This window comes from Musca autumnalis, unplaced genomic scaffold (genome assembly GCF_047663935.1).
Source record: "Musca autumnalis isolate F117 unplaced genomic scaffold, ASM4766393v1 scaffold_3, whole genome shotgun sequence".
Taxonomy (NCBI): Eukaryota; Metazoa; Arthropoda; class Insecta; order Diptera; family Muscidae; genus Musca; species Musca autumnalis.
Genome location: NW_027411866.1, coordinates 202,996,444 through 203,068,532, shown reverse-complemented (window position 1 = coordinate 203,068,532; position 72,089 = coordinate 202,996,444). Strand labels below are relative to the sequence as shown.

At 37.2% G+C, this 72,089-nt stretch overlaps 4 protein-coding genes across 4 annotated transcripts; all 4 read right to left on the bottom strand.

Annotated features, from left to right (window-relative positions):
• Window positions 1-19,004: 19,004 nt before the first annotated feature.
• On the bottom strand, window positions 19,005-26,574 carry LOC141396970 (uncharacterized). Its single transcript, XM_073972718.1, has 4 exons — window positions 26,551-26,574; window positions 26,360-26,478; window positions 20,422-20,597; window positions 19,005-20,355 (listed from the first exon to the last, which is right to left on the bottom strand). The coding sequence occupies exons 2-4, from the start codon at window positions 26,466-26,468 to the stop codon at window positions 19,234-19,236; spliced, it is 1,407 nt and encodes a 468-aa protein (XP_073828819.1). The 5' UTR covers window positions 26,469-26,478; window positions 26,551-26,574; the 3' UTR covers window positions 19,005-19,233.
• A 4,982-nt stretch (window positions 26,575-31,556) lies between these two features.
• LOC141396969 (galactose-proton symporter-like) lies at window positions 31,557-43,855 on the bottom strand. The gene is made up of 3 exons (XM_073972717.1): window positions 43,627-43,855; window positions 32,805-32,968; window positions 31,557-32,740 (listed from the first exon to the last, which is right to left on the bottom strand). The coding sequence occupies exons 1-3, from the start codon at window positions 43,727-43,729 to the stop codon at window positions 31,622-31,624; spliced, it is 1,386 nt and encodes a 461-aa protein (XP_073828818.1). The 5' UTR covers window positions 43,730-43,855; the 3' UTR covers window positions 31,557-31,621.
• Window positions 43,856-48,835: 4,980 nt separating this feature from the next.
• Window positions 48,836-60,096, bottom strand: LOC141398736 (probable metabolite transport protein CsbC). The gene is given in 4 exon segments (XM_073976353.1): window positions 48,836-49,540; window positions 49,543-49,967; window positions 50,024-50,196; window positions 59,896-60,096. Coding segments are annotated over 4 exon segments (1,371 nt in total). The 5' UTR covers window positions 60,014-60,096; the 3' UTR covers window positions 48,836-48,885.
• A 6,320-nt stretch (window positions 60,097-66,416) lies between these two features.
• Window positions 66,417-70,435, bottom strand: LOC141398404 (uncharacterized). Its single transcript, XM_073975689.1, has 3 exons — window positions 70,285-70,435; window positions 69,906-70,084; window positions 66,417-67,538 (listed from the first exon to the last, which is right to left on the bottom strand). The coding sequence occupies exons 1-3, from the start codon at window positions 70,424-70,426 to the stop codon at window positions 66,417-66,419; spliced, it is 1,443 nt and encodes a 480-aa protein (XP_073831790.1). The 5' UTR covers window positions 70,427-70,435.
• Between the last annotated feature and the right edge of the window lie 1,654 nt (window positions 70,436-72,089).

The window sequence follows — 72,089 nt, the reverse complement described above, 5'->3', positions numbered from 1 at the left end:
GGCATGCACAACTTGAACAGCAAATGTCATCATTTAAGATCGACGTCTTGGGTATAAGTGACATGAGATGGAATAAAGGCGATGGACTTCCCACAGAAAACGGCAAATATATAATATAATGGTGGTGAAAGCGGAGTTGGGTTCATGATGTAGAAGAACGTTAAGAAGAAACCAAAATCTGACCGTCTGATAATGGCTCGATTCAAGCACAATGTAAGACAAGTCACCATGTGCTGTGTGCCCAGAGAAGATACTGAAGACCCTGTGAAAGAGTCATTCTACGGACAATTGACATTCACGCTTAGTGAAATTTTGAAAGGAGATATAATACTCATGGGTGACTTTAACGCAAAAATAGGGAGCGTCAACACCAATGCCCGCTCAACAATAGGAAAGCATGGATGTAAAAAAAAAACAATAACGCAGGGCGACTCATAGAACTGTGTCAAACATTCCAGCAAGTAATTGGTGGCTCCATCACCCCGCACAAGAAGATTCATAAATACACATGGCAATACTCGCAACCAGATAGATCATATATGCCTGAGTAGAAAATGGATAAGATCCCTGTCAGACGTCACAAATAAAAGAGGAGTTGACATAGACAGTGACCTTGCACTTATCATAGGCGAGATAAAAGTCAAATTGAAATGTCCAAGAAGAAACACCAGACACATAAGGCGAAAACAATTACGGAAAAACACACCACCAGAAACGCCCGCAACACCAGCCATGGGAATACATCATATCATCAAGTTGCGGAGGAAATGTTGTACGTAGTGACTTAACTTAAGATGCAGTTGAACAACAATATCACAAGAGAGCAGTATCAGCAAGAAAGCTGCAAGAAGAGACAAACGAAAGTTCCTAGAAGATCTGACAAAAAGAGCAGAGGAAGCAGCAAGGCAGAACAAGATGAGAAAGACAATAGATAGACTAACTGTTAGACTCTAACAAATCGAAGGTGTAGCAGGAGCCAAGCAGTACAGGTCGTAATGGTAGACTACTAATGAACAATCATGAACAAATACAAACATGAAGAGAATATTTCGAAGAAATTAGTAATGTCAGAAACACCACTAGAAAACACATTGAATATACCTCCCATCCTGAACGAAATAAAAGATACAATAGATCAACTAAAAAGTAGTATGAACATATGATTTACCGGCTGAAGTTCTACAGGCCGACTCCAGAACCGCAGCAGAGTTAGTTCCACCTCACATCATATCAGCTTAAGAGGAAAAAAGACATGAAAGAAATGCATCGTGTAAAGTAACCCAAAAATGGCGACTTGAAAGATTGTAACAACTGGAGTGGAATAACCCTGCTCAACTCCATATACTAGCAAAAACGAATTCAAATGCAAGTAGAAATAGTACGAGTACTGAGAGATGAAGGAGCTGACTTCAGATCAAATAGAAGCTGTGTAGATCAGCTCAATAATCGATGCGTCATAAAAGATCAATCTATAAAATGGTCACCCACGAATTCAAGAAAACTTACGACACCATCAGACGAACTGTCATATGGGAAGCATTCACCAAAACGGGAGTACCCCAGAAAATAATCCGAGTAATAATAGCGATGATCTGCGAATTTGTACCTGGAATGTTCGCACTCTTTATAGAGAAGGTGTAGTTTACGCACTGGCAGATGTACATGGAAAACACAAGGCCCATATTACTGATCAGGAGCAAACATAGACTCGGGTCACCACGTTGTTGCAGCAAAGGTACGTTCGCGTCTAAACGTAGCAAATAAAGTACAAACAGACAGAAGTTGGACATTCTTAAGCTGCAATCACAACAGATAGCCAACTGCTTAATCAAAGCACTCCTCGCGAAATCCATATTTGGATACCAGAGATCTCCACCAAGGAACACATGGTATGATCTGGAGTGTCGAGCTGTTACTGAATAGAGTGAAATCCGGCATATAGGGCTACTGTACAATTAGTAGCAACACGTAGCGCACAAGAGAAGTATCGTGCGAAAATGAGATTGGAGAAACGTCTTTTTCGCAGGAATAAAAGAGAAATGGTAAAGCGGGAGTGTGAAAAAATCGAAGGAGTCAGAATTAAGTCCGAAAATTCTAGCAAAGAGCGTAACATGAAACTAATGGGTTTTGGTACAGTCACATCCTCCTGTAGACACCAGCATGCTCAGGATATAGAAATAACATTTTTCCAAACTGTTGGTATCCGATAGTAGCGAAGACGGCGATGATACTACAGATCCAATGCAAGAAGATGGTATTGAATATACACAGCCCAGCCGAGATGAGGTAAAGGCAGCAATAAACCTGCTGAAGAATAATAAGGCAGCAGGAGCCGATGGCTTACCAGCCGAGCTGTTCAAACCCGGAGGCGACACGCTGATATATATATATCGATGATTGGATCCTAAGCATCGTGTACCCTGTCCAAAAGAAAGGAGATAAGACTGTATGCTCTAACTATAGGGACATAAGTCTACTCCCGATTGCCTACAAGATCGTGTCAGGGATATTGTGCGAACGACTAAAGCCTATTGGGCTATACCAATGCGGCTTTACACATGGCAAGTACGCCATTGAGTATATATTTACCCTGCTTCAAATCCTGGAGAAGACTTAAGACAGCTGCCTCCATTTTGTCGATTATAAAGCAGCTTTCGACAGTCCTTACGTTCATAGGTATTCCAAGTCATGTCTGAATTCAGTATTACTGCAAAGCTTACTCGGCTTTGTAAAATGACTTTAAAAGATACGATATCCTCAGTTAAAATAGTAAAGAACCTCTGCGAAGAGTTTTGTACCAAAAGAGGTTTCAGGCAAGGAGATAGACTTTCGTGTGATCTCTTCAACATCCTGCTGGAAAAGGTTATACGAGAGGCAAACGTCAAAAGAAGTGGCACAAACACAGCCACATCTCGTCAAACAAAAATAACGCTTCAAAAACACTGATACTACCCGTGCTTATGTATGGTTACGAAACCTGGGTATTTGCTCAAGCAGACAAGGCAGTCCTTGGTGTGTTTGAGAGAAAAATTCTTCGAAAGATCTACGGGCCAATCTGCATTGACGGAGAATATCGGCGTCGTATGAACAGCGAGCTGTATCAACTATACAATGACATCAATATAGTTGAACGAATCGAGATGCAACTATTGCGATGTCTAGGCCATATCATAAGAATGAGTGATGATGAACCCGCTAAAATGGCGAATAAATGCGTGGAGGTTCACGCAGATCTGAATGGTCAAAGCTTCGTTGGAGCGGACAAGTGGATGATGAGCTGAAAGGGCGCGGTATTCCGAAAGCGAAGCAACAAGCAGCGAGAAAACAAACAGAAGATCTTTTTTTAGTTTGGCTTATGGAAAAAATGTTCTGTAATGGGCCAGCTAAGTAAGTTTGGGGTTTGTTGATACAGTGTCAATGTGATGGTGAGACGATGAGACCATTCAAAAGAAAAAGAGAACAAAGTCGGGAGCATTTACTAAACAAGAGAGGAAATGTGACAGCAAATAATGGGAATGTAGGGAAAAATATGAAAGTGATTTTGCATCTCATGAAAATCTTACATGTTTTTGAAAAAAATAGTGACTTTCGGATGGATGTAAGAAACTGCTCATTAGGGATATAACTTTTTGCACTTTTTTGCAAATATCAAAAATACCACCACATAGCCGTGTAGAGCATGAAAAACTATTATGAAAAAAGGTGTAATTTTTTCTCTATCGGGAAAAAAGTTTCCGCACCAAATGCATTGAAGTTCAGTAATGCATTTTTTAATTTTAGCTGTTATGACAACATATTTGCTTTTAATTAAATTTTTTATTTTTTTGTAATCTAATTTAAAATCATTACCAAAGCGTTCTGGACCAATTCGTTCTCAAATCGCGCCATTTCGGAGCATTTTATGAATTTTTGACACTATTGCAATTTTTGTTTTTTCTTTATAAACTCGTCAATTTTATGTTTATATTATTTGTACCTATCGGACAAGAGAATATGGTGTCATTTGCAACAAATTCGCGAAAGTTACAGACAGTTTTTAATGACTTTGCCTGTGGGAATTGTATTTTTTTTCTATGAATATTTATTCAAACAAAGCAAATTTAAAATTATAAGTAGAAAAAATATCAAAAGGGTTTTAGTAATTACAGTCGGCGCGGAAACTTTTTTCACCGAATCGATCTTAGAAACGCGTTTTCATTATTAGGACAAAATTCCCCACGTGGTACTGGTGTTGTATTTTTGTAAAAAACATATACGATTCTCACAGGCAAAGTCAACAAAAACAGCCTGTAACTTTCGCGACTTCGTTGCAAATGACCCCATATTCTTTTGTCCGGTAGATACAAAAAATATAAACATAAAATTCACGAGTTTATAAAGAAAAAGCAAAAACTGCAATAGTGTCAAAAATTCATAAAATGCTCCGAAATGGCGCGATTTGAGAACAAATTGGTCCAGAACGCTTTGATAATGATTTTAAATTAGATTACAAAAAAATAAAAATTTTAATTAAAAGCATATATGTTGTCATAACAGCTAAAATTAAAAAATGCATTACTAAACTTCAATGCATTTGGTGCGGAAACTTTTTTCGCGATAGAGAAAAATTGACGCCGTATTTCATAATAGTTTTCCATGCTCTACACGGCTATGTGGTGGTATTTTTTTGGTTATAGCCCTACTGCTCATGTGTCATATGTGAGGTATCTATCTGTACAGTATGAAAACAATACAACACAAACGAAAATATGTGAAAATTCTTGAAATATTTTTTTCTGTGTATATTTTTGTCTGCAAGTTTATAGGTCCAAAATAATGTAACATAATAATAGTTCCACAAACATCCCATAAGGAACATGGGAGACTTCTCTCATATCAATGAGTGCACCCCGATTCATATTAACTCAATGATATGGGACCTACAGTCCGAGTCCGAACGGCGTGTCTAAGACACCACTTTTGTAGAGAAGTTTTACATGGCTGAAATACAGCGAGAAAACAAACAGAAGATCTTTTTTTAGTTTGGATTATAAAAAAATGTTCTGTAATGGGCCAGCTAAGTAAGTATGTCCTGGGGTTTGTTGATACAGTGTCAATGTGATGGTGAGACGATGAGACCATTCAAAAGAAAAAGAAAAAAAAGTCGGAAGCATTTACTAAACAAGAGAGGAAATGTGACAGCAAATAATGGGAATGTAGGGAAAAATAGGAAAGTTATTTTGCATCTCATGAAAATCTTGCATATTTTTGAAAAAAAATAGTGACTTTCGGATGGATGTAAGAAACTGCTCATGTATCTTATGTGAGGTATCTGTACAGTATGAAAACACTACAACACAAACGAAAATATATAAAAATTCTTGATATATTTTTTTCTGTGTATATTTTTGTCTGCAAGTTTATAGGTCCAAAATAATGTAACATAATAATTGTTCCACAAACATCCCATAAGGGATAAGGGAGACTTCTCTCATATCAATGAGTGCACCCCGATTCATATTAACTCAATGATATGGGACCTACAGCCCGAGTCCGAACGGCGTGTCTAAGACACCACTTTTGTAGAGAAGTTTTACATGGCTGAAATACTCAGGAAATGTCGCCAACATTACTGAGGGGTATTTTGCCACCGTTGAAAAGTGTTTTGATGTTGCCTGGCTGGGGAATCGAACCCACGACCTTATGTGTGCAAGGCAGGTGTGAATACCATTGCACCACGGTGGCACCAAAGTCCGATAAGGGCCATCAAATCAGAAACCCCCCTAAAAATAATTATTGAGGAACAGGATTTGGGTTGTGTAGACGGTATTAATTTATATATTATCAATAGATGAATGTTTTAATTCACACATGCTGAGTGTATATCTCTGTCGGCAAGGTCGACTGATACTTTTTTACATGTTTATACCCTCAGCCTTTAGGCTAAAGAGGGTATTTACACTTTGATACGACCAAACATGTGCCTCATCGAAATAATGGTTTTAGACCCCAAGTATGTTTGTACGATATCCGTTTCAGACAATTTTGAGTAGATCTAGCAATGTCCGTCCGTCTGTCTGTCTGTCTGGCAGGCTGGTGCGCACGATAACTCTCGAACGGATCAATCGATTCGGTTCAAATTTTGGGTATCGAAATATTTTGTCCAGATTCGATTTAAGTTCGAAGATGGGCCATATAGGTCCACTCCTTCAGGTACCTCCCCCACAAATGTTCAAAAATTGTCCCAAAACTTGTGCGCACGATAACTCTTGTATGGAATAACGGATTTGGTCCATACTTTGCACATCGTGTAATTTCTACCAAACTTAGATCAGGTTCCAATATGGACTCAATCGGTCCACTCCTTCGGGTACCTCCCACACAAAATTTCGGAAAAGTTCAGTTTAGGACCTGGTCTCGAATCGATTTGATTTTTGTTTACGCAAGTTGTATTCGCTGTCCTCTATACGACGATGTAAGTTTCATTAGGGGCAAGTCCATACTTCCTGAGAAAATAGCCTGAAAGTTACAAAAAACCCTATGACACCGTGTGTAGTGGTTGGAGCGCAAGATAACTCTCGAACGGATCTGCCGATTCGGCCCAAAATTTGTCTTTCGTAATATTTTGTCCAAACTTAGTTCAAGTTCAAAGATGGATTATATCGGTCCACTCCTTCCGGTACCTCCCCCAGAAAAGTTGAAAAATGTTCGGAAAATTTGTGCGTACGATAACTCTTGAAGGGAGTAACCGATTTGGTCCATTCTTTGCACATTATGAAATTTCTACCAGACTTAGATGAGGTTCCAATATGGACTCAATCAGTAAACTCCTTCGAGTACCTCCCACACAAAATTTCGGAAAAGTTTAGTTTAGGACCTGCTCTCGAATCGCCTTGGTTTTTGTTGAAACATCTTGTATTCACTGTCCCCTGTACGAAGGTTCAAGTTTCCTCAGGGGAAGCCCATACTTCCTGAAAAAATAGCCTGAAAGTTGAAAAACAAACCCTATGATACCATGTTTATGGGTGGAAGCGCAAGATAATTCTCGAACGGAAATGCCGATTCCGGCCAAAATTTGGCCTTCGTAATATTGTTTCCAAACTTAGTTTAAGTTCGTAGACAAGCAGTATCGGTCCACTCCTTCAGGTACCTACCCCACAAAAGTTCAAAAATAATTTCGAAAATATTTTGATGGGAGTGACCGATTTGGTCCATACTTTACACATTCTCATTATATCTACCAGATATAGATCAGGTTCGAATATGGACTATATTTGTCCACTCCATCCCGTACCTCCCACACAAAATTTTGGATAAGTTCACCTGCTATTGAATCTCTTTGATTTTTGTTGAAGCAACTTACATTCGCTGCCTCAATTACGATGGTAAAAGTTGTATCAGGGGCAAGTCCATACTTCTTGAGAAAACAGCCCGAATGGTGTAAAAACCCCCTGGGAACCCCCATGGTCTATGTCGGTCCATTCCTTTAAGTACCTTTTCCGCAAAATTTTTGAACTTCAATCCTAATCAACATTTTTGTCGGTTCATACCACCAAAATTTTGAAACCGCCTAAATACATAAGTTTTTTTGTGAAAAAGTGTTTCAATTTGCACAGGCTGAGGGTATATCTCTGTCGGCAAAGCCGACTGATACTTTTTTACTTGTTTCTTGTACACTTAGATCGGTTGTTAGAATAAATAGTCGTTTTACTCCAGAATACCTTATTTTCCTTGCTAATATTCACTCATTATACATAGGACGCTTACCACTGCACTTTTTTACTCAAACAAAAGGAAATTCCTTAAAATCAAGATAATCCTCGACATAATGGGATATGTTATTATTATGGTTTAATTTTAATTCTGGTTAAATTGCTTGTCTACATCTTCTATATACCCGAAGTTGAAGCTGCAATTTTTAATGTTGGGAAATCATCACAATTCAAATCTATTTTGATTTTCTACATATCATCCACACATGCTGTAGAAAGATTTTTTTATTATTGTCTACTGTGATTTGCCGTGGTTTGCGTAGACAACCGCAAAACTGAAGACTCTAGAACACTATTAGAATCTTCTCTTATATTTTTTATTAATCAAACGAAACATGATTTAATCATTCGTTTTTTAATCCATCTAATTGTATATGATTTGATAAATTTATTACTAGAGATTTGAAACCTTTATGTGGTTTGGCTTTTCCAATCTAATTGCAACACATGTTCCACCGTTTTGTCGCAGATAGTTGTTTAGACTTACCTATAATAAATAAAAACACTAAAACATTTAACAACAAACTAAAAATGACGTCAAAATTAAAATTATGTCTCAAATTAAAAGTCAACCACTGATCACCCATTGAATAAAATCATAAGGTTTGGCCCATCTCTAGGGCATAAACAACATCATTCTATTTCTAGGAAAAAAACTCTCATTATGATGTAAGTACATACATATGTCATAATATTTGTCATTCATCATACGAAGGTAAATATTTTGTCACATCATGTCCGTTAATTACGCACATTTGAATATATTGAATAGGAGCTTCACTCTAAGTTTGTGACCAGTAGCAGCTACACAGCATTGTTTTTTTTTGTTAAGGTTTTCAAAAGCGGATATTATGATGACAATTTATTTTTGTTTTCAACATTTCTTTTTAAATTTTAATAATGCTTACGCATAAGTTATGCCATCTAACAACACACAGGGTATAGTACATAAAGAGGCTGCTGAGTTCATACTTGAAAGATCAATGATCGGTATGTTTTAATACTCTACACTAGGTTTATGTCTTTTTTACAACCTCGTATCCCTGTATCATATTTTGATGAGTTTTTACGTAAGATTATATTAAATCTTAATTATAAGGTGATTCGATAAAAAAAAGTTTATGCACACTGTTATTTGACATTTTTTCTATATGAGCATTTTTGACAAACTTTTGTAGTCACTATAAGCAGATATATACAGTATAGTCTCTATAATCCGGACACTCGTTAATCCGAACAAGCGGTAATCCGGACACTACAATTTTTTACATTGTAGACTCTATAATCCGGACATCTCATATTTTTCGTACCTCGATAATCCGGACATCAGTATTCTTTCCTATCTTGAGCATTATATTCATATTTATTTTATTGACGTTTTCGTTCTTAGTAGTAGCAATTGGTGTACAAATAAGAAAAATTAAGTTTTTCAAAGTTTTCGTTGCACATATCGCCTTTTTGGCGAGCCACTGTTGCATCATTTATACAGTCAATATGGGATTAACTATCTGAATCTGTCGAATGATTTTTCTACTGTTCAACCATTGATGGATGACTATGATAAGCAACAATATTTTAAACCTAGTGTTGGGTAGCCTAGTTCTCTTAAAAATCTATGTTTAATGTGCGTTTCCTCTAAAGGAATTAGTTCATTAGCCTTCTGTTTAGTGAGAAAGTCCCTTGGGAGCATGTAATGTATTCCAAGGATATTTTACCTAGAAATGTTTAAGACATTTAAAGCGTTAGGAATAATACTCGTAGCTTAGTTTTTAGATTTAGATTTTTTAGATTCTCTAATTTTTTGAGTGGTGTGGTGTCCGCATTATCGAGACTATACTGTAACTGAAAATAAGCTTTGGAGCCACACGACATATATAAAATGACATCATTTTGTGTTTATCACTAAATTTATCATCATATCATTACATATATGTATATAATTTATATTATATCTAATTTTTATACCCTCCACCACAGGATGGGGGTATATTAAGTTTGTCATTCCGTTTGTAACTACTCGAAATAATCATTGTAGACCCCACAAACTATATATTCTTTATCAGCGTGAAATTATACATCGATATAGCAATGTCCGTCCGTCTGCCCGTCTGTGGAAATCACTCTAGCGCACGAACGGATTGACTTAGGTGGATGAAATTTTGGGAAAATCTATTATTTGGTATTGAAATCGGGCTATGTAGGTCCACGCTTTCGTGTAGCTCCCATACAAAATGGCAACTCGTCGTTTTAAGGAATTTTTAAGATATTTGTCACATTTTACCACCGAAATGGTTGTAATTTGGTATTTTATGTCTCCAGAGGCCAAAAAACATTCCTACCTATGTTGATTTATATTGGTCCACGTTTTGGTATAGCCCCCATGTAATGCCCCATATATACAGTACGCGTCATTTTAATATATTTCGAATGTATTAGTCCCATTTGACAACAGAATCCGTTGTAACTTTGTATTTTATGTTTCCAGAGGCTAAGAAACATTTCCACCATGAAATGTTTATATAGGTCCACGTTTTGATAGAGCCCCCATAGGACGATATCTCCCGATTTTCGGTATTTTGAAGGTTTTGGCCTTATTATCACACCGAGATGGCTGAAATTTGGTATTTAGTCTTCGTTTGGGGTATAAAACTTTCCCCCAGAAATTCGTAGGTATAGGTCCACGCCATCATATAGCCCCATAGAACAGTACCTTCCGATTTTCGGTATTTTGAAGGTTTTTGGCCTCATTATCGCACCGAGATGGCTGAAATTTGGTATTTAGTCTTCGTTGGGGGGGGTGACGTAGGGGATGGAAGATACCAAGGAACGGTCCTGACCGGTTTTAACATAGCAAAGCCCAGGATTTATCTTGTTCCCTCTTTCATCTCAAGTGGACACTGACCTCCCCGTGGTGTCACCTGGGGAACTGCCTTTAACACCCGTTAAAGATAGTGAGCTAACATGTGCCGCGCGTTCACCCATAAGAACGTTAAGAACTTGGGTTTGGGCGTCGGGTTAGTAATCCTTCCCTAGAAAAAACAGCCTACTATGAAAAAACGAAAGAAAAGAAAAACAAACCCCTCTAAAGTTGACGAACCCCGCAAACGTTTTAAGGACCATGATCTGCGAATCTGCACCTGGAATGTTCGTACTCTTTATAGAGAAGGTGCAGTCTTCGCATTGGCAGACTTACTTGAAAAGTACAAGGCCGATATTACTGCCATACAGGAAATACGATGGATTGGGAAAGGCGTCACAACAACGCCTAAAGGTGACGCAATGTATAATAGCTGCCATGACACAAAGCATGAGTTTGGTTGCGGATTCGTAGTTAGTCGGATGCTAACACATCTGGTATCCAGCTTCACCCCAGTGAATGAAAGACTTGCTGCAATTCGAATAAAAGCTAAATTCTTCAACATCAGCTTTATTTCCGCTCATACTCCCACTGAAGAAAAGGACGAACAGACCAAAGATATATTTTACGAGCGCTTAGAAGAAACATATGACCTACCCATGACATTAAAATCATTCTAGGCGATTTTAATGCCAACATTGGAAAGGAGAATATCTTTGGCCCAACAGTCGGGAAATTCAGCCTCCACAGTGAAACATCTGACAATGGTATGAGGCTGATAGACTTTGCAGCTGCAAAAAACATGGTAGTTAGCAGTACCAGATTTAATCATCTCGATATCCATAAGGGCACCTGGTTGTCTCCAGATCAAAGAACAAGTAATCGAATTGATCATGTTGTGACAGATGGAAGACATTCATCCAGCGTGTTGGATGTACGATCGTTCCGAGGCGCAAACATTGATTCGGACCACTACCTTGTTGCAGCAAAGGTACGTACCCGTCTAAACATTGCAAATAAAGCACGAACAGACACAACGCGGAAGTTGGACATCGATAGGCTACAAACACAACAGATAGCCACAGCATATTCCACTCAAGTAGCCCAATTGCTTAACGCGAGCAGTCCTTGTCCCGATAACATAACAACACAATGGCAAAATATTGCCCACTCCATGCAAACAGCCGCAAAATCAATACTTGGATTCCGGAGACCTCCACAAAGGAATTCATGGTATGACCAGGAGTGTCGTGCTGCTACCGAAGTTAAAAATGCGGCATATAGAGCTACTTTACAATCAGTAGCAACGCGTAGCGCAAGAAAAAGAGAGAAATGGAAAAGCGGGAGTGTGAAAAAATCGAAAAGTACAGGAGCCAGAATGAAGTCCGAAAATTCTACCAAAGAGTGAATCATCAAGCAGATGGCTTTGGTACAGGCACATCCTCCTGTAGAGACCAGCAAGGTAATCTGGTAACAGATACAGATAGCGTGCTCAGGATATGGAAGGAACATTTCTCCAATCTGCTGGTATCCAATAGTAGCGAAGACGATGGTACCACAGATCCAATCCCAGAAGATGGTATAGAATGTATACCACCCGGCCAAGATGAGGTAAAAACAGCAATCAACCTGCTGAAGAATAATAAAGCAGCAGGAGCCGATGGCTTACCAGCCGAGCTGTTTAAAACCGGAGGCGACGCGCTGATAAGGTGTATGCATCAGCTAGTTAGCACCATCTGGCAGGAAGAACGCGTACCCGACGATTGGAACCTGAGCATCCTATGTCCCGTCCACAAGAAAGGAGACAAGACTGTATGCTCCAACTATAGGGGCATAAGTCTTCTCTCTATTGCCTATAAGGTAGTGTCAGGGATACTGTGCGAACGACTTAAGCCAATGATCAACGAACTAATTGGACCATACCAATGTGGCTTTAGACCTGGCAAGTCTACATTGACCAGATATTTACCCTGTGACAAATCCTAGAGAAGACCCAAGAGATGCAGATAGACACATATCACCTTTTTGTCGATTATAAAGCAGCATTCGACAGTCCCCTCCGATCAAAGGTATTCCACGCAATGTCTAAATTTGGTATTCCCGCAAAGCTCATCCGGCTTTGTAAGATGACTCTAACTGATACTAGGTCCTCAGTTAAAATTGGAAAGAACCTCTCCGAAGAATTTTGTACCAAAAGAGGTTTCAGGCAAGGAGACAGCCTTTCGTGTGACCTATTCAACATTTTGCTGGAAAAGGTAATACGAGATGCAAATGTCAAAAGAAATGGCACAATTTACACCAATAGCCACATGTTACTTGCTTATGCTGATGACATAGACATCATGGGACGATCAGTAAAGGAAGTAACTGATACCTTTAGGAAGGTCGAAGCAGAATCTGCGAAAGTGGGTCTGGCGGTAAACGGCGAAAAGACAATATTGATGGTGTCGACGCGCAAAGCGTCCATAGAGCTCGGACCAACTGTGGTAGTTGGTACCTACAATTTTGAGGTAGTTAAAGACTTCGTCTACCTCGGCACTGCCATAAACAAAACAAACAACATCAGTTGTGAAATAAGAAGAAGAATTGTATTGGCCAACAGATGCTACTATGGTCTAAGTAAGCAATTTAAAAACAAAGCCACATCTCGTCAAACAAAAATAACACTATACAAAACGCTGATACTACCCGTGCTAATGTATGGCTCCGAATCATGGGTACTTGCGCACGCAGATAATGCAGTGCTTGGTGTGTTGGAGAGGAAAATTCTTCGAAAGATCTACGGGCCGATTTGCGTTGACGGTGAATATCGAAGTCGTATGAACCACGAGCTATATAAAGACATGAATATAGTTAAACGTATCGAGATGCAACGATTGCGTTGGCTAGGCCATATCATAAGAATGAGCGATGATGAACCCGTAAAAAAGGTCGGGCCGACCGAACTTAAAGCTTTTCCTACTTGATTTTATACCCTCAGCATTTATGCTAACGAGGGTATATGGTAAATTTCAAATTTCTTTTGCAATTCCATTGGAAGAAATGTTAAAAAATTTTTTGCGAGCACATCCGCAATTTTTGGAACATCGATTAAGAAAAAAGTCGTGGTTTCAAATCTGTTCGCGTTCACAAAGTTGGATGCTGCGCTCCAAAGTTATGGGGGGTTTCATTCCCTTATAAAGAACAAATATTTAAAAATTCCATTTTTGCTGTAATAAGAAAATGTATATTAAGCGTTAACAGCATTTAAAATCTATCCGTAGATGCCTAAATATTTACTAAATGTATTTCTATTTTCACGGAAAATCAAGAAATAATGAAAAAAATCTTGGAGTAAATTTAATTTATTCTAATTTAGAGTGCAAATAAATTTCGAAAAAATAAATTAAAAATACGTACAGATTCTAGACAACGCGTAGACAAATATGAGACCAAAATTTTAACGATAGGATTTATAACTGCCATATTACTGCAACAACAAAAGACGAAAACTTATTGTTGGAAATTATTTCAAAAATATATTTTTTTGTTTAATACGAAAAATAGAAAAAACATTTTTGGGAGTTATTCTACTATTTCGCTAAATTTCGAAGCAAGGACTGACGGACTTCGCTGAAACTTCTTCAGGGAAAATGCGATGACAATCCCGAAAGTGTATTTGCTTACTTTGATAAACAAAAGGATTATAAAATAGAAAGTAATATTGAAATAACAACCAAAGAAAAAACATAAAAGTTAAAAAACGTATAATTCGCGAATTCGTTAAAATCAGTTAAGGCGCATGCGCTTTTCAGATACAGCGAGTGCATCTCTATCAATATGTAGCGATTTTTCCACTTTTCATTCAGCGGCCAAAGTGTGCCGTCAGCTGCATCTAACTGTTCAAAAAACCTTTATGTGGGGAAAAATTGCACGATGTACATAAGATTATAAGGCGCATCCGATTTCAGTGACCGCCTATAAAAAATACGTCATTATAACAAATTTTAAACAAATTCGTCAAGAACCGCGGATGTGCTACCAAATTCTATTTTATACAAAATACGAATATTACTCCAGAATCTCGGTAATTTATGCCACACTGTTTTGGAAAAAAATATCATCGCGTATAAAGGATTCCATTTATGTAAAAATAACCAAAGAAAATCGCGGTTAAATGCGCGGAATCATCAAAATATAATTTTGCAGAATTTCCTACTTTCAAGGTATCTATAACCGCCGTTTGAGTGAATGGATTTGAAAGCGGAAGGGTTCATTAGATCCGGCGCGTAAAAAAACTAAAATCACGCGGGGTTCAAGGGTACCTGAGTCACAGTTGTAACTTTTGAAGCCAAAAAATAGGTTTTTAAAGAAAATTTACGCATCAAAATGTCGACTTTGGACTCCTATTCCTAGGGAGCTGTATGAAGCACACTCATGAGATATACATCAAACGACGTGGAATCACGAGTTCTACAATCCAATAAACAGTTTGAGTAATTATCTGGTTGCGCCCTCCAATTATAAGAAAAATTCAAAAAACCCAGATTTCAAAACTTCAAAATGTCAGCATCGATTTTAGGGGGATGCAGTGTATATATCGAAAAGTCATACATTAGAACCATGTTGCCCAAGGGGTATTCTTCAATTCTTTCTTTGAGCTCAGGTCTGAATTTTCCGTGGATTGACCAGAAATCAGGAAAGAACACGAAAAACTTGTAAACTTCAACACATTTTTACCCATTTTTTAATATTACCACCAACACAGCTTCCACACAAATTATTTGTTATGGTTCATTTTATGCGAGCCCGGCTAAATCACTTCAATTAATATAAATATATTCATATTGTATAAAATATATTGACAGTTCGCGACTTATTAAATGGTGAACCTCAACTTCAACGATTGTAAAACATTTTTGAATATTACCATATACACTTTCATACGGGCAAAATGTGCCTCATCGAAATAATGGTTTTAGACCACAAGTATGTTTGAATGAAATGTGTTTCAGACAATTTGGAGTCGAATTAAAAATGTCCATCAGTCTGTCTGTCTGGCTGGCTGGTGCGCACGATAACTTTCGAACGGATGAACCGATTTGGTCCAAAATTTGGCTCTTGCAATATTTTGTCCAAACTTAGTTTAAGTTCGAAGATGGGTTATATCGGTCCACTCCTTCCGGTACCTCCCCCACAAAAGTTCGAAAATGTTCGGAAAATTTGTGCACAGGATAACTCTTGAAGGGAGTAACCGATTTGGTCCATACTTTGCACATTGTGGAATATGTACCAGACTTAGATGAGGTTCCAATATGGACTCAATCGGCCCACTCCTTCCAGTACCTGCCCCACAAAATTTCGGAAAAGTTCAGTTTAGGACCTGCTCTCGAATCGTTTTGGTTTTTGTTGTAGCAACTTGCATTCACTGCCCCCCATATAACGGTATAAGCTTCACCAGGGGCAAGTTCATACTTCCTCAGAAAATAGCCTGAAAGGTAAAAAAACCCTATGACACCGTGTGTAGCGGTTGGAGCGCTAGATAACTCTCGAACGTATCTGCCGATTCGATCCAAAATTTGGCCTTCATAATAATTTGTCCAAACTTAGTTTAAGTTCGAAGATAAGCCATATCGGTTCACTCCTTCAGGTACCTCCCCCACTTAAGTTTAACAATGTTCGGAAAAATTGTGCACACGATAACTCTTGAAGGGAGTGACCGATTTGGTCCATGCTTTACGCATCCTTATTTATCTACCAGATATAGATCAGGTTCGAATATGGACTATATTTGCCCACTCCTTCTGGTGCCTCCCACAAAAAAATTCCTATAAGTTCACTTTAAGACCTGCTCTCGACTAACTTTGATTTCTGTTGAAGCAACTTGCAAACTCTGGCTCAATTACGACGGCAGAAATTTTTCAGTGGCAAGTCCATACTTCTTGGGAAAACAGCCCGAAAGTTGTAAAAACCCCCTATGGCACCATATGTGGTAGCTTGAGAGCACAATAACTCTCGAACTGATCAGCTGATTGGCTCAAAATTTGGCCTTCGTCATATTTTGTCCAAACTTAGTTTCAGTTCGAAGATGGTCAATAACATTCCACAACATCCGGTACTTCCACCGATTTTTAAAAAGGTCACTAAAATGGGCAACCAATTTTGACATTCTTATATTTTGTCCAAATTTAATTTAAATTCTAAAATGGCCCATATCGGCCCTCTCCTTAGGGTACCTCCCCACGAAAGTTCAAGATTTGTGTCTAAGTACAGTTTAGGGTCTGTTCGAAAATCTTTTGGAATTGTATACCGATGCTGTCCATTGTGGTCCTGATTACAGCGATATTATGTTTTCCGTGCAAAATAAGATCCACTTGTAGAAAAGATTCAAATGAAAAATTGAAAAAAGTGGGCGTGGTCAAATTTGCAGAAAAATCTAAGTCGGGTTATGGCGCACATTTTACAGAAAGATTTATCGAAATCGGTCCAGCCGCTCTCAACTGATGTCATTACCAACGAACGACATTTGATTTTTATTTATTTATAGCTTTTTTTTAAAGAAATAGGATATAGAGGAAGTACCCCGCCCCTTCCGAAATTCAACTCAATTTGTAGCCTATTTAAACCGGAGGCCATCCCCGTACATTCCCTGGCAATTTCAGGAAAATCGGTTCAGTAGTTTTTGTAGAAATGATGAAAAATGAAAAATGAAAAAAGTGGGCGTGGTCGAAATTTCTTTGCATAAAACCCCAAGTCGGTTTATCGTGCATAATTTACAGAAAGAATTATCGAAGTCGGTCCAGCCGTTCTCAACTTATGTCATTACCAAGGAACGACATTTGATTTGTATATCCTCAGCCTTTAGGCTAAAGAGGGTATTTACACTTTGATAAGACCAAAAATGTGCCTCATCGAAATAATGGTTTTAGACCCCAAGTATGTTTGTACGATATCCGTTTCAGACAATTTTGAGTCGATCTAGCAATGTCCGTCCATCTGTCTGGCAGGCTGGTGCGCACGATAACTCTCGAACGGATCAATCGATTCGGTTCAAATTTTGGGTATCGAAGTATTTTGTCCAGATTCGATTTAAGTTCGAAGATGGGCCAGATAAGTCCACTCCTTCAGGTACCTTCCCCACAAATGTTCCAAAATTGTCGCAAAACTTGTGCGCACGATAACTCTTGAAGGGAATAACCGATTTGGTCCATACTTTGCACATCGTGTACTTTCTACCAAACTTAGATGAAGTTCCCATATGGACTCAATCGGTTCACTCCTTCGGGTACCTCCCACCCAAAATTTGGGAAAAGTTCAGTTTAGGACCTGGTCTCGAATCGCTTTGTTTTTGTTTACGCAAGTTGTATTTGCTGTCCTCTACAACGCTGTAAGTTTCATTAGGGGCAAGTCCATACTTCCTGAGAAAATAGCCTGAAAGTTACAAAAAACCCATATGGCACCGTGTGTAGTGGTTGGACCGCAAGATAACTCTCGAACGGATCTGCCGATTCGGTCCAAAATTTGGCTTTCGTAATATTTTGTCCACACTTAGTTCAAGTTCAAAGATGGATTATATCGGTTCACTCCTTCCGGTACCTCCCCCACAAAAGTTCGAAAATGTTCGGAAAATTTGTGCGTACGATAACTCTTGAAGGGAGTAACCGATTTGGTCCATACTTTGCACATTATGGAATTTCTACCAGACTTAGATGAGGTTCCAATATGGACTCAATCGGTAAACTCCGTCGAGTACCTCCCACACAAAATTTCGGAAAAGTTCAGTTTAGGACCTGCTCTCGAATCGCCTTGGTTTTTGTTGTAACATCTTGTATTCATTGTCCCCTATACGAAGGTACAAGTTTCCTCATGGGCAAGTCCATACTTCCTGAGAAAATAGCCTGAAAGTTGAAAAACAAACCCTATGACATCATGTTTTTCGGTGGAAGCGCAAGATAATTCTCAAACGGATATGCCGATTCCGGCCAAAATTTGGCCTTCGTAATATTGTTTCCAAACATAGTTTAAGTTCGTAGATAAGCCATATCGGTCCACTCCTGCAGGTACCTACCCCACAAAAGTTCAAAAATATTCGGAAAAATTGTGCGCACGATAACTTTTGATGGGAATGACCGATTTGGTCCATACTTTACACATTCTCATAATATCTACCAGATATAGATCAGGTTCGAATTCATAGACATTCCCGCCATTTTTATTTTAAAATAAATTAAAGATAATATCGATAGCTATCGATTTTTTGAAATGAAATATCGAAAATATCTAATGTTGGGAATATCAGTAGTTTGCCAGCTCTATTATTTTCCGATGTAAACTTTAAAAACGACGACTCATATTTTTAGCTCTACTTTCATAATCTACTCAGTTGTCCTTGTCATTTTTTCGGTTATCGCACAGTGTTATTTAGGGTATCATATGGTCAACATTGCCTACCCATTATATTTCTCTATTTATTGGTTCATTCATTTATGTTTAATTTTTACATTCAAAATCAACAAAGACAAGTATTATGATGTGATGATATGACAAAATGACTTTGTGAATATTTCACGTAAAGGGCCAATAACCTCTGAGTTATTCAATAAAGCACCAAATAGACTGCAAAAGGTTACATTGCAAATTTCTCCTTTAAAACATTTGCAATTGTAATAAATATCTAAAACGCCCCTGGGCCTCTTTGAGTGATGTTTTCCGGGTTTCAGGTATGCTTACTAACAGTATCAGCGCTGACAACACTGTTATAATTCCCGGAGCAATATATGCCGCACCATTCATACTAGAAAATGTACAAATAACAATAATGTGGATTATCTGTTCCACCACAACGCACGCAGCCATAAAATAACCTTTTAACTTCAATGGAAATGCCTCTCCGAGATATACCGAAGTAAAGGGCGAATAGGCTCCGGCAAAAAATTGTACCAGCAAACACAAAGATGTCACAATGGCCATTGGTCGTACAAAATACAAATTTGAATAGTCGCAACAAATTGCACCAATAGCAATCAGTAGACCTCCAATGATCAGCGCACACACCAGTGATGGCAACTTCCTGCCGATACAATCGATTTGTATGTGAGCAAGACCAGCACCAAAAATACGCAAACATGCTGCCAAAATGGCTGGCCATGTAATGTGATTCATTGCAGAACCATACAGCAATGCTTCACTTAGGGGTAGTGAAAAACTAAAAGCCAATATTGCACTGCGAAATAATATCATCTTTGCCAGGGGTAGGGCTCCACGCTTTACATCATCCATTAGATCCAAACTTTCTTCATAGCGTACATATTCCTTAAGCTCCTCGAAACGTTCTTTGGTAGCTGTCGTTACCGGTTTGGGTAATTCTAAATGGGCCAACGCATTCCAAGCCATAGCTTCATCGTTTTTGCGCAAACCCAGAATTGGTGATTCAATGAAACAGAAATGAACTAGCACACCTGCAGCTATAGCAAATATTATATCCAATATTCCATGGAGACGTTGGGCTGGAAAGTTGGCTGTTACACTCCACTGAGAGCCATATATCATTTGTATGGCTATACCAACAGTTATGGAATATTGTTCTATGGCGGAGCAGGAACCACGATTGGCATTTGGTGCGATTTCACTGGCATGCATCAGGAATGTTATGGTGGCCAAACCGATTGCAATGCCGTTGAGATAACGACCAGTCAGCAAGGCATCGAACTCTGTTGGAGCACTGGTAAAGATGATAGCCTCAATTAGGATTAATACTGAAGAGGTAAACTGCAAAATATAATATTTTATCGGTTTAAGTTTTGAAAATAATCTGAAAAGTTTGTAATAGCTTACCATTATACACTTTTTTGGTGCAAACATTTGTAGTGGTACACACAGTACTGCCCCAATTATCACTCCAATAAACCAGGAATATTGAAAATGCTGTACATTGCCATAGATACTATATAATGGTTGGAATCCTAAACCCAATGCCAATTGCATGCCAGCTGATAAAAATATGAAAATAGCTGTAAAAGAGAGAAAGTAAGGGATTAGGTAAAACGAACATTTGTCATTGTCATGGGATTTGAAATAAAAGCTTTTGGATTAAGAACAGCGAAACATTAAGTGGCACATTTTAATAAATTATATTTAATATCATAAACTCCTGACCAAGGAATGGTCTTGACCGGCTTTAACATGGCAAAGTCCAGGATTTATCTTGGGCCCTCTCTCATCTGAAGTGGACACTGACCTCTTCGTGGTGTCACCTGGGGTAGCTGCCTTTAACATCCATTAAAGGTAGTGAGCTAAAATGTGCCGCGCGTTAACCCATAAGAACCTTAAAAACTTGGGTTTGGCCGTCGGGTTAGTAAACCTCCCCTAGAAAAAAGCAGCCTACTATGAAAAAACAAAAGAAAAGAAAATCAAATCCATTTTCGATCATCAAGCTTAACTCTAAGCGAGAAAATTAATAAAAATCATTAAAAATGATCTTCGCCTTTACATGAAAAGTACAAGGCCGACATTACTTCCATACAGGAAATTCGATGGAATGGTCACAACAACACCTAAAGTTGACGCACTGTATTATAGCTGCCATCACATAAAGCATGAGTTTGGTTGCGGATTTGTAGTTGGTCGTAGGTTAAAACACCTGGTCTCCATCTTCACAGCAGTGATTGAAAGGCTTGCTACAATTCGAATAAAAGCTAAATTCTTAAGCATCAGCTTTATTCGCGCTCATATTCCCACTGAAGACAAGGACGAACAGAGCAGATATATTTTATGAGCGCTTAGAAGAAACACATGACCGTTGTCCTACCCATGACATTAAAATAATTCTAGGTGATTTTAATGCCAAAATTGGAAAGGAAAATATCTTTGGCCCAACAGTCGGAAAATTCAGTCTCCACAATGAAACATCTGACAATGGTATGAGGCTGATAGACTTCGCAGCGCCAAAAAACATGGTAGTTAGCAGCACCAGATTTAAACATCTCGACATCCATAAGGGCAACTGGCTGTCTCCCGATAAGAAAACAAGAAATCAAATTGATCACGGTGTGATAGATGGAAGACATGCATCGAGCGTGTTGGATGTACGTTCGTTCCGAGGGCAAACATAGACTCGGAGCACTACCTTGTTGCCGCAAAGGTACGCACCCGCATAACCGTAGCAAACACAGTACGAACAGACTCAACACGAAAGTTAGCTGTTAGCTGGAATCACAACGGATAGCCACAGCATATTCCACTCAACTTGCCCAATTGCTTAATCAAAACACTCCTTATCCCGATAACATATCAGCGCAATGGTGAAGCATTGCCCACTCCATGCATACACCCGCAAAATCCATATTTGGATACCAGAGCACACGATACGTCTTTTCCCCAGGAACAAGAGAGAAATGGAAAGGCGGGAGTGTGAAAAAATCGAGATGTACAGGAGTCAGAATAAAGTCCAAAAATTCTACCAAAGAGTAAAACATTAAACTGACGGCTTGCCTGTACCAAGGTAATTTGGTAACTGACACAGATAGTGTGCTCAGGATATGGAAAAAAACATTTTTCCCAACTGTTGGTATCCGATAGTAGCAAAGACTGCGAAGATAGCACAGATGCAATCTCAGAAGATGGTATTGAATGTATACCGCCCCGCCAAGATGAGGTAAAGACAGCAATAAACCGGCTGAAGAATAATGAGGCAGCAGGAGCCGATGGCGTACCAGCCCAGCTTTTCAAAACCGGTGGCGACACGCTGGTATATGCATTAGCTAGTCATCACCATCTGGCAGGAAGAACCCGTACCTGACGATTGGAACCTGAGCATTCTGTGTCCCGTCCATAAGAAAGGAGATAAGACTTTATGTTCCAACTATAGAGGCATAAGTCTTCTCCCTAACGCCTACAAGATAGTGTCAGGGATATTGTGCGAACGACTAAAGCCCATGATAAACGAAATTATTGGACCATACCAATGCGACTTTAGACCTGGCAAGTCCACCATTGACCAGATATTTACCTTGCGGCAAATCCTGGAGAAGACCCAAGCCCGTGGTCAACGAAATAATTGGACCATACCAATGCGACTATAGACCTGGCAAGTCCACCATTGACCAGATATTTGCCCTGCGACAAATCCTGGAGAAGACCCATGAGATGCAGACACCGACACCTACCACCTTTGTGTGGATTATAAAGCAACCTTCGACAGGCCGCTACGTTCAAAGGTATTCCAAGCCATGTCTGAATTTTGTATCCCTGCAAAGCTTATTCCGGTATTGTAGAATGACAGTAACTGATACTCGGTCTTCAGTTAAGATAGGAAATAACCTCTCCGAAGAGTTTAGTACCAAAAGAGCTTTTAGACTAGGTGACGGCCTCTCGTGTGACCTTATCAACATTCTGTTAGAAAATGTTGCACCAAATGCGAAGGTTAAAAGAAGTGGCACAATATATACAAACAGCCATATGTTACTTGCTTATGCCGTTGACATTGGCATCATGGGTCGATCGGTAAAGGAAGTAACTGATACCTTTGCAAAAGTCGAAAGAGAATCTGCTAAAGTGGGTCTGGCGATAAACGGCGAGAAGACCAAGTTGATGGTGTCGACGCGCAATGTGTCCACAGAGATCGGGCCAACTGTTGAGGTTGGTTCCTAGAATTTTGAGGTAGTAAAGGACTTCGTCTACCTCGGCACCACCGTAAACACAACCAACAACATCAGTTGTGAAATACGAAGAAGAATAGTGTTGGCCAACAGATCATACTTCGTACTGAGTAAGCAGTTTAGGAATAAAGCCACATCTCGTCAAACAAAAACAAGGCTTTACAAAACACTGATACTACAAGTGCTGATGTATGGTTCCAAAGCCTGGGTACTTGCGCAAGGAGACAAGGCAGTGCTTGGCGTATTTGAAAGAAAAGTCTTCGAAAGATCTATAGACCAATTTGCGTTGACGATGAATATCGACGCCGCATGAACCACGAGCTGTATCTGCTATAAAACGAACGATATCAGTATAGTTAAACGTATCGAGATGCAACGATTGCTTTGACCAGGCCATATCATAAGAATAAGCGATGATGAACCCTCTAAAAAGGCGTATATATACGAGCCACATGGCGGTGCACTCAGAATTGGCAGGCCTAAGCTTAGATGTAGCAAAAAAGTGGATGAAGAGATGAAAAGGCGCGGTATTCCAGAAAGCGAAGCAGTAATCTGAGAGAGTTGGACATAGTTTCTTAGTTCGGCTTTTGGAACAAATGTTCTGTAATGGGCCAGCTAAGTAAGTAAGTAAAGTCGTGACCGGAAAATTGCACTGAATACCAACAATGCAAATAAAAAGGAGGACAAATCAGAGAAATTAGGGGAAGTCTTATTGATTTTTCCGACTGGACGAGTCATTTGCGCCTCTAAAATATACAGTATCATCTTCATCCAAAAGTGAGCTTAACTCATGAATATACAAACAAGTAAAAAAGTATCAGTCGGCTTTGTCAACAGAGATATACCCTCAGCCTGTGTGAAGGTACCCTAAAGAGAAGACCGATATGGTCCATTTTCGAAGACAAACTACATTTGGATAAAATATTAGGAAATTGGACCAAATCGGCATGCCCGTTTTGGAGATATAGTGCGTACCATTTTAGTGACATTTTTTAAACTTTTGTGGGGGAGGTACCCGAAGGAGTGAACCGATATGGCTCACCTTCGAACTTAAACCAAGTTTGGACAAAATATTACGGAGGCCAAACTTTGGACCCAATCGGCAGATCCGTTCGAGAATTATCTTCCGAGAATTATCTACCACCTCACACGGTGTCATAGGGGTTTTTTTTTTGCAATTTTCAGGCTATTTTCTCAGGAAGTATGGACTTGCCCCTGATGAAACTTGTACCGTCGTATAAGAATGAGTGAATACAAGTTGCTCAAACAAAAATCAAAGCGATTCGACAGATGGCCCTAAACTGAACTTTTCCGAAATTTTGTGTGGGAGGTACCCGAAGGAGTGGACCGATTAAGTCCATATTGAAACCTTATCTATGTCTGGTACACATTTCACGATGGCCAAACTATGAACCAAATCGGTTACCCCCTTCAAGAGTTATCGTGCGCACAAATTTTCCGAACATTTTCGAACTTTTGTGGGGGAGGTACCGGAAGGAGAGCACCGATATAGCCCATCTATGAACTTAAACTAAGTTTGGGCGAAATATTACGAAAGCCAAAATTTGAATTGAATCGGTTCATCCGTTCGAGAGTTATCGTGCGCTCCAGCCAGACAGACAGACGGACGGACATATATATAAAATTACAAAGAACCATAAGTTTCATGTTGGGTTTGCAGCCGCTGGCCTAAACGCTATGATTTCGCATCAATCCGGTACGAAAGCTCTGACATTGCGATGGTTAGAATGTTTTGCAAAAAAGATCGTAGACGAGGTGGGATTTGTATTCCTTATACACCAAAATATATACCTTGAGTCTAGTGACCCATACATGGAATATATGGAGGTAGTAGTAAAGTGTGGGACTGCCGAGGTAAAGTTGCGCAATGTGTATATATCACCCGGCAAGATGCAATGCCTTATAAACCCGACATTAGTTCTCTATTGAAGGGAAATAGCAAACGGTGGTCTTGAAACAACTTTAAATGGACAGTGCTTACACCTGGGAAGTTTTTGCCGATTCTGAAACTACAATGTTCAAACCGCAGTCAAAGTTCAAATTTTTAGAGTTTTTTAGGTTTTCACGATTTTGCTTGGAAACGGCAAGTCCTATGGAAATGGAGCTAAAGAAAATGTTGTAGCAGTAAAAATTCTCTACAAGATTGACTTTTATAATATTTTCGTAGGTTTTAAAATTTTTGAGATATAGAAGTTCAAATTGTTTTATAAGGAGACGATACAGTCAGTTATCGTCTCCTTATAAAACAATGTCATGACTACAATTTCCCAACTTAAACCAATATATCTCAAAAATGATACAACATAGGAATATTTTACGAAAGCCAATCTTGTGGAGAATTTTAACAGCTATAAGATTTTCTCTAGTCCCATTTCGATAAGACTAACCGTTTTCCAGCAATTCGTGAAAACCTAACAAAAGAAACATAAAAATGTGAACCGAACTTCTATATCTCAAAAATGGTAATCAATGGCAATCAATCAATCCTCTAGAGAATTTTCACAGCTAAAACATTTTCTTTAGCCCCATTTCGATAGGACGTGCGGTTTCCAAGCAAAATTGCGAAAACCTGAAATAAACCTAAAAATGTGAATTTTGACCGCGATTTATTTAAAAATTCCTCCAGCGATTTTTTCTTGTTTTTAGATTTTTCTCACCTATGAACATTGCTGTTTCAGAATCCGCAAAAAATTCTCAGGTGTAAGCGGTTTTCATTTAAAGTTAGTTAAGGCGCATGACATTGATTTATAAGAAGCCGATACAGTTAGTGCATTGTCCCAATTTGAACTTCTATATCTCAAAAATGGTGAAACCTACGAAAATATCATAAAGGCCAATCTTGTGGAGAATTTTCTCTACTACAACATTTTCTTTAGACCCATTTACATAGAACTCGCGGTTTCCAAGCAAAATTGTAAAAACCGCTAAAAATGTCAACTTGAATCGCGATTCATTTAAACAGCGCTCCGTCGATTTTTTTGTTTTTTGATTTTTCTCATCTATAAACATTGTAGTTTCAGAATCCACTTCCCAGGTGTAAGTACCTTCCATTTAAAGTTGCTTCAAGAGCACCGTATTGTTTGATCAAAACTTACCTGGCAATGTTGTTATTGGCACTACCGAATTGCAACACCAGTATCCATATTTGCTGTATTGTGATTTTTTCGTGTCATCGGTTACAACAACGGGAATTGCGGGATTCATCGACGGTCACCTAATTTCGAATGTGCGTTATTTGTTTTAATGGGTTGTTTTTGTTTTTTTTTTTGCTTGTCGTACTACCCACCAATTACATTCGCAGTTTTCATTAGACTGAAAATGTATCAAAAATATTTGTTTTGATTTTTTTTGTGTTTACTCCTCGGTAATAATTCATGCTGTCGCGGACGATTATCGCAACGATTGATAACATATTTTTGAGAATACCATCTTGCATTCAGCAATGCTTATCGACAACACTTATACCCTATGTGTTATCTAAAGAACAGACACATAGAAGTTCATTAAATATCGATTGAAGAATGGTGACAAGATAAAGCAAGGTAGAACGATGAAGGAGGTTTACTAAAAAAAAATGGGGGAGGTTAGTAATTCTGGTTTAGGACTCTATTTTTTGATTTGATCTGATCATGTATATTCTCGACCTGTATCTCCTTCTTCTTATTACTACGCGGTGTATGTATATGTTATTTCGGATGCCTGGTTTTTATTCCGACAGTTTGTTGTGAGCTTTATACAACTGAATTGTGCTAAATTGGCGTCTTTTATTTAATTCAATAATTAAGTTTAATATTTATACTTTTTGCTTTTTTAACATTGACCCACTGTACGATGTATTGCTTTTTATATCTATTTATGATATTGAAAGTTCTCTGATAACACTGTGTGGTTACATTTCTTATCATTTTTCTTTTCGAAAATGACGCATCATTTTGATATGGCAAAAACAAAAAGTCACATTTTTCTCTTGCCTAAATATACCCGTCGCTTGGTAAACGTATTTTTTTTTTTGGTTTGTTGATAACAATGTACCACAACGGTGGAAGTTCATCCATGCAATTATATGAATGAATCATGGGAGCTCCAGAAAATCGAACATCATTATGACGTGTGCTATAAAGCGATGCTTTTCTAAGCAATACGCAGAGATCGGCGAACTACAATGTTGGTGGTGGGGAGATATCATAGCAAGTAAAACCCAATCAACCACCTACCAACTTAAGTTTATTGATGTCTTTGAATGCCCCTAAATATCTTTAATAAATCCACATTTATTGTGGACTTTAATTGCTCCTAAAATCTACATTTATTGTGGACTTTGGTTGCTGCTAAAACTCTTTAAAAAATCCAGGTTTGTTGTGGATTTTGGTCGCTTCTAAACTTTTTTAAAAATCCACGTGGATTAAAAAATCCACTTTTATTGTGGACTTTGGTTGCTGCTAAAATTCTTTAAAAATCCACGTGGATTAAAAAATCCACGTTTATTAGGGACTTTGGTTGCTGCTAAAAATCTTTAAAAAATCCACGATTATTTTGGACTTTGGTTGCTGCTAAAAATCTTTAAAAATTCCACGTTTATTGTGGACTTTGGTTGCTACTAAAAATCTTTAAAAAATCCACGTTTATTGTGGACTTTCGTTGCTGCTAAAAATCTTTAAAAAATCCATGTTTATTGTGGACTTTGGTTGGTGCTAAAAATCTTTAAGAAATCCACGTTTATTGTGGACTTTGGTTGCTCTTTAAAAAATCCATGTTTATTGTGGACTTTGGTTGGTGCTAAAAATCTTTAAAAAATCCCCGTTTATTGTGGACTTTGGTTGCTGCTAAAAATCTTTAAAAAATCCACGTTTATTGTGGACTTTGGTTGCTGCTAAAAATCTTTAAAAAATCCCAGTTTATTGTGGACTTTGTTTGCTGCTAAAAATCTTTAAAAAATACACGTTTATTGTGGACTTTGGTTGCTGCTAAAAATCTTTAAAAAATCCACGTTTATTGCGGACTTTGGTTGCTGCTAAAAATCTTTAAAAAATCCACGTTTATTGTGGACTTTGGTTGCTGCTAAAAATCTTTAAAAAATCCACGTTTATTGTGGACTTTGGTTGCTGCTAAAAATCTTTAAAAAATCCACGTTTATTGTGGACTTTGGTTGCTGCTAAAAATCTTTAAAAAATCCACGTTTATTGTGGACTTTGGTTGCTGCTAAAAATCTTTAAAAAATCCACGTTTATTGCGGACTTTGGTTGCTGCTAAAAATCTTTAAAAAATCCACGTTTATTGTGGACTTTGGTTGCTGCTAAAAATCTTTAAAAAATCCACGTTTATTGTGGACTTTGGTTGCTGCTAAAAATCTTTAAAAAATCCACGTTTATTGTGGACTTTGGTTGCTGCTAAAAATCTTTAAAAAATCCACGTTTATTGTGGACTTTGGTTGCTGCTAAAAATCTTTAAAAAATCCACGTTTATTGTGGACTTTGGTTGCTGCTAAAAATCTTTAAAAAATCCACGTTTATTGTGGACTTTGGTTGCTGCTAAAAATCTTTAAAAAATCCACGTTTATTGTGGACTTTGGTTGCTGCTAAAAATCTTTAAAAAATCCACGTTTATTGTGGACTTTGGTTGTCCTTAACAATCTTTAAAAAATCTAAGTTTATTGTGGTCTTTGGTTTCTCCTAAAAATCTTTAAAAAATCCACGTTTATTGTGGACTTTGGTTGCTGCTAAAAATCTTTAAAAAATCCACGCTTATTGTGGTCACTGGTTGCTCCTAAAAATCTTAAAAAATCCACGTTAATTGTGGTATTTGGTTGCTCCTAAAAATCTTAAAAAATCTACGTTTATTGTGGTCTTTGGTTGCTCCTAAAAATCTTTAAAAATCCACGTTTATTGTGGACTTTATTTGCTCCTACAAATCTTTAAAAAAAACCACGGTTATTGTGGCTTTTAGTTGCTCCTAACAATCTTTAAAAAAAATCCACTTTTATTGTGGAGTTTGGTTAGTCCCACAAATCTTTTAAAAAATCCAAGTTTTTTGTGGTCTTTGGTTGCTCCTTAAAATCTTTAAAAAATGTAAGTTTATTGCGGACTTTGGTTGCTCCTAAATATCTTTAAAAATCCACGTTTATTGTGGACTTTGGTTGTTGCTAAAAATCTATAAAAAATCCACGTTTATTGTGAACTTTGGTTGCTGCTAAAAATCTTTAAAAATCCACGTTTATTGTGGACTTTGGTTGCTGCTAAAAATCTTTAAAAAATCCACGTTTATTGTGGACTTTGGTTGCTGTTAAAAATCTTTAAATAATCCTAAAAACCTTTAAAAAATCCACATTTATTGTGGGATTTGGTTGCTCCTACAAATCTTTAAAATATCCATGTTTATTGTGGTCTTTGGTTGCTCCTGAAAATCTTCAAAAAAATCCACGTTTATTGTGGACTTTGGTTGCTCCTAAAAATCATTAAAAAATCCACGTTTATTGTGGACTTTGGTTGTTCCTACAAATCTTTAAAAAATCCAAGTTTGGTTGCTCCTTAAAATCTTAAAAAATATAAGTTTATTGTGGACTTTGGTTGCTCCTAAAAGTCTTTAAAAAATCCACGTTTATTGTGGACTTTGGTTGCTCCTAAAAGTCTTTAAAAAATCCACGTTTATTGTGGACTTTGGTTGCTCCTAAAAGTCTTTAAAAAATCCACGTTTATTGTGGACTTTGGTTACTCCTAAAAATCTTTAAAAAATCCCCGTTTATTGTGGTCTTTGGTTGCTTCTAAAGACCTTCAAAAAATCCACTTATTTTGTGGACTTTGGTGGCTCCTAAAAATCTTTAACAAAACCACGTTTATTTTGGTCTTTGGTTGCTCCTAAAATCTTTATTGTGGACTTTGGCTGTTCCTAAAAATCATTAAAAAATCCACATTTATTAATGACTTGGCCTGCTTCCTCCCAATAATCTACAAAAAGGTGTGTTTCTTGGTGTTTTCTTTATTGACCTCCTTGTGTCCTTTGTCGTGTTTATTTGAGTTCAAATGAAATAGTATATAGTATATGGGGATTTCTGAGTGAAATCGGACATTTTTTCAAGATGAGGTTTTTGATTTCCTTTATTTTTTGCTGTGGCGATGCTGCTGATTAACAAAACATTTTAGTATATTTTCAAATTTTTTTGACTAACGGTTCCAGAGATATCGCGCCTTGAAAAAGTCAAATTCTGTAAAAACTACATGCAAAGAAATACTCATAACTTCTTTAATATTGGTCCAAATGGGACCATCTTTTTTGATTTGTTTGTTTTTTTATCAGCTATCGAAGGAAATATTTAAAAGAAAAATGCACAGTGGGCTTCAATGCAATTTTCGGGATTTAATATTTAAAATCAATTTTTAAACATGATTGCACCCTTCGATTTTTTCAAAAAAATTTTATGTTAAACCGCGTTCAATTACAAAAATTTTAAGTCCTATGTGGTAATGGGATTCGGACGATTACTATTTTTTCTGAATTTTTTAAAATTTGTCAATACAATTTTTCCTTTATACCTTTGTCCAAAATTTATTATTTTATTAAAAAAATTTAAAGTTTCATTTATAAATATTTGTTTTGATTTTATATTTATGAATTTATCTCAAACATCTTAAAAACTGCGTCATTTTTCGATTTTGAAAATGCATCAGCGAAAATTCGATTAAAGTCCACTGTGGATTTTTTTTCTATTTTTTATGATAAATATATAATATATAATGATAAATATGCACTCTTAGCTTCAAAAATACAGGAAATACAAATTTTGGACAAAGGTATAAAGGAAAATTGTATTGACAAATTTTAAAAAATTCAGAAAAAAATAGTAATCGTCCGAATCCCGTTACCACATAGGGCTTAAAATTTTTGTAATTGAACGCAGTTTAACATAAAATTTTTTTGAAAAAATCGAAGGGTGCAATCATATTTAAAAATTGATTTTAAATATTAAATCCCAAAAATTGCATTGAAGACCACTGTGCATTTTTCTTTTAAATATTTCCTTCGATAGCTGATAAAAAAACAAACAAATCAAAAAAAAGATGGTCCCATTTGGACCAATATTAAAGAAGTTATGAGTATTTCTTTGCATGTAGTTTTTACAGAATTTGACTTTTTCAAGGCGCGATATCTCTGGAACCGTTAGTCAAAAAAAATTTGAAAATATACTAAAATGTTCTGTTGGCTAGGATCATAAATTGAACCAAAAACAATTGAAATCAAAAATTACTTTTCTCCGAACTGTCCGATTTCACTTGGAATTCCCCATATATATATAGTTCGTTAGTAAATATCATAATTTATTGTACAATTAAATAAATACCTTATAAATAAATAAATTCAGCGTCTTAAAACATTTTAAAATTGAATAAATTCGTAAAACGTTGTTGAGCTTCTCTCAACGAAGTCTTCTTTGTTTCGGGTATTGTTATTACACATAGCGCAGCTGCCACCACAATCATTACACCCATGACCATTAGACTACCATCACTGCCAATTGAGACCTGGCTAATGATAATAATTTGTACGATTTGTTCGAGAATAACACAGAAAGCTATACAAAAAGATTTCGTTCGCAAGGGGAAAGCTTCGCCCATAAAGGTGGACCCAATCGGTGAATAAAGTCCAGCAAAGAATTGGATACAAATCCATATAGAGACAACAGTTGACATTTTATGAGTATTCAATAAATTCATACTATTATTTATAATGCCAGCCATGGGAATCATAAGACCACCCATGATAAGCAACCAAACGACTGCTGGAATTTTGCGAGCCAAGTTATCAACAACAATTAATGTGATGGCACTGCCAAACATTCTTAGACATCCAGCTAAGATGGGGGTCCATGAGATACCAACAACCACACTGGTAAATAACAGAAGACTCGTTAGGATTGCCGAATATGTGAAAGACAATAGCATACTGCGTAAGAATATCATTTTAATCAGAGGCACGACACTATGCTGCAGCAATTCCTGTGGTGACATGTTTTCCTGTTCTTGGACATATTCCTTAAGTTCATCTAAACGACGATTGGTATCCATGTTAATACTTGGCACCGGTTGCAATTGGCTTAAGCATTCTAAGGCGGCCGTATCGTTACTCCAACGTATGTAATCCACGGGGGATTCTATGAAATACACCAAAGAACCTGCCGCCAGTATGGCCAGAATAATATCCAATATGCCATGTAAACAATTTGCTGAAAAGTTCGATGTTGCACTCCACTGTGATGAGGTAATCATTTGTATGGCTATGCCAAGACTTAGGGAGAATTGTTCCAGACCCAAACATACACCACGTATACGATTGCGTGGCAATTCACTGGCATATATTAGATATGTTACTGTTGCCAAACCCACTGCCAAGCCGTTGAGATAACGTGCCGCCACTAAGGCATCCATATTGCGTGGAGCACTAGTAAAAATAATACCACCAGCCAGTGTTAGGACCGATGCTGCAGCCTGCAATGCAGAGTGAAAAAAGTTTTATGATTTGAAGAGATGTCTCCTCTATTCAAATACCAACCATAATAAATTTCTTGGGTAAGACATATGCAAGTAAAATGGACACTAGGGCTCCAATAGCCACGGCAATAAACCAGCTATAGAAGAAATGACGATCCGATATCGTATTTGACCAGCCAACACTTTGAGCCAGGCTCATGCCACCCGATATGAAGATGAAAACAGCTGAAAGAAATAAACAGAAAAAACAGTTACTCCTAAAAATCTTTAAAAATACACTTTTATTTTAGATTTTGGTGGCTTCTAAAAATCTTTAAAAAATCCAAGTTTGTTTTAGATTTTGGTGGCTCCTAAAAATCTTTAAAAAGTCCACGTTTGTTTCAGATTTTTGTGGCTCCTAAAAATCTTTAAAATATCTACGTTTGTTTCAGATTTTGGTGGCTCCTAAAAATCTTTAAAAAATCTACGTTTATTGGTGGCTGCTAAAAATCTTTAAAAAATCCACGTTTATTGGTGGCTGCTAAAAATCTTTAAAAAATCCACGTTTATTGGTGGCTGCTAAAAATCTTTAAAAAATCCACGTTTATTGGTGGCTGCTAAAAATCTTTAAAAAAATCCACGTTTATTGGTGTCTTTGGTGGCTGCTAAAAATCTTTAAAAAAATCCACGTTTATTGGTGTCTTTGGTGGCTGCTAAAAATCTTTAAAAAAATCCACGTTTATTGGTGTCTTTGGTGGCTGCTAAAAATCTTTAAAAAATCCACGTTTATTGGTGGCTGCTAAAAATCTTTAAAAAATCCACGTTTATTGGTGTCTTTGGTGGCTGCTAAAAATCTTTAAAAAATCCACGTTTATTGGTGTCTTTGGTGGCTGCTAAAAATCTTTAAAAAATCCACGTTTATTGGTGTCTTTGGTGGCTGCTAAAAATCTTTAAAAAATCCACGTTTATTGGTGTCTTTGGTGGCTGCTAAAAATCTTTAAAAAATCCACGTTTATTGGTGTCTTTGGTGGCTGCTAAAAATCTTTAAAAAATCCACGTTTATTGGTGCCTTTGGTGGCTGCTAAAAATCTTTAAAAAATCCACGTTTATTGGTGTCTTTGGTGGCTGCTAAAAATCTTTAAAAAATCCACGTTTAATGGTGTCTTTGGTGGTTGCTAAAAATCTTTAAAAAATCCACGTTTATTGGTGTCTTTGGTGGCTGCTAAAAATCTTTAAAAAATCCACTTTTATTGGTGTCATTGGTGGCTGCTAAAAATCTTTAAAAAATCCACGTTTATTGGTGTCATTGGTGGCGGCTAAAAATCTTAAAAAAATCCACGTTTATTGGTGCCATTGGTGGCGGCTAAAAATCTTAAAAAAATCCACTTTTATTGGTGTCATTGGTGGCTGCTAAAAATCTTTAAAAAATCCACGTTTATTGGTGTCTTTGGTTGTTGCCAAAAATCTTTAAAAATCCACGTTTATTGGTGTCATTGGTGGCTGTTAAAAATCTTTAAAAAAATCCACATTATAGGTGTCATTGGTGGCTGCTAAAAATCGTTAAAAAATCCACGTTTATTGGTGTCTTTGGTGGCTGCTAAAAATCTTTAAAAAATCCACGTTTATTGGTGTCTTTGGTGGCTGCTAAAAATCTTTAAAAAATCCACGTTTATTAGTGTCTTTGGTGGCTGCTAAAAATCTTTAAAAAATCCACGTTTATTGGTGTCTTTGGTGGCTGCTAAAAATCTTTAAAAAATCCACGTTTATTGGTGTCTTTGGTGGCTGCTAAAAATCTTTAAAAAAATCCACGTTTATTGGTGTCTTTGGTGGCTGCTAAAAATCTTTAAAAAATCCACGTTTATTGGTGTCTTTGGTGGCTGCTAAAAATCTTTAAAAAATCCACGTTTATTGGTGTCTTTGGTGGCTGCTAAAAATCTTTAAAAAAATCCACGTTTATTGGTGTCTTTGGTGGCTGCTAAAAATCTTTAAAAAATCCACGTTTATTGGTGTCTTTGGTGGCTGCTAAAAATCTTTAAAAAATCCACGTTTATTGGTGTCTTTGGTGGCTGCTAAAAATCTTTAAAAAAATCCACGTTTATTGGTGTCTTTGGTGGCTTTAAAAATCCACGTTTATTGGTGTCTTTGGTGGCTGCTAAAAATCTTTAAAAAATCCACGTTTATTGGTGTCTTTGGTGGCTGCTAAAAATCTTTAAAAAATCCACGTTTATTGGTGTCTTTGGTGGCTGCTAAAAATCTTTAAAAAATCCACGTTTATTGGTGTCTTTGGTGGCTGCTAAAAATCTTTAAAAAATCCACGTTTATTGGTGTCTTTGGTGGCTGCTAAAAATCTTTAAAAAATCCACGTTTATTGGTGTCTTTGGTGGCTGCTAAAAATCTTTAAAAAATCCACGTTTATTGGTGTCTTTGGTGGCTGCTAAAAATCTTTAAAAAATCCACGTTTATTGGTGTCTTTGGTGGCTGCTAAAAATCTTTAAAAAATCCACGTTTATTGGTGTCTTTGGTGGCTGCTAAAAATCTTTAAAAAATCCACGTTTATTGGTGTCTTTGGTGGCTGCTAAAAATCTTTAAAAAATCCACGTTTATTGGTGTCTTTGGTGGTTGCTAAAAATCTTTAAAAAATCCACGTTTATTGGTGTCTTTGGTGGCTGCTAAAAATCTTTAAAAAATCCACGTTTATTGGTGTCTTTGGTGGCTGCTAAAAATCTTTAAAAAATCCACGTTTATTGGTGTCTTTGGTGGCTGCTAAAAATCTTCAAAAAATCCACGTTTATTGGTGTCTTTGGTGGCTGCTAAAAATCTTTAAAAAATCCACGTTTATTGGTGTCTTTGGTGGCTGCTAAAAATCTTTAAAAAATCCACGTTTATTGGTGTCTTTGGTGGCTGCTAAAAATCTTTAAAAAATCCACGTTTATTGGTGTCTTTGGTGGCTGCTAAAAATCTTTAAAAAATCCACGTTTATTGGTGTCTTTGGTGGCTGCTAAAAATCTTTAAAAAATCCACGTTTATTGGTGTCTTTGGTGGCTGCTAAAAATCTTTAAAAAATCCGCGTTTATTGGTGTCTTTGGTGGCTGCTAAAAATCTTTAAAAAATCCACGTTTATTGGTGTCTTTGGTGGCTGCTAAAAATCTTTAAAAAATCCACGTTTATTGGTGTCTTTGGTGGCTGCTAAAAATCTTTAAAAAATCCACGTTTATTGGTGTCTTTGGTGGCTGCTAAAAATCTTTAAAAAATCCACGTTTATTGGTGTCTTTGGTGGCTGCTAAAAATCTTTAAAAAATCCACGTTTATTGGTGTCTTTGGTGGCTGCTAAAAATCTTCAAAAAATCCACGTTTATTGGTGTCTTTGGTGGCTGCTAAAAATCTTTAAAAAAATCCACGTTTATTGGTGTCTTTGGTGGCTGCTAAAAATCTTTAAAAAATCCACGTTTATTGGTGTCTTTGGTGGCTGCTAAAAATCTTTAAAAAATCCACGTTTATTGGTGTCTTTGGTGGCTGCTAAAAATCTTTAAAAAATCCACGTTTATTGGTGTCTTTGGTGGCTGCTAAAAATCTTTAAAAAATCCACGTTTATTGGTGTCTTTGGTGGCTGCTAAAAATCTTCAAAAAATCCACGTTTATTGGTGTCTTTGGTGGCTGCTAAAAATCTTTAAAAAAATCCACGTTTATTGGTGTCTTTGGTGGCTGCTAAAAATCTTTAAAAAATCCACGTTTATTGGTGTCTTTGGTGGCTGCTAAAAATCTTTAAAAAATCCACGTTTATTGGTGTCTTTGGTGGCTGCTAAAAATCTTTAAAAAATCCACGTTTATTGGTGTCTTTGGTGGCTGCTAAAAATCTTTAAAAAATCCACGTTTATTGGTGCCTTTGGTGGCTGCTAAAAATCTTTAAAAAATCCAAGTTTATTGGTGTCTTTGGTGGCTGCTAAAAATCTTTAAAAAATCCACGTTTATTGGTGTCTTTGGTGGTTGCTAAAAATCTTTAAAAAATCCACGTTTATTGGTGTCTTTGGTGGCTGCTAAAAATCTTTAAAAAATCCACGTTTATTGGTGTTATTGGTGGCTGCTAAAAATCGTTAAAAAATCCACGTTTATTGGTGTCATTGGTGGCGGCTAAAAATCTTAAAAAAATCCACTTTTATTGGTGTCATTGGTGGCTGCTAAAAATCTTTAAAAAATCCACGTTTATTGGTGTCTTTGGTTGTTGCCAAAAATCTTTAAAAATCCACGTTTATTGGTGTCATTGGTGGCTGTTAAAAATCTTTAAAAAAATCCACGTTTATAGGTGTCATTGGTGGCTGCTAAAAATCGTTAAAAAATCCAAGTTTATTGGTGTCTTTGGTGGCTGCTAAAAATCTTTAAAAAATCCACGTTTATTAGTGTCTTTGGTGGCTGCTAAAAATCTTTAAAAAATCCACGTTTATTAGTGTCTTTGGTGGCTGCTAAAAATCTTTAAAAAATCCACGTTTATTGGTGTCTTTGGTGGCTGCTAAAAATCTTTAAAAAAATCCACGTTTATTGGTGTCTTTGGTGGCTGCTAAAAATCTTTAAAAAATCCACGTTTATTGGTGTCTTTGGTGGCTGCTAAAAATCTTTAAAAAATCCACGTTTATTGGTGTCTTTGGTGGCTGCTAAAAATCTTTAAAAAAATCCACGTTTATTGGTGTCTTTGGTGGCTGCTAAAAATCTTTAAAAAAATCCACGTTTATTGGTGTCTTTGGTGGCTGCTAAAAATCTTTAAAAAATCCACGTTTATTGGTGTCTTTGGTGGCTGCTAAAAATCTTTAAAAAAATCCACGTTTATTGGTGTCTTTGGTGGCTGCTAAAAATCTTTAAAAAATCCACGTTTATTGGTGTCTTTGGTGGCTGCTAAAAATCTTTAAAAAATCCACGTTTATTGGTGTCTTTGGTGGCTGCTAAAAATCTTTAAAAAATCCACGTTTATTGGTGTCTTTGGTGGCCGCTAAAAATCTCTAAAAAATCCACGTTTATTGGTGTCTTTGGTGGCTGCTAAAAATCTTTAAAAAATCCACGTTTATTGGTGTCTTTGGTGGCTGCTAAAAATCTTTAAAAAATCCACGTTTATTGGTGTCTTTGGTGGCTGCTAAAAATCTTTAAAAAATCCACGTTTATTGGTGTCTTTGGTGGCTGCTAAAAATCTTTAAAAAATCCACGTTTATTGGTGTCTTTGGTGGCTGCTAAAAATCTTTAAAAAATCCACGTTTATTGGTGTCTTTGGTGGCTGCTAAAAATCTTTAAAAAATCCACGTTTATTGGTGTCTTTGGTGGCTGCTAAAAATCTTTAAAAAATCCACGTTTATTGGTGTCTTTGGTGGTTGCTAAAAATCTTTAAAAAATCCACGTTTATTGGTGTCTTTGGTGGCTGCTAAAAATCTTTAAAAAATCCACGTTTATTGGTGTCTTTGGTGGCTGCTAAAAATCTTTAAAAAATCCACGTTTATTGGTGTCTTTGGTGGCTGCTAAAAATCTTCAAAAAATCCACGTTTATTGGTGTCTTTGGTGGCTGCTAAAAATCTTTAAAAAATCCACGTTTATTGGTGTCTTTGGTGGCTGCTAAAAATCTTTAAAAAATCCACGTTTATTGGTGTCTTTGGTGGCTGCTAAAAATCTTTAAAAAATCCACGTTTATTGGTGTCTTTGGTGGCTGCTAAAAATCTTTAAAAAATCCACGTTTATTGGTGTCTTTGGTGGCTGCTAAAAATCTTTAAAAAATCCACGTTTATTGGTGTCTTTGGTGGCTGCTAAAAATCTTTAAAAAATCCACGTTTATTGGTGTCTTTGGTGGCAGCTAAAAATCTTCAAAAAATCCACGTTTATTGGTGTCTTTGGTGGCTGCTAAAAATCTTCAAAAAATCCACGTTTATTGGTGTCTTTGGTGGCTGCTAAAAATCTTTAAAAAATCCACGTTTATTGGTGTCTTTGGTGGCTGCTAAAAATCTTTAAAAAATCCACGTTTATTGGTGTCTTTGGTGGCTGCTAAAAATCTTTAAAAAATCCACGTTTATTGGTGTCTTTGGTGGCTGCTAAAAATCTTTAAAAAATCCACGTTTATTGGTGTCTTTGGTGGCTGCTAAAAATCTTTAAAAAATCCACGTTTATTGGTGTCTTTCTTCTTCTTCTTTATTTACTCATCCGTTATCCGGATATAAGTGATCGTACAATTCATTTTGTTTTTTAATATTTATCGCATTATATTTATGTTATAGTATAGTGGTTGTCAGCTCTCTGTGTCTTGCAGCATTCAGCAGATCAGTTTCGTCGGTATAACCTGTCCAGTCCATGATATTTTTGAGCCAAGATGTTTCTTTTCTTCCTCTAGCACGCCTTCCATCAATTTTTCCTTTTAAAATTGCTTGTAAAATGTTGTATTTGTTGTTCCTTAATACGTGTCCAAGATATGCTATTTTGCGACTTTTTATTGTTGTTATTAACTGCCGGCTTACATTCATCCTTCTTAGTACTTCTTCTTTGGTGTCTTTGGTGGCTGCTAAAAATCTTTAAAAAAATCCACGTTTATTGGTGTCTTTGGTGGCTGCTAAAAATCTTTAAAAAATCCACGTTTATTGGTGTCTTTGGTGGCTGCTAAAAATCTTTAAAAAATCCACGTTTATTGGTGTCTTTGGTGGCTGCTAAAAATCTTTAAAAAATCCACGTTTATTGGTGTCTTTGGTGGCTGCTAAAAATCTTTAAAAAATCCACGTTTATTGGTGTCTTTGGTGGCTGCTAAAAATCTTTAAAAAATCCACGTTTATTGGTGTCTTTGGTGGCTGCTAAAAATCTTTAAAAAATCCACGTTTATTGGTGTCTTTGGTTGCTGCTAAAAATCTTTAAAAAATCCACGTTTATTGGTGTCTTTGGTGGCTGCTAAAAATCTTTAAAAAATCCACGTTTATTGGTGTCTTTGGTGGCTGCTAAAAATCTTTAAAAAATCCACGTTTATTGGTGTCTTTGGTGGCTGCTAAAAATCTTCAAAAAATCCACGTTTATTGGTGTCTTTGGTGGCTGCTAAAAATCTTTAAAAAATCCACGTTTATTGGTGTCTTTTGTGGCTGCTAAAAATCTTTAAAAAATCCACGTTTATTGGTGTCTTTGGTGGCTGCTAAAAATCTTTAAAAAATCCACGTTTATTGGTGTCTTTGGTGGCTGCTAAAAATCTTTAAAAAATCCACGTTTATTGGTGTCTTTGGTGGCTGCTAAAAATCTTTAAAAAATCCACGTTTATTGGTGTCTTTGGTGGCTGCTAAAAATCTTTAAAAAATCCACGTTTATTGGTGTCTTTGGTGGCTGCTAAAAATCTTTAAAAAATCCACGTTTATTGGTGTCTTTGGTGGCTGCTAAAAATCTTTAAAAAATCCACGTTTATTGGTGTCTTTGGTGGCTGCTAAAAATCTTTAAAAAATCCACGTTTATTGGTGTCTTTGGTGGCTGCTAAAAATCTTTAAAAAATCCACGTTTATTGGTGTCTTTGGTGGCTGCTAAAAATCTTTAAAAAATCCACGTTTATTGGTGTCTTTGGTGGCTGCTAAAAATCTTTAAAAAATCCACGTTTATTGGTGTCTTTGGTGGCTGCTAAAAATCTTTAAAAAATCCACGTTTATTGGTGTCTTTGGTGGCTGCTAAAAATCTTTAAAAAATCCACGTTTATTGGTGTCTTTGGTGGCTGCTAAAAATCTTTAAAAAATCCACGTTTATTGGTGTCTTTGGTGGCTGCTAAAAATCTTTGAAAAATCCACGTTTATTGGTGTCTTTGGTGGCTGCTAAAAATCTTTAAAAAATCCACGTTTATTGGTGTCTTTGGTGGCTGCTAAAAATCTTTAAAAAATCCACGTTTATTGGTGTCTTTGGTGGTTGCTAAAAATCATTAAAAAATCCACGTTTATTGGTGTCTTTGGTGGCTGCTAAAAATCTTTAAAAAATCTACGTTTATTGGTGTCTTTGGTGGCTGCTAAAAATCTTTAAAAAATCCACGTTTATTGGTGTCTTTGGTGGCTGCTAAAAATCTTTTAAAAATTCACGTTTATTGGTGTCTTTGGTGGCCGCTAAAAATCTTTAAAAAATCCACGTTTATTGGTGTCTTTGGTGGCTGCTAAAAATCTTTAAAAAATCCACGTTTATTGGTGTCTTTGGTGGCTGCTAAAAATCTTTAAAAAATCCACGTTTATTGGTGTCTTTGGTGGCTGCTAAAAATCTTCAAAAAATCCACGTTTATTGGTGTCTTTGGTGGCTGCTAAAAATCTTTAAAAAATCCACGTTTATTGGTATCTTTGGTGGCTCCTAAAAATCTTTAAAAAATCCACGTTTATTGGTATCTTTGGTGGCTGCTAAAAATCTTTAAAAAGTCCACCTTTATTGGTGTCTTTGGTGGCTGCTAAAAATCTTTAAAAAACCCACGTTTATTGGTGTCTTTGGTGGCTGCTAAAGATCTTTAAAAAATCCACATTTATTGGTGTCTTTGGTGGCTGCTAAAGATCTTTAAAAAATCCACGTTTATTAGCGTCATTGGTGGCTACCAAAAATCTTTCAAAAATCCACGTTTATTGGTATCTTTGGTGGCTGCTAAAAAGCTTTAAAAAATCCATGTTTATTGGAATCTTTGGTGGCTGCTAAAAATCTTTAAAAAAATCCACGTTTATTGGTGTCTTTGGTGGCTGCTAAAAATCTTTAAAAGAATCCACGTTTCTTGATGTCTTTGGTGGCTGCTAAAAATCTTTAAAAAAATCCACGTTTATTGGTGTCTTTGGTGGCTGCTAAAAATCTTTAAAAGAATCCACGTTTCTTGATGTCTTTGGTGGATGCTAAAAATCTTTAAAAAATCCACGTTTATTGGTGTCTTTGGTGGCTGCTAAAAATCTTTAAAAAATCCACGTTTATTGGAATCTTTGGTGGCTGCTAAAAATCTTTAAAAAATCCACGCTTATTGGTATCTTTGGTGGCTGCTAAAGATCTTTAAAAAATCCACGTTTATTGGAATCTTTGGTGGCTGCTAAAAGTCTTTAAAAAATCCACGTTTATTGGTATCTTTGGTGGCTGCTAAAAGTCTTTAAAAAATCCACGTTTATTGGTATCTTTGGTGGTTGCTAAAAATCTTTAAAAGATCCACGTTTATTGGTATCTTTGGTGGCTGCTAAAAATCTTTCAAAAATCCACGTTTATTGGTATCTTTGGTGGCTGCTAAAAGTCTTTAAAAAATCCACGTTTATTGGTATCTTTGGTGGCTGCTAAAAGTCTTTAAAAAATCCACGTTTATTGGTATCTTTGGTGGCTGCTAAAAATCTTTCAAAAATCCACGTTTATTGGTATCTTTGGTGGCTGCTAAAAGTCTTTCAAAAATCTACGTTTATTGGTGTCTTTGGTGGCTGCTAAAAATCTTTAAAAAATCCACGTTTATTGGTGTCTTTGGTGGCTGCTAAAAATCTTTAAAAAATCCACGTTTATTGGTGTCTTTGGTGGCTGCTAAAAATCTTTAAAAAATCCACGTTTATTGGTGTCTTTGGTGGCTGCTAAAAATCTTCAAAAAATCCACGTTTATTGGTGTCTTTGGTGGCTGCTAAAAATCTTCAAAAAATCCACGTTTATTGGTGTCTTTGGTGGCTGCTAAAAATCTTTAAAAAATCCACGTTTATTGGTGTCTTTGGTGGCTGCTAAAAATCTTCAAAAAATCCACGTTTATTGGTGTCTTTGGTGGCTGCTAAAAATCTTCAAAAAATCCACGTTTATTGGTGTCTTTGGTGGCTGCTAAAAGTCTTTCAAAAATCCACCTTTATTGGTGTCTTTGGTGGCTGCTAAAAATCTTTAAAAAATCCACGTTTATTGGTATCTTTGGTGGCTGCTAAAAATCTTTAAAAAATCCACGTTTATTGGTGTCTTTGGTGGCTGCTAAAAATCTTTAAAAAATCCACGTTTATTGGTGTCTTTGGTGGCTGCTAAAAATCTTTAAAAAATCCACGTTTATTGGAATCTTTGGTGGCTGCTAAAAATCTTTAAAAAAATCCACGTTTATTGGTGTCTTTGGTGGCTGCTAAAAATCTTTAAAAAATCCACGTTTATTGGTGTCTTTGGTGGCTGCTAAAAATCTTTAAAAAGTCCACCTTTATTGGTGTCTTTGGTGGCTGCTAAAAATCTTTAAAAAACCCACGTTTATTGGTGTCTTTGGTGGCTGCTAAAGATCTTTAAAAAATCCACATTTATTGGTGTCTTTGGTGGCTGCTAAAGATCTTTAAAAAATCCACGTTTATTAGCGTCATTGGTGGCTACCAAAAATCTTTAAAAAATCCACGTTTATTGGTATCTTTGGTGGCTGCTAAAAATCTTTAAAAAATCCACGTTTTTGGTGTCTTTGGTGGCTGCCAAAAATCTTTAAAAAATCCACGTTTATTGGTATCTTTGGTGGCTGCTAAAAATCTTTAAAAAATCCACGTTTATTGGTGTCTTTGGTGGCTGCTAAAAATCTTTAAAAAATCCACATTTATTTGTATCTTTGGTGGCTGCTAAAAATCTTTAAAAAATCCACGTTTATTGGTATCTTTGGTGGCTGCTAAAAATCTTTAAAAAATCCACGTTTATTGGTATCTTTGGTGGCTGCTAAAAATCTTTAAAAAATCCACGTTTATTGGTATCTTTGGTGGCTGCTAAAATCTTTAAAAAATCCACGTTTATTGGCATCTTTGGTGGCTGCTAAAAATCTTTAAAAAAATCCACGTTTACTGGTGTCGGTGGTGACTGCTAAAAAGCTTTAAAATCCCGCTTATTGTCATTGGTGGCTGCTAAACATCTTAAAAAAAATCTTGGTTGCTTAAAGCAATCTTTAAAAAAATCAAATTTTATCGAAGTCCTGAAAATCTTTAAAAATCAATTGTTATTTTATGTACCTGTTGTCAAAGATCTCAACTGCTTGGGGTTAAATTGTACCCTTACAGGAAGTGGTGGTCGAGTTACACCAGTGGGGTGTATTGTATTTGGCAGTTCCTGCATTTTAATGATGTTCGCGACGGTATTGAAGTGCCATATAAAGTTTTATATTATTTTATAGAATTTGTTTACGTGCTTTTTGCTAGACCAACTAACTCTCTATGGGGGTTTACTCTACACTGATGCAATCTGCTGCGGTGCGATTTCACTATTGCTAAAACTGATAAGATTGTGGTTGCTGGCATTTCACAGTGGTGACTGTTGGTACGGTCTTGGCCATAAAAGAACCTAATGATAAAAATTAAAAATAAACAAATTTGTTATTCTATTATATTATAATGTAATATATTAACAATTTTTTGTTCACTTAGTGAAGATATGTAGTTATACAGTCAAACTCCTCTAACTAATACGTTTTGGACCTTCGGGAAAGAAATATGTCCATAAAACACTTTAGAATCCATAGGAAACCAATTTCAGTCATGAATACCTGTTGAAGGCTGCCTTATAATCGATCTGTGTATCTTGGGTATTTACCAGGGTTTGTTTTCCGGGGAAACCAACTTCAGTCATGAATACCTGTTGAAGGCTGCCTTATAATCGATCTGTGTATCTTGGGTATTTACCAGGGTTTGTTTCCAAACATATTTCTAAAATAAAGTTCGTCAATGTATGTCAGGACAGATTAGCGTTCCTAATTGACCGCAATGTCAACTATCGGCTAGCTCACCTTCCGTCCCAACCGCACGACTAGTTCCGGGAGTTCAAACAGGAGGGAATGAAAACCGTCAATATTTATATGCCGCCCGTAAACAGCATTGGACTTATATATCAACCATCTATTAAATACCTGCTCGAAGGGTACTAGAGGATTATTACTGCCGATTTCAATTGATTGCGAAAATCATTGCAGAGAAGATCGACGATTCGGAATTCACTGTGATTAAGGGGAACTTATCCACTAGGACAACTACTTAACCTCGCCAGAAACCAACATCGTCAGCTTGTCGCGAATAGCCACAACATATTGGAAAATATTGCGATCGGCCAGCATTGAATGTTCGACCGTGTCGAACGCATTGGACAAGTCAAGAGCTGTCACAATGTGTTCGACACGGCGAACATTCAATGCTGGTTTCCATCATGTATCACGCATTCCGCCCTTCCAAACGATTTAACGCGTTGACTTATCAATTACTTTAACGGTAGGCAAGTCTTCGTCGAGTTCCGAGGCCAAGAGTCAAAATATCGCAAGATCAAAACGGGAGTATTACAAGTCGTGGTCCTTTCACCCATTTTCTGCAACTTTATCTTGCGAAAATCCCCAATCGACCAGCAAATGTATCGATGATTGGTCCATTTTTGCAACATGCGTTAATATTCACGACGTAATACCTAACCGCCGTCGATAATTTCTTTCCTGAGCCAAATCTTGTTTTATCCTCTACAAAGTCATCCGTAACACACTTCACTTTCTGGACGGGAGAAGTAAACCTAGATTTGATATATTTATCGGAGATAGGCGTATACCCTAGGTCAATAATCCAAAAATACTGAGATAGTCTTCAATGATCTCCTGCACTTCTCGGCACACGCCACTTATACAAATCAGAAAGTGGAAGCCAATAATGAAGTCCTCAAAGCACTAGCTGGCATCTCCTACGGCTGTGATAAGGAGACAGTGATAGCGACGTACAAAGGCATTGACCATTCTGTCCGTAATTATGCATATCCAGTGCTATAGTGAGACGTCAATTCTGCCCGCACTTTATCTCTCATCTCATCCAGCAGATCCGGGCCATTTGAACAATCGTCCAGAAATTTCGAAAACTCCAACGCGAGCCAAATCCACGCTACTTCACAGTGCGTGCTGAATTCGAAGGAATCATTACCAAGGCAAAGATATCAAAAGTTCGTGATCCCTATGAAATCTCCGCCATGGTCATGGCATCTTGGCCCAATAGCCCTATGATTCCTCACGCAACTTCTCACCCCCCATAAATAAACAATTTGTGATTCCCGAGGTCTGGAAAGTTGCATGAGTCATCCCGCTTTCTAAGCCACAAAAATCAGCTAAAGCAGTAGAATCTTGTTGCTCCATTTCCTTATTGTCACCCATATCTAAGGTTTTGGAAGCGCAATTGTTGCCCAATCTCATGGGTTTAGAAAACCCTTAGAAAAACAACACCTTTAAATGTCATTGTTACACTTGATTCTGCTAGGTGAAATATTCCACAGAGCCTCCAAGTCTTTCCCACAGGTATCAGTTCTAAGATCCACAATTATGGGCTTCACATCCCTCTTGGTGGGGGGGTTGAGGATTGACTACTTTACATCTCAGATGCTCTATGGGTCACAGCAACCAGTTGAGAATACAAGACCACACCGATCCGATGCTCTATCCGAGATTTGACAACAAACTGCAACCACTGCCTCTCCATAGTCAGGCTAGATCAATAGCCTCAGTCTCGCTGTTTCAGAGAGTCTTCGGTAAGACTTCATAAACAACAAAAAACACCAGCTTTCGTTTTTCAGTTTTGGGAGCAGCATATCCCGGAATTCCTGCTCCGTATTCTTTTGGTCCTTGCCGGGACGCAGGAAAGTCCAGTCCAACTGATGGTGGGAGTAGCTGCATCTAAGGAGTTGTTCAGGACTTGTCCATGCGAGGGACACAGACTCACAGCAGCCTCACACGCAGCATTTAACGCTAGTCGTTGTAGTAAGATTGAGTAATGGTGGACTTCATGAGTTGGAAGAATATTATGGTCGGGGCGATCCACGAAACCAAGCTCAACAAAAACTGTAGCTTACAGCGCTGTGATTGTTACAACGCACAAAGGAGGGATCGCACCAGAAGGGGAGGTGGGGGATTAGCTTTCCAATTGCACCAGTCTATTTAATACATACCTATCTCGCTTGGGTGGCACCGTTGTGCAATGGTATGCACGCCCACCTTGCACGCTGAAGGTCGTTGGTTCGATTCCCCGGCCAGGCAACATCAAACATTTTTCAGCTGTGGCAAAATACCCCTCAGTAATGTTGGCGACATTTCCTGAGTATTTCAGCCATGTAAAACTTCTCTACAAAGTGGTGTCTTAAGACGCGCCGTTCGGACTCGGCGATAAGAGAAGTCTCCCTTGTTCCTTCAGGGATGTTTATGGAACAATTGTATATCTCGCTTGAGCCTGACTTTATTGACCCGTACATGGAATATGTGAGGTGGAACTGCCGAGGTTAAGTTGCTGAACGTATACCGTCTGGTCTTGAGGGACATTAATGCTCATCATTAGTTGTGGCATTCGGATAGTGCCACAGTTCGCCAGACATAACCATCATGTTACCTTGTCTGACAAATGACGTCACCTGGCAACCCGTCGTTTCTCTTTCCGACCATTTCCCCATAATTGTCGACATTAGCAGACCGCCCGATTTCATCACCTCTGAACGCCGAACTTTCGTCAATCATGGAAAAGCTAAGTGGCCGAGTTTCAGAGAGTTCACAAATCAGCCCTTCAGAGATTTACCTAATCGAAAGAAGACATCATCACTGCTGCAGTCGCTCGCTATATACCTGTTTGTCGAATACCTGAAGTGAGACCAAACTGCCCAGCAGAGGCGACGGGACTAGCAAATGAGCGTGATGAGCTTCGTCGTGCCAACCCCATTAACCCCAGAGTCAATGAGTTGACAGTGGAAGTTAAATGGGTGGTCGATGAGCATAAACGGAACAAGTGATTAAATCATTTGAGGAGTTGCACCATTGGAGCCGGAATAAGTGAATTGTGAGCAACGGTTAAATCACTCTCGAACCCTGGAAAGAAGGAAAATAGGGCCTCTGTAACGATGCGCGAAAGTTTGTCTAGCACCCCTGGAGTGACAAGGCGAAGAGTAGTCCGTAGCATTAGATCTCTTAAAGCACAATTTACAATGGATGATGTTGCTGTGAATGTCATCAGGAATGCCAAATCATCCAAAGCATTGGGCCCTGATGGAATCACCATGATAATGCAGAAACAGCTGGATGTACCGGGAGTTAATATCTCACTAAAGTCCTCAACCTGTCACTAACCACCCACTTCGTTCCCGAAATCTTGAAAATGGTCAGGGTGGTGAATCAAAGGTGCATCGTACAGACTGATTTAATTTTTGTCGAGCATAGCAAAGCCCCTTGAGGCTTTAGTCCTCCACCAGCGCCAGAAATAGCTATCCAGTTGCCGATCATCAACATGGTTGGCACACAACGACGCTGCACGCCATCTCCACACTCATTAGTCGAGGCCTCAATCAGAGCAAGCTGTGTGATAGGACAGTGATGATGTCACTCAAAAGCCGTTAATACTGTCAAGCACTCCACGCTGTTTGATGACATTGAGCAGACAAGTTTTAAATGTTGGATAGTCAAATAAGTGTGTGACACCAGTCGTACGTAAACTCCAGGAACAAAAAGTCCGAACTTAGTTGAATGAAAATTAGAATTACCCCAAGGTGGGGTGATATCTCACTGATCTTACCAACTTTTTCACAGGAGGAAATACTAAAACAGTTGGATGTGCCAATTGTAGATTATCTACTAAAGTTCACAACCTGATTCTATCCACCCGAAGTCTGGAAAATGAACAGGGTGGTCCCGCTACTGAAACCAGAAAGGATGCGTGCAAAGGTGAGTTGTACAGACCGATTTCGCTTTTGTCGCTCGTAGCAAAGACCCTTGAGGCTTTAGTCCTCCACAGCTTCACAAATATCTATGCAATTGCCGATCATCAGCATAGATTCCTTAAGCAGCACAGCATGACAACGACGCTGCACTCCATCTCCACACATATTAGTCGAACAGTGATTGTGGCGCTAGACTTATCAAAATCCTACGATACTGTCAGGCACTGCACACAGTTTGAGGACAGGCAACCCTCCGGCCAAGTTTGAAAAGTTAGTAACCTGAATGTTACCCGCCCATTCTCGAAAGCGTCTAGCAGCGTATTGCGATCCAAGACACCCAAACTGTCCAATCAGTGGTCACAATGGGTAAGTCTCTCTTGGCTAAAAATGGAACGATTGTACGTACAAATTCTCGAGAGAAGGAAGACCCAACAACTTCCTCTAAAGATTACGACTTAAATTTCCTCCTCCTTCCTTCTACTTTGCAAAAAAAAACAGTAAATAGGGGTTTCAGTCATAATTTTATTGTTTTTATTTAATTTATATTTAATTACACAATATCTTTAAACAAATTTCCAATTGAAGAAATATCTAAACATTTTCTGAGCTTCTCTCGGCGTTTTGTGGCTAGTTTCAGGCATTGTTATGCAAAAGAAGACAAATGCTACCAATATCATTACACTTTCCACCAACAATAATACCTTAATACCGAAGCCAATATTCGCAAGAATAACAGCAATTTGTATTGCCTGTTCCAGGATAACACAAACTCCCAGACAGTATGTTTTTGCCTTAATGGGAAATGCCTCGCCCATATAAGCCGAAGTAATGGGAGCAAATAAACCAGCGCAAAATTGTATGGCCATACATAAAACGCTAAGGTAAGATTTAATGTTAGAATTATTTAATCCTCCATGTTTGAGGCATAAAATTGATATGGCCAGCATTAGGGCACCCACTGTGCCAGCCGTAAGTATTGAAGGGAATTTTCTACCGATTTTATCGACCACAATCAGCGAAAGGAAACTGCCGACCAAACGTAAACCAGCCGCTGTTATAATGGGCCATACTACAACATTTGCAGCTGAACTGCCGTTCAAAACTTCAGACAATGGCATAGAGAATGTCAAGGCCAACATCATGCTGCGAAATACCAACATTTTTGCCAAAGGTCCCAGCCAACTTGTGGCACTCAAATTTTCTTGTTCACTCAAATGGTTGTCTTATTTACCCTAGGTGGACGTTGTAGGCGGGCCAAACTTGACAATGCCGAAGCCTCATCACCCATACGTAAATAATCCAAAGGGGATTCCACAAAGTAACACAGGGAAATTGCAGCCAGTATAGCCAATATTACGTCCAATATGCCATGTAAACGATTTGCTGCAAAATGTGATTTCTCCTCCCATTGTTTGGAGATAATCATTTGTAATGCCACTCCCAATGTCACTGAGAATTGTTCTAGACCCAAACAGGCACCACGCTGATTTACACGTGATATATCCGCAATATGGCTAAGAAACTGTGGTGTTAGTAGACCCACAGCAATGCCATTGAGATAACGTCCTGCCACCAGAGAATCCATTGTATTGTGATCGGCAATAAATATTGTACCACCCGCTAGTATCAGCAATGAGGAAATTCCCTGAAAAGGAAGAATTTAAAATTTGACATAAATCTTTTCGCAATGCCATGACATACCGCTATAAATTTCTTGGGCATATATTTTCCAAGTTGCACCGATATCATGGTTCCAATAATCACTGCTACAAACCAAGAGCAATGAAAATGTTGGTTAAATCCTGTAACACGAAATTGGGTCCAACCCAAACCATGGGCCATTGCCATACCACCAGAAGTAAACATTACGGCGCCTGAAAAGGAAAAAGTTTTTTAATAAGCCTGGATAAAGTCCTTAAAACGATCGACAACACAGTAGATGTTCTTAATTGAAACTCATAAATAGCGTTGTAAATTCTAGTTCATTTGAAAGATAGCTCAATATACATATTTCAGCTCTCTTGACTGAACTAGTTCAGTAATCTACTTCATAGTTCACAATCTATTTCTACTAGCAAGAGAAATGAGTAAATAAAATACTCTCAAACAAAAAAGTATAACATATGGATATTTTCACTTAATTCATAGTGACAAATAAATTAGTGTTGGGAATTCTCGGATCGATCTTTTTCATTCAGTTCACCAAGAAGATCCAGGTTGTTCATTTGGTTCATTGGCTCATTTTCGTTCAATATTACATTTGAGTTTCTCTTTTCCTTCTTCGCATCATCAATGGTCGTCAATAGTCGTTTTACCAGTCTTAATAATAAAAGTATCAGGGTATATCTCAGTCTGTGTGAATTAAAGGGATGGACCAACATACATAGCCAATTTTTGAAGTGGGAGTCATTTCTCTCGATAGATATCTCGCCAACCTATCATTTCAGTTTGTCAATATATCAGGAGCAATATATCAGGAAACATATACTTGCCTTCGAAAAACATATTATCGCTGTACACACCCAGCAAAATGTTCGATGCCAAAGATGCTATTCAAGAATGGGTGCAAGTAAAATGGAATGTAATTTTTTTTAGCATCTTCACTCATTCTTTTTACAAGAGCGTGAACCCCAAAAGATGCAATTCATTTTCAGATCCTAAGCATGTCATCTTCACTAACTCGGTGGAATGGCATCTTCAACATTTCTTTGGCATGTCATCTTAACTAATTCCCTAGAATAGCATTTTCGCTAATCTTTGGCATGTCATTTTCACCAACCCTTTGGCATGAATTTTTCACGTCTTGTTCGGAAAATGCTGTATTGAAATATGATTTTCATGGCTTTTTTATTTATTCAAAGCAATTTATGAAATAACTATAATTTAATTATCATCAAAATTATAATTGCAGTTTGTTGTTGTAACATTAGTTTATATGGCCCGGCCCCCCCCCCCCCCCCCCGAAATGATTTTCGTTTCCATAGGATATTAGCTTATGTTACACATTTTTATTTTTAATTTTGAGTAAAATGTTAAACTGTTTTAAATTTTTCAAGAAATATGTAAAGTATTTGGAGGAAGTATTACAAAGAAATATTTAACTACATTGGTATACATTATTGTCCAACATATTGGAAAGTATAAAAATAAGGAACAAGTTAGGCTATTTGAGCAATTTTCTGCATAGTTGTTGTTTAGTTTTAAGGTGTTATTTAAGCGTTTAATCGTAATTTTAGGCTGACTGTAAGTGCTATTGAGTTCAGAACAAGACGTTTATTTGTATTTATTGAACGTTTGCAGCATATTACGTCCAATACTTTGGCTTAAAAAACAACATCTGGAAAAAAAATCTTCCGATCTTTTGCTTTTGAAATGTTTGAAACGAGCAATAAAAGATAAAATCGTTGCTTAAACTTTGTGGTTTTAAATTTTTGTATAGAGTCTCTAACACGCTTTTGTAATGAACTATTTTGAACATCATATCAATTACAAATTCTTTATTATGTTTGAAATTTGCAAAAAAACAATATCAACCATTTTTTATGATATAATTTCTGTTCCAACGCAGTGTCGTCCGTTGAGATTATTTGATACTGGTCTCTTGCTACACATTAGTAAATGTCTATTGTATAAAGAATGATTTTTCTGTCGTATTTTTATGTTTTGTTCATGGCAGAACTACCAGGTAGTGGTATCACACCAGCTGATCGAATATGAAAAGTCAAATCCTTTTACAAAAAAATTATTTTTGTTGTAATTTCCCCAACAACATAAAGAAAGTTTTGACATAACATATTCAAAATTTTACGATGCCACTACCTGGGTAATTGTGCCATGGTTTTGTTCGACCTTTCGAATGTTAATAAATTCAAGGTTATTGAGATTGAGGCCAATGTTTATATTTTATTTATTGCATATCATTTCCAATATTTCGAAATTGAATTTCATCTTCAGGGATTTTTCTGTCGGTTACTCTATGAAATGTATTTTGGGAAGTACTTTCAATAGATGCACATTTGTAGAAATGTTAATTCTTCGGCAAAGGACTTTGTGACGACAAACGAAATAAAAAAACTAATCGGAAACAGATTATTCTTCGTCAAAATCTCAACAAGTATCAGTCGACTTTGCGGACAGGAATATACCCTGTGCCTGTGTGAACTGAAACTTTCATCTATGGACAGATCGAAAAGCGGCTACACAACCAAAATCCTTTAACACAAAGCTATGTATTAGGCGATTTTCAGAATTGTGTACAAATTTTTGGACGTATGAACTTGCCAACAAAATATGGATTTTATCATTGATGACAAGTATTGCGGAGGAGGTACCTGTAGAAATGGACCGGACCGACAAGTTAATTTTGGAAGTAGATCTCCCACCAGTCTTTTTAGTTCGTCACAGTACAATTGTTAGCTTTTTTTAGGAAATATGGACTTGCCCACGGAAAACATAATGCCGCTCTAAACACAAGGAATACCTTCAGTAAAAATTTCTAAGGATCTTCGAACAGACGTTAAACTGCATTAAACAACTATTTTGAAGGTTTGTGAGGGATGTACGCAGTATGGTCCAATTTCGAGCTAAATCTATGTCTGGACAAAATATTACTAAATCCAAAGTTTGGACCAAATCTGTTGCTCCGTTCAAGAAAAATCGCACATACCACTTTCAATAAAATTCTTGAAATTTGAGGTAAAATGACCATCTTCGAACTTTATATAAGGCTCGCAGAAATATTGTGATAAACAAAGTTTGGACCAACGCAGTATCCGGTTCGAACGTTGTCGTGCGCACCAGCCACTACACATGATGGCCGTAGGTTTTCTTTACAGCTTTCGGGACATTTTCTCTGGAAGTATGGACTTGCCCCTGAAAAAACTATAGTACTATAGTAATAAGGGGTCCCGAGAACACTTGTCGCAAAAAAAGCAAAGCCTTTCCAGAGAGGTATTTTTATTTATTCATTTATTTATTTCATATTTCTACTTATAACTAAATTATAAGCATAAAGGAAGTGACGCTATGACTACTGAGGTCTTAAGATTACACAGATATATTTACTAATTATTCAGAGAGGTCTTAACCTGCACTTCTCTGAAAATTTTTGAAATACTCTGTGGAAGGTTACCGAAAGAGTGCATCGATAGTCGATCGAAATTGATCAACATTTTGACAAAATATCACGAAGGCCAAATTTTGGACCGAATCGGTTGATCTGTTCGAGAATTACGTGTTCTCCAGGCAGCCACTCAGACGGACGAACATATCTAAGTCGACTCCAAGTTTTCTGAAATAGATTTCTTCCAAAAACACTTTGGCCCTAAAACCATTAATTCAGATGAGAACTAAAGGTTGAGAGTATAAAAAATGTAGATTGGGAAAATTGGGTTTGAGGATTTTTGCTAAAAGAATGTATACATGTATAGAACTTGGAGTGGGCGCCAGAATTTCATTTTAAAAGAATTCAAGACTGGTTGTCAGAGTTTTCCTAGTTCCTGATCAATATATGAGAAGATCCACGATAGGAAACCGGAATTTCTATAAGAGAAGTTCGACGATTGGACGCCGAAATTAGTCTATTGAAAGATGCACGATTGGGCGACAGAATTTGTCATTTACATACTCGCGATTGGGTGCTAGAATTTCATCATGGATAGACTCACTATTGCTCAGCATTATTTCTCTATCAAGAAAACCACTATCGGCCTTCTTTGTGATAAGATCTACGATTGGACACCAAAATATCTTTAGGGAAATAACTACAATTTCTTTATGACAATAACAACGATTGGACAGCTGACACCAATTGAAAAATTGAGCATATTCTGGCACCGCAGCGTGATAAGGGACCAAAAAAGAAGACACGCGCCTCGTCGTTTTTTCCTTCTAAATTGTACCTGTAAATATGAAAAATACTAGTGGATAACGCCATGATATCCAACGTTCCCTCTGCGTAAATCAATTCTCTACTAATCCCATTTTCCTTTCATAAATTACTCAATGAAATTGGAGTGGAAAATTGAAGCCGTAATTTTGAACTTTTGTGAAGTAGGAATCAAAGGAAATGTCCTCAACATTCCATGTTTTCTGATAATATATTCTTTCTTCACTGAATTACATAACATTCACTGTAGTTGTGAGTTATTTGGTAAATGATACACCCAAAAATGTATGCGATTATTAATATATCCATAGTTTTGAACATATTACTATATTGTCAAAAATATTCTGAAAACAAGGGTAAATTGGTCAAGAAGTCTTACGTCATTTTAATTAAAAAATAGCAACGCAAATTTTTTCATCGGTAATATATGTCTAAAAAAAGGTTTACATCATTGCTAAATAAGAAATTTTCGCTAACATGAACTTTCAAAATTTTTGTCATGTGGCATTCAACTCTATTGTTCTCAACTCTGCCGCCCAAGTGGTGAACAAAGTGGCCGTAGATTTATTGGCTGATATTTGTATATTCCTCGCGTGGAAAAGGGTGGTAAGAGTTCAGGGTGGTAATGAGTTCAGCCATTCACAAATATCATCAGGGAAGGCACCTGACACCAAGATCGTACAATCATCCGCATACGTTATAGGTTATACAGTTCCTGCAATATCACCTCGGACAACTCCAAGTTTCACTCTACGGGTCTCGGACAACTTTCGATACTAAATTCTACGCACGACAGGCGTCCAACCATATAATTTATTATCCAACGTTTCGAACTTGGCCGGAGCGTAATCTGCTCGATAAACTCAAACAGCGTGGAGTGCTTGACAGTCTCAAAGGGTTACTATCACTGTTCTATCGCACGGCTTACTTTGATTGAGTCCTCGACTAATATGTGTGGAGATGGCGTGCAGCGCAGTTGTTGTGCTGCTTGCGGATCCCATGTTATTGATCGGCAACTAGACAGTTTTTTCTGATGCTGGGGACGACTAAAGCCTCAAGGGCCTTTGCTACGGGCGGCAAAAGCGAAATTGGTCTGCACGATTCACCTTTGCTGGCATCCTTGCTAGGCTTCAGTAGCTGTATATTTTCCAGACTTCGGGAACGATGTGTGTGGCTAGCGACAGGTTGAGAACTTTATTGATATACTTGACATTCGGTCGTCCAGCTGTTGCAGTTTAAGCACCGCTGCTACTCGCAACATAGTTTAATTCCTCCGCAACTGATTGATTGATTCATCTTACAAAAGGTTTGTCAGTTCCCATCACCAGTACAGATTTCGACATGGCTCTAACTGCAAATTACTATATCGTGAATTTTATTTTACGAACATTTTGGAAATGTACACTGTTTTGTTTTGTATGAATCTACAAATTGACTTGTAGAGCAGGGCTCTCTAGAGCAGGCAAGGAAACTTTTATAATACCAAAGATTGCAGTCCGACTCTATTTTTTTCTCAATGATTAGGACTTCCTAGCGTAATAAATCTTACATAGCTTTAATAAATCTTAGATTAGTAAAAGAAAAAGAATGTGTATAAATAAATACACAAAATTCATATCTATTGGATCGATGGAATGGGTTCAAATGCTGATGAAAAAATCGGATCTATCACGACTTCCTTTGAATTGGTTTAAATGCAGATAAAAAGATCGGATCTTTCACGACTTCCTTTGAATGGGTTCAAATGCTGATGAAAAAATCGGATCTATCACGACTTCATTTGAACCAATGTAAAAGATCCAGTGAAATCATGGCATCTCATGGAACCACTTCCATAAAATTTTGCTGGGCAGGGCCACTAGGAGTACCTTTGGACAATTTTTGATAACACTGTGCAACAAAATGGATGTTAAAGTCTGGGGCACGGAAAATTCCTCTTGGGAAAGAAAGGCCTTGGTAAGTATATTAAGAACCCTGAAGGACAGTTCCGCCGTGAGTCGAACTTCCGCGTTATTGCGTGATGAAATTTTTGCTAGAGACCCTGTAAGCCATCAGGAATTTGCGTTATATCTTTGTTCTCTGTTGCTTTAGCTCATTTTTGAGATGACATGTCTTCAGTCAAATCGAATAAGGATTATTTTCGTAGAGCACTCCAACCTTCTAACTCGCTTCCTTCAATGTCCTTTTCGTCCTTTATTTTCAGAGCCGCTATAAAAGTACCACAAGATGACGTTTTTCAGCTTCAAAATGTTCTGCAAAAATGTCGCTCAGAAAATTTTAGGTGCGGCTCTCATTGACAACTAATCGACTTTGTCGCGTTTTCGTGGTCGTTTTTGACATTTACCCTGTTTTTGTTCAGAAAAAGACTATATTTTGTTTTTTTGTATATTCGTTACAGAACATATAAAAACACAAAACACACCACTATTAAACATAAACTAAGTTTGGACAAAATATTTCGAGATCTAAAGTTTAGACCAGTTGTTCCGTTTATACATCGGTTGCTCCGTTTATGAGATATCGCGCGTACGATTTTAGCCAATATCACTGTACAATAAAATTTAAATTTTTTCAAAATGATGGGAAAAATTGTTTAGATTATGAAAGTAGAGCTAAAAATATGAGACACGTGTATCGGCGTTTTTAACGTTTACATCGTAAAGTAACCAAAGTAGACTGGGCAAGTTCCGCCCATTTCTAGTTTTTTTCGAAATATTCAAGTTAAGATATCTTGGAATCCTTGCATTATAGGTATATAGTGTCTTTGGCAACTTTACAGAGGAGGATGTGGGGAATAGTTTTGTTAAAAATTTTAACCCTCATATGGTTCATCAAAGGGGTCTTTTTGGTCCTTTTTTCGAACATCTTTCAAAGACTCCTTTAAAATGTGATCATGTCATACCAAATCTGTTAATTTTACCTAATCGCCAGGAATCTCCAAAAATGAAAAAAAAAGTTTTAGGGTTAAAGTCGGACTTCATCTCAGTTTATTCAAAATTGTCCCACAAAACATAATTTTAGAGAGATGACGTCAAAGAGAAAATTATTCTTCGTCAAATTTCACTAGGGGTCACGAAAGAAACAAAATGTCTATTTACATTATATATCATGAAAATATCAGTATCAATTTTGCTGAAAAACATGAAAATATTTTCCAATTTTTTTATGAATTTTTTTCCTTCTTTTTTCGAGTTGATACATAAAAGTAATATGAAACCTGTCTCTAGGTGAAAAGTGTCAAAAGAAGAAAAATTCAACACAAAATTTCACTATAAGTTTCAGAATAATGCATATATCTAGGTATACTATTTTCTTAAGAAAATTAGATAACAAATTTATATATTTTAGAATGAAATTATTTGTTTTAATTTTGGACTGTTAATTTTACACAATTCCATATTGGATCAAAATCTAATAAAATCCTTCACTTTTTGGGGATATGGTAAAAAGAAGAAATTTTCCAAATCTAATTTCACTATGAGTCTCTGAATAAAATAAATCTGTAACCATAACATATAACATTCTTAGCAGCCCTTTTTTTTGATATAGGGTTTAGGGCCATATTTTACAAATTTTATCCAGATTGTCGTTGTATTTGGACATTATAAATATCTTATTGATGGTTTTTCGTTATGAATTCATGCGAAAGGTGTTGAGCGTGTCATTTAAACAGCCTTTGAAATATTTGTGGTGAATATATATTTGAAAAATATCGAAAACCCAGATCGGATATTGTAAAAATGCATATTTTTAGTACTTTTAACATAAATTACGTAGTTAGGATAAGCCATTGGTAGCTTATATTGTATGTAAAAATACATGGGAGGTCTACGGCTATGGTCCAGTGAAAATGTAGGTGTCATATGGGCTCTCACATACACGATTTGGCATGGTCAAAAATAATACAATGATGGGAGTAACTCCTGCTTTGGTGACATTTACGGAATTAACCCTAGGATATTGCCATTTATGTAAATTTCTCTTGTTAATTCCCTAAATGTCACCAAAACAGGAGTTAATTCCATTATTGTATTATTTTAGACCGCGACAAATCGTCCATGTGAGAGCCCTTATGACACCTATATTTTCACTGGACCATAGCCGTAAATCTCTCACGTATTTTCTCATAAATTTAAACTGTTGTGTAGAATTTTTCTCCTTTTGACACTTTTCACCTAAAACCAAGTTTTATATTACTTTCATGTATCAACTCGAAAAAAGAAGGAAGAAATTTTCATCAAAATAATTGGAAATGTTTTCATGGTTTTTTTCAGCAAAATTGATACTGCTATTTTTATGATATATAATGTAAATAGACATTTTATTTCTTTGGTGACCCATAGTGAAATTTGACGTAGAATATTTTTGTCTTTGACATCATCTCTCTAAAATTATGTTTTGTGGGACAATTTTGAATAAACTCAGATGAAGTCCGACGTTAACCCTAAAACGTGTTTTTCATTTTCGCAGATTTCTGGCGATTAGATAAGATCTACAGATTTAGTGTATTCTGAGGCCTATAGTAAAATTTTATGACGAACAATTTTGTAGAATATTTGGATTTGATATGATCACATTTTAAAGGAGTTTTTGAAAGATTTTCGAAAAGAGGACCAAAAAGACCCCTTTGATGAACCGTATGAGGGTTAAAATTTTTAACAAAAATATTGCCCACATCCTCCTCTGTAAAATTGCCAAAGACACTATATACCTAGTATGCAAGGATACCATAATATCTTAACTCGTATATTTCGAAAAAAACTAGATATGGGCGGAACTTGCCCCTCCTACTTTGGCTACTTTACGATGTACACTTTAAAACGCCGATACACGTGTCTCATATTTTTAGCTCTTCTGTCATCATCTACTCAGTTTTCCTTGTCATTTTTTGGTTGTCGCACAGTGTAATTGTTTATAAAGGTGGTATGGTCCTATGCGGAGTCGATTGAGCAATATCCGTCCGTCTATCTGTCTGGCTGGATCGCACGATAACTCTAGAACGGATAAACCGATTCGGTTAAAATTGTGGCTTTCGTAGTATTTTGTCCAAACATAGTTTAAGTTCGAAGATAAGCCATATCGGTCCTCTCCTTCAGGTGCCTCCCCCACAAAAGTTCAAAAACGTTCGCCTCCCCCACAAAAGTTCAAAAACGTTCGTAAAAATTTTTCGTGCGGTAACTCTTGAAGGAATTGGCCGAATTGGTCCATACTTTACACATCCTAATATATCTACCGGATATAGATCAGGTTCAAGTATGGACTATATTTGTCGGATAAGTTCACTTTAAGACCTGATATCGAATCACTTTCATTTTTGCTGAAGCAACTTGCATTCAGTGCCTCAATTACGATGGTAAAAGTTTTTTTCAGGGGCAAGATCATACTTCTTGAGCAAACAGCCCGAAGGGTGTAAAAACCCCATATGCACCATATGTAGTGGCTGGAGATCCACTTCCATAATGGTCAATGTCGATCCATTCCTTTTAGTATCTCCTCCGCAAAATTTTTGATCTTTAATCATAATCAACATTTTTCAAACGCCCAAAATTTTTAAAACCACCGAAATACATACGTTTTTTGGGAAAAAATTGTTTCAATATACACAGGCTGAGGGTATACTCCGGCGGCGAAGCCGACTGATACTTTTTTACTTGTTTGTTGTTTTATTTCCTGCTTAATACATTACCTCCAGCCATTGAGGCCAAATGATGACGGCTATACCAAGTTGGCATTGGTGATGGGGATGGTTTGGTGGATGCTCCTATTTCACACACAATCGTTGTTGTTGTTGCAGATTGGGCCATTTCTTGTTTTGTTTTACACCAAAAATTAACAAAAAAACAATATTTTACAAAAAGTTTTCAATTATTTTATGTACTATCACTTGTTGCACCAGATACGAACTGTAAGACTAAATCTACATTTAAAATTCCATGGTCTTATTATGATGGCAGATTATAATTTCGATATATAAATAAACCCATGACACAGTTCAAACCACAACATTGTTTCTCTTTCTCTTTCACTTTCTCTCAATCGTCTTAATATTTTATTAAATAAAAACTCAGCTCCATATATAGATCATTGTTGTTCAACAAGGTCAGTACCAACAAGAATAGGAAATAACAAAAACAAAAAAATGGTTTTGTGGTTTTTACAAAAAAATAAAAATAATTTTTATTAGAATTATGATTTAAGTTTAATTGTGACTTCAATAGAAACAAAAAAAAAAAAAACATTGTGCCACAACATCCCATACGGGACAAGGGAGACTTCTCTCAGGTGCCACCGTGGTGCAATGGTATGCACGCCCGCCTTGCACGCAGGAGGTCGGTGGTTCGATTTCCCGGCCACGCAACACCAAACATTTTTCAACGGTGGCAAAATACCCCTCAGTAATGTTGGCGACATTTCCTGAGTATTTCAGCCTTGAAAAAACGTCTCTACAAGTGGTGTCTTAGGACACGACGTTCGGACTCAGCGATAAACTGTAGGTCCCATATCATTGAGCTAAATATGAATCGGGGTGCACTCATTGGTATGAGAGAAGTCTCCCTTGTCCCTTGACTTCAATAAAACTTAAAAAAAAAGGAAAAAATCTATATAAATAAAAATCAAATGTCTTTCATTGGTAATGGCATCAGCTGAGAACGGCTGAACCGATTTCGATAATTCTTTCTGTTAAATGTGTGCCATAACCCGACTTGTTATTTTTTTCAGATTTTGTCATATTTTCAGATTTTGTCATTTCTACAATAACTACTGAACCGATTTTTCTGAAATTTCTTATTTCGTACTTGGGGTTCGATTTTTCGAACAGTAAAATCACTTTTTTTCAAAAAAAAATATTTATGGATGAAAAAGGTTAAATTTTAAACAAGTTTTGGTATATGTATAAAGTCTAATCTGCCATCAAATAAAAAAAAAGTTGTTCCCTTGAAAACCCCTTCTCCCCCTCGACATTAAATGTAGATTTTTGAAACCTATATTTTTTGAAATTAAATTAATTTTAAAAATTATAAAAAATAAATTAAAAAAGTAATAATGGGGAATTATTGAAAATATATGTAGCCGTTTCACAAAATATAGAGAACATGATTTACATGCGCAAGCGCGACTTTTCAAATGTGCAAAGTTGACTGTTCGAAATTTCGAACGCTGGTACTTAACCTACATATCGATGGATATATCACAACGTAGAAATTTACTGACAAATTGGGGGGAAAAGTTATTATAGCACCATATAAGACTAAATACTAAATTTTCAGCCATTTCTAAAGGATAGTCCAGCTAAAATCCTGAAATACCCTTAAATCGTTAGGTACCATTTAACTGAGGCTATATAAAACATGGACCTATGCTGACACATTTCTGGAGGAAAGTTAAGTAGCCTCAAAATAGTCTAAATATGTATAAATTTACATCCATTTCTGTAGGATAATGCAGCTTAATCCTTTAAATCTCCCGAAAATCGCTCGGTACCGTTCTATGTGATGCAATCCAAAACGTGGACAAGTGCTGACACATTTGGGGGAAAAGTTTTGTAGGCCCAAAGAAGTCTCAGAACCAATCTTCAGCCATTTTTTCGTACAAAAATGTTGAAATAAATCAATAAAACGACAAATAAATCAATTTTATTTTACTTCTATACATATAGCTTAAGCGCCAGTGTTCGAAATTTCGAACACCACTTTCCGGGAAAACGAAAAATTGTAAAAATTTTTAAGTTGATTTCTGATATCAGTGGGTCCTAATTACCCTAAAAAAGTGGCTTGTTTTTAAAAAATAAATAAAGGTTTTGTCTCGGTACGATATGGGTAAAAATAGGCTACAAATTTTGTTGAATTTTAGAAGGGGCGGGGTATTTCCCCTATACCCTATGTCTTTAAAAATGGTATCTAATATATAAAAGTCAATGTATATGTATGTTCCGTATAGACTCAAAAACGGCTGAACCGATTTTCTTGAAAATTTCAGGGAATGTACATGAAACACCCGTGGTGAAAATAGGCTATATATATATATATATTTTTTTTTTTTTAATTTCGGAGAGGGCGGGGTACCCCCCCCCCACCATGTCCTATTTTTATAAAAACCCTATTTTATCATGCCCACTTTTTAAATACGTTACATACCCAAAACTACTGAACATATTTTCCGGAAAATGTCAGAGAATGTACAGGGAGGTCCCGTGGTTAAAATAGGCTATACATTGTATTGAATTTCGGAGGGGTTTGGTACCTCCACTATGTCTGATTTAATAAAACCGCTATTTTAGCAAAAATGAAACGAGTGATTGAATTAATTCTTCCGATCAACCACCCTCTGAACCACTCCGTTCCGAACCACCCTGCTGCGGATTTGCACTCTCCGAACCACCCCGCTCCGAACTTCCACCCTCCGAACCACCACGTCCCGAACTTCCACCTTCCGATCCATCCTGCTTCGACCTTCCACCCTCCGATTCACCATGTTCCGAACTTCCACCCTTCGAACCAACCCGCACTGAACTTCCACCCTAATCCACCCCGCTCAGAATTTCCACCCTCCGAACCACACCCTCCCATCCACCCCGCTCCGAACTTCTACATATCGAACCACTCTGCAACGAATCACCCTGCTTCGAACTTCCACCCTTCGATTCTCCGACCCTAGGCACTCATTTTTGGACCTTCAGCCCCGACCACGCCCAAGTTCTAACTCTAAATCTTCTGAGCCGATTTGCCTAGAAATTTCAGGGAATGTACCGGGATAATCCTGGTGAAATTGGCAGCAGATATGTTTCCTGGTTCTGGGTGAAAATAAACTATATAGTTTGTGGAATTTCGGCGGAGCGTGGTTTGAAAATTATTTCGATAGATAATGGGTGGTTGTGTATCCGACCTGAGGGACTTATTTGTGGCTTTAAGACCCGGTCACGCCCACTTTTTTAAATGTGTGATATCTTCAAAACTTCTAAACCGATTTCCATGTAATTTTCAGATGATGTACAGGGATGGTCCTTGGTGGAAAAATGCTATAAATTTTGTTAAATTTGGGAGGTGCGCGTTATACCCTGCGTCCTATTTTTTAAATGCGCTATATATGTATGTTAAATTTAAAAACCATAAGACCTGACCACTCATACTTTCTTAAATATGTTACAAATCAAATGAAATACCAGATGTTATGCATAGCGAAGCTTTGGTCTTATTGGAAAGCAAGTATTTACATTAGAAGGCAACATATCGATAGCTATACCTTTATTAGGTATATAAGATGTACATTATAAGAAGGTGGAAGGACGACACAGTTGGCCCTTAAGCCACTGAACATTCATGTGAATGAAGGGCACATATGCAATATTAAATTTAAGTTATCGCCTGGAACGAATTTACAATGGCACATAATAATTTAAGAAGCAATTCACCTTTAGATTTCAGACAAACACTTCCAGTTATACTATTCCAGAAGATGAAATAAATTCATGCCACAAGTTATCAGCTTTTTGACGGTATGCTAAAATTGCATCACTTGCGGGTCCCGACTAATTAGCGATGCAATAAAAATACTGGTGCAGGGGCCAGCAACGCGGACCGGGTCGGCTAGTTTAATAATAAATTTAAAATAATCTTAATTTTTTTTTACCAATTTCGAATATGATCTTCCAAACATATCATGTACGTTTCAAGGTAAAATCTTCTAAAACTATCATGGCCAGAGGCGTGGATTTTTAGCCTAAACAACATGAAATAATTATTTTAGAGTTTCAGAATGTTCTGAAGAATTGCTGAGCACATTGTTTGGAAAATTTTCCCAAAGGTTATTTGGTTCAAATCCTAATAGTTTATCTGCTTCTGACCATAATTCACTTATATTATCGATTTTGATGAGCTAGATGCAGTTTCTCCTAGTTCTTCTGTTTCACACTTAAGTTCTAATACTTTAGGACTGAAAACCGCAAAGTCAAATTCTTAATAGTTTCTTAGATAAAGCCCCAGTGGAAAAAGGGTCGTTTTAGCCCGGTTTATAAGAGTCTATAAAATACAAGCCCGATCTAACAACACTAAACCCAATTAATGTTTCTCTAGTCTCTTATGTACTTTTAGAAAATGCCCATTAGACGTTGTTTGCATTTTCAGTGTTGCACAGTGTAATTTGTCTAATTTTTGGGTTTTCCCGAATATGCATGTAACACCACAAAATATTCGTCGTAGACTCCCATGTGGGATACCAAAATTCATATCTCGACGACGTAAAGCAATTTTGAGATGTGCGTCCGTCCGTCCATTAATAATTTTAATCAAACTCCAGGCCGCAATTTTGGACAAATCGTAACGAACTTTTTTATGGAGGTCGCAATATAGAGACAATTAGGTTTTGGTGGCGATTGTGAAATATGTAGGGTGTGAAATGGACCAGAAAAAATTGTAACCGATTTTGCAGCGGCTCTGTAGGTCACAATGATGGTGTGATCGACGGGAACTTTTAAGTAAGGTTTGAGTTGACGACTATGGAGAAGCTTGCAATTAAAAAGATAATATTTAACGTGTGAAATGAGCAATACTTTTGTGTGAACAAGTAAGAAAGTATCAGTCAGCTGTGCTAACGGAGATATACCCTCAGCCACTAAAACAAGTAAAAAAGTAGTCGGCTTTGCCGACAGAGATATACCCTCAGCATGTGTGGATAGAAATACTTTTTTTTTCCAAAAAAAAACTTATGTATTTAGGGGGGTTTTAAAATTACATTACATTATGTTTTTCGCAGGCGAGTGTGATTAAAAAGCCCTATCTATCGATATCCCCGCAAATTTTTGAGCTTTAATCCTATCCATACTTTCGTCGGTGCATACGGCCAGCACCGACGAAAGTACGGATAGGATTAAAGCTCAAAAATTTGCGGGGATATCGATAGATAGGGCTTTTTAATCACACTCGCCTGCGAAAAACATAATGTAGCTATATTCGGTAATATATTCGGTTCGAGCCTTCCAGGTACTACATGTGGTGCCATAGGGGTCTTTTACAACGTTCGGGCTCTTTTCTCAAGAAGTATGGACTTGTCCCTGAAAAAACTTTTACTGCCGTTATTAAGACAGCGAATGCAAGTTGCTTCAACAAAAATCAAAGTGATTCGATAGCAGGTCTTAAAGTGAACTTATCCGAAATTTTGTGTGGGAGGTACCGGATGGATTGGACAAATATAGTCCATATTTCAACTTGATCTATATCTAGTACATATATTAGGATGTGTAAAGTATGGACCAATTCGGCCACTCCCTTTAAGAGTTACCGTATGAACAAATTTTCCGAACATTTTTGAACTTTTGTGGGGGAGGGGAGGTATCTTCAAACTTAGACCATGTTTAGACAAAATATTACTAAGGCCAAATTTTGGACCTAATCTGCAGATCCGTTCTAGAGTTATCTTGCGCTCCAACCACATCACACGGTGTCATAGGGGTTTTTTTTGCAACTTTCAGGATATTTTCTCAGGAAGTATAGACTTGCCCCTAATGAAACTTGTACCGTCGTATGGAGGGCAGTGAATACAAATTGCTAAAACAAAAATCACAGTGATTCGAGAGATGGCCTTAAACTGAACTCTTCCGAAATTTTGTGTGGGAGGTACTCGAAGGAGTGGGCCGATTGAGACCATATTGGAACCCCATCTTCCTCTTGTAGAATGTTTACGATATACAAAGTATAAACCAAATCGGTTACTCCCTCATGAGTTATCGTGCGCACAAGTTTTGCGACAGTTTTTGAACATTTGTGGGGGAGGTATCTGAAGGAGTGGACCGATATAACCAATCTTCGAACGTAAACTAAGTTTGGGCAAAATTTTACGAAAGCCAAATTTAGGACCAAATCGGTTGCTCCGTTCGTTTGGGGTCTATATCAAAACATGGACCTCTGTCCATAATTTTTTTCGGAAAAGTGTTTTGTAAAGTGAAAACCCCGCATATCAAAATTCAACCAATTTGGTTGATAAGTTTAGATAAAATATTCAAAATACCGAAACATTTAGAAGTACCGTTGCATGGGGACTGTCCCAAAAGCACGGTAGATGAATATAGAGAATACGTGTTGTGTGCTTGAATGCTTGATTAGAGTTTTATTGTGATTTTAACAGAACTATAAAAAAGTAATGATAAAGTAAAAAAAAGAAAATATTAAATTAGTTTACAAATTTCGAGTATAATCATCCTAACACCCCCTTCCTTCACAATCGTTTGTACGTTATCAAATTTCTAAAACTTTCTTGGGCCTCTGCCAATGAAGCATTTTTAGTTTCGGGCATTACGAAGTAGAATAAAACACCCACCACCAAGGCAACAATTCCCTGAGCCAAGAGATTATCGCCAAATCTTAGGGAAATTGTTTCAATGAGAACTATTTGCACAATTTGTTCGACGATAACACAAAATGCCATAAAACTGGGTTTTGCACGCCAGGGAAATGCCTCAGCCAAATATACCGAGGTGTAGCATGCAAAGAACCCACCAAAAGCTTGTATAACTATATACAAAGACATGGCAGCATCCAGTCCGCTTATATTTGAAACATCCGAGGAAATATTCCCAAACATCGACGCTTGGCTAATAAGTAAACTGCTCATAATAATTGCGGAAATTGCCGAGGGTCCTCTTCTTGCTGCATGATCGACCATAATAAATGCCAAGAAAGCACCAAAGACCCGACAAATAGCTGCAACTGTGGCAGCCCACGTGGCACCATTTAGCAGGACACTATACCTCAAAGTTAAATTCAGTGGCAGATTATACGAAAATGCCAACATTGCACTGCGAAACAGCAACATTTTTATCAACGGCAAAGCACTGTGTCCGCAACACTTCCCCGACGATCGATACTTTTCCTCTTGATAATAAAACTTCTGTTGTTCGAGGGCGGCATGTGTATTGGCTGTAATAATTTGTGGATACTGTAAACGTGCCAAACTATTCAATGCAGCCATATCATCACCTATACGTATGTAATCGATAGGAGATTCCGTAAAATATGTGATAAAAACGAGGGGAAATATGCCGAAAATTATATCAAAAATTCCATGCAGACGATTTGGTGGGAAATCCAATGATAATGGCCAAAAAGGGGTGTAAATCATTTGTATTGCTATGCCAAAGGTAAGGGCATATTGTTCGGTCATGAGGCAGCTACCACGAAATGAATCCACGGCAATTTCACTGGCATGTATTAGAAATGGTACGACAATCAAACCAATGGCAATGCCATTGAGATATCTTGCAGCCAATAGGTTGTCATAGTCTGTGGGCAGACTTGCAAAAAGAATACCATCAACTAGTATTAGGCATGCTGAGGTCACCTGGAAGTGATTGATTAGAATATTGGAATTAGTAAAATTTTTTCTTTTGCTTTTCAAAATATTCAGGCTTAATCCCATAGTCGTTGTTATACCCTCAGCCTTTAGGCTAAAGAGGGTATTTACACTTTGATACGACCAAAAATGTGCCTCATCGAAATAATGGTTTTAGACCCCAAGTATGTTTGTACGATATCCGTTTCAGACAATTTTGAGTAGATCTAGCAATGTCCGTCCGTCCGTCCGTCTGTCTGGCTGGCTGGTGTGCACGATAACTCTCGAACGGATCAATCGATTCGGTTCAAATTTTGGGTATCGAATTATTTTGTCCAGATTCGATTTAAATTCGAAGATGGGCCATATAGGTCAACTCCTTCAGGTACCTCCCCCACAAATGTTCAAAAATTGTCGCAAAACTTGTGCGCACGATAACTGTTGTAGGGAATAACCGATTTGGTCCATACTTTGCACATCGTGTAATTTCTACTAAACTTAGATGAGGTTTCAATATGGACTTAATCGGTCCACTCCTTCGGGTACCTCCCACACAAAATTTCGGAAAAGTTCAGTTTAGGACCTGGTCTCGAATCGCTTTGATTTTTGTTTACGCAAGTTGTATTCACTGTCCTCTATACGACGCTGTAAGTTTCATTAGGGGCAAGTCCATACTTCCTGAGGAAATAGCCTGAAAGTTACAAAAAAACCATATGACACCGTGTGTAGTGGTTGGAGCGCAAGATAACTCTCGAACGGATCTGCCGATTCGGTCCAAAATTTGGCTTTTGTAATATTTTGTCCAAACTTAGTTCAAGTTCAGAGATGGATTATATCGGTCCACTCCTTCCGGTACCTTCCCCACAAAAGTTCGAAAATGTTCGGAAAATTTGTGCGTACGATAACTCTTGAAGGAAGTAACCGATTTGGTCATTACTTTGCACATTATGAAATTTCTACCAGACTTAGATGAGGTACCAATATGGGCTCAATCGGTAAACTCCTTCGTGTACCTCCCACACAAAATTTCGGAAAAGTTCAGTTTAGGACCTGCTCATGAATTGCCTTGGTTTTTGTTGTAACATCTTGTATTCACTGTCCCCTATACGAAGGTACAAGTTTCCTGAAAAATAGCCTGAAAGTTGAAAAACAAACCCTATGACACCATGTTTATGGGTGGAAGCGCAAGATAATTCTCGCACAGAAATGCCGATTCCGACCATAATTTGGGCTTCGTAATATTGTTTCCAAACTTAGTTTAAGTTCGTAGATAAGCCATATCGGTCCACTCCTTCAGGTACCTACCCCACAAAAGTTCAAAAATATTCGGAAAAATTGTGCGCACGATAACTCTTGATGGGAGTGACCGATTTGGTCCATACTTTACACATTCTCATAATATCTACCAGATATAGATCAGGTTCGAATATGGACTATATTTGTCCACTCCATCCCGTACCTCCCACACAAAATTTTGGATAAGTTCACTTTAAGACCTGGTATTGAATCACTTTGATTTTTGTTGAAGCAACTTACATTCGCTGCCTCAATTACGATGGTAAACGTTATTTCAGGGGCATGTCCATACTTCTTGAGAAAACAGCCCGAATGGTGTAAAAACCCCCTATGGCACCCCATGGTCTATGTCGGTCCATTCCTTTAAGTACCAGATCCATTCCTTTTCCGCAAAAATTTTGAACTTTAATCCTAATCAACATTTTTGTCGGTTCATACGACCAAAATTTTGAAACCCCCTAAATACATAAGTTTTTTTGTGAAAAAAAGTGTTTCAATTTGCCCAGGCTGAGGGTATATCTCTGTCGGCAAAGCCGACTGATACTTTTTTACTTGTTTTAATATTTCATTAAAACAACTTTAATTTATTAGCGGGAAACGATGTTTACCAAGAGGTAAGGCAGGGAAGAATATAGTTTAGGATCTCGCCACAGGTCCCCATAAGTTCCCTTGTTTCTTGTTTTTCAACAATAAACTTTTCATACCCAAGTGTCAAATGCCCGCTCAAATAGATACGTGTCCAAAGAAACACTCTGATCGAGAATTTCCTTGGCACTACCTAAACTCTTCGGACACGTATCTATTTGAGCGAGCAATTGACACTTGGGTATGAAAAGTTTCTTTTTGAAAAACAACAAACAAGGGAACTGATGAGGATCTGTGGCGAGGTCCGAAACTATAGTCTTCCCTGCCTTACCCCTTGGTAAACATGGCTAATTTTTCCCACTAATAAATTAAAGTTGTTTTAATGAAATATTAAAACAACGACTTAATCCCAGCCTTACTTTTTTGAAAAGCAAAGTAGAAGTCGCCACCACAAATAAAAAACGCCAACCCTACAAATTTTTTTCTTGAACTCACCATTATCCATTTCTTTTTAGCAGTCAGAAAGTAACAAAGCGGCACAGAGAGAACCGTTCCAATTATAACCCCAATAAACCAAGAGTGACAGAAATGTTTACTCAATGAATATAGGGCCGTTTCGGTCCAACCTAAGCCCATGGCCATGTTCATACCACCTGAGGTGAATAGAAGAGCTCCTGTAAATGAAAAAAAAAAAATATATATATATTAGATAGTTAGAACCTCCCCGACAGTCTCTTTATACAATTGGTTAACGAATAGAAAATATTTAGAACCCATATATGATGATGAATTAACATCGGTTTCAGAAAATTTGGTCCATTGGCCATTCCTGTCTGTCTGGCTGAGTTGTATGATTATAATTGCTGATGCTTACCAACAGCCGTTGCATTGGATTGTGGTTTATTCTGTCGATGGGGATTATTCTTAGGGGTGTGTCTACGTGACGTATTTGTTCTTAGTGTAATATCTATGACATCTGGAGGGTCTTGATCATCGATGTTTGTAGTCTGCGACATAAGAGTGTTTTATAGTATGATTTTAAAAATTATTGTTCACTTGTCGCTGCGTAAAACAGCTTACGCTTTTTAATCAAAGAAATAATTTTCTCTTTTGTTCCGCAACTTTTCATGGGCAAATCAGTTGTACTACTAGGCTGGTAAATTTGTGTTTTATTGGAAAATCTATGTAAAGACATTGATAATGTAGTTATATTTAGCCGTTCGAAAAGCAAAATAGGTTAAGTGCAAATAAATTATTATAAAACTATTTCATTTTGAATTTGGAATACAATGCTAATTCTTTAGACTATAATTATTTTATTACTTACTCAACACAAATATAAGAACAATTAAAAAAGTAGCAGTCGTCTTTGCCGACAGAGATATACCCTCAGCCTGTGTATATTGAAACATTTTTTCCCAAAATACGTATATATTTAGGGGGTTTTAAAAATCTTGGATGTATGAACCGACAAAAATGTTGATTAGGAATGAATCGACATTGACCATTATGGAAGTAGATTTCCAGCCACTACATATGGTGCCATAGGGGCTTTTTACACCCTTCGGGCTGTTTGCTCAAGAAGTATGGACTTGCCACTGAAAAAAAATTACCATCGTAATTGAGGCAGCGAATGCAAGTTGCTTCAACAAAAATCAAAGTGATTCGATTGAACTTATCCCAAATTTTATGTGGGAGGTACCGGATGGAGTGGACAAATATAGTCCATATTTGAACCTGATCTATATCTGTAGATACATTAGGATGTGTAAAGTATGGACCAATTCGGCCACTCCCTTCAAGAGTTACCGTACGAACAATTTTTCCGAACATTTTTGAACTTTTGTGGGGGAGGTACCTGAAGGAGTAGACCTATATGGCTTATCTTCGAACTTAAACTATGTTTGGACAAAATATTACTAATGCCCAATTTTGTACCGAATTGGCAGATCCGTTCGAGAGTTATCTTGCGCTCCAACCACCTCACACGGTGTCATAGGGTTTTTTGCAACTTTCAGGCTATTTTTTCAGGAAGTGTGGACTTGCCCCTGATGAAACTTGTACCGTCGTATGGGGGGCAGTGAATACAAGTTGCTAAAACAAAAATCAAAGCAATTCGAGAGCAGGTCCTAAACTGAACTTATCCCAAATTTTGTGTGGGAGGTAGCCGAAAGAGTTGACCGATTGAGTCTATATTGGAACCTCATCTAAGTCTGGTAGACATTTCACGATTTGCAAAGTATGGACCAAATCAGGTACTCCCTTCAAGAGTTATCGTACGTACAAATTTTCCGAACATGTTCGAACTTTTGTGGGGGAGGTACCGGAAGGAGTGGACCGATATAATCCATCTTCGAACTTAAACTAAGTTTGGACAAAATATTACGAAAGCCAAATTTTGGATCGAATCGGTTGATCCGTTCGAGAGTTATCGTGCGCTCCAGCCAGCAGGACAGACAGACAGACGGACGGACATGGCTAGATCGACTCCAAATTGTCTGAAACACATTTCGTCCAAACATACTTGGGGTCTAAAACCATTATTTCGATGAGGCACATTTTCATCATATCAAAGTGTATATACCCTCTTTAGCCTAAAGGCTGAGGGCATAAAAACAATTAATAAAGTATCAGTCGGCTTTGCCGACAGAGATATACCCTCAGCCTGTATGAAGGTAC

Excerpts from the sequence above, each read along its gene's own strand:
- LOC141398404 (XM_073975689.1), bottom strand. The coding sequence starts at position 70,426 with ATGTCGCAGACTACAAACATCGATGATCAAGACCCTCCAGATGTCATA. Across the intron at positions 70,085-70,284 it reads ATCCAATGCAACGGCTGTTG|GAGCTCTTCTATTCACCTCA; the intron begins GTAAGCATCAGC and ends TTTCATTTACAG. Across the intron at positions 67,539-69,905 it reads CTAAAAAGAAATGGATAATG|GTGACCTCAGCATGCCTAAT; the intron begins GTGAGTTCAAGA and ends AATCACTTCCAG.
- LOC141396969 (XM_073972717.1), bottom strand. The coding sequence starts at position 43,729 with ATGCAGGAACTGCCAAATACAATACACCCCACTGGTGTAACTCGACCA. Across the intron at positions 32,969-43,626 it reads GTTGAGATCTTTGACAACAG|CTGTTTTCATCTTCATATCG; the intron begins GTACATAAAATA and ends TATTTCTTTCAG. Across the intron at positions 32,741-32,804 it reads TACCCAAGAAATTTATTATG|GCTGCAGCATCGGTCCTAAC; the intron begins GTTGGTATTTGA and ends TCTGCATTGCAG.
- LOC141396970 (XM_073972718.1), bottom strand. The coding sequence starts at position 26,468 with ATGAATCCCGCAATTCCCGTTGTTGTAACCGATGACACGAAAAAATCA. Across the intron at positions 20,598-26,359 it reads GCCAATAACAACATTGCCAG|CTATTTTCATATTTTTATCA; the intron begins GTAAGTTTTGAT and ends TCTCTTTTACAG. Across the intron at positions 20,356-20,421 it reads CACCAAAAAAGTGTATAATG|TTTACCTCTTCAGTATTAAT; the intron begins GTAAGCTATTAC and ends TATATTTTGCAG.